The following is a 72,089-nucleotide window of genomic DNA, read 5'->3' on the forward strand; positions in this document are numbered from 1 at the left end:
GCATGTGAACATTTTCATGTTTTCATTTATGGCAAACATTTCACTTTAATTACAGACCATCAAGCTCTCACCACCATTTATGGGAACCCAAGATCCAAGATGCCCCCGAGGATTGAAAGGTGGGGCCTACGGTTACAGGAATATACTTTCACCATAACTCACAAGCCAGGGAAGTCTGAAAATCCAGCGGACTACATGTCCCGGCACCCCCTTCCATCGTCAGCTTCCAAGTCCTCCATCGCAGAAGAGTACATTCATTTTGTAACAGGCCAAGCTCAACCTCCAGCCATCCCTATGGAAACCATTCGAGAAAGTACAGCACAGGACGGCATCCTGCAGAAAGTCCTTCACAGAGTCCACAACAATCGATGGAGACACGATTCCCAGGACGATAATGCCGACTACTCGACCCAACGTGAAATGCAAGCCTTCCGGCACGTGAGTGGCGAGCTGTCGGTCACGACTGATGGCATACTGTTGCGAGACCACAGGATTGTAATTCCCACTCAACTGAGACAAGGAGTGGTTGCTCTTGCACATGAAGGGCACCGGGGAATCGTGTCAACCAAACGAACACTAAGGGAACGAGTGTGGTTTCCATTCCTCGATCAACTGGTGGAAGCCACCTTGAAGGATTGTCATCTCTGTCAACTCACTAGCAAGAGCGATCCTCCGGCACCATTACATATGACCACCCTGCCCAGTGGTGTGTGGCAAGAAATCCGAATAGATTTTTATGGACCCCTGTCATCGGGCAAATATGTACTGGCTATCATCGATGAATATTCCAGATACCCCATTGCCTGCTTTGTGCCGTCCACGAACACTGCCAGTACTCTTAAAATACTCGATGAAGTCTTTGCAACGTGGGGGGTTCCCAAGATAGTTAAATCAGACAATGGGCCCCCTTTCAACGGAAATGACTTTGCAGCTTTTGCGAAACACCTAGACTTTCATCACTGCAGGATTACACCCCTCTGGCCACAGGCAAATGGGACAATTGAGAGATTCATGGCCACACTCAAAAAGACCTTCCAACATGCTACCGCGGAAGGGAGGGACCTGCAAGCAGCACTCAATGAAGTCCTTCGAGCTTATCGTACAACTCCTCACGCAACGACTGGCCAATGCCCGGCGACCCTTATGCTGGGACGTCCCATGAGGAATCGCATTCCAACGTGGGATGGAGCCTTGGAAGCCTCATCATCTGAGAAAGACCCGCGTGAAATAAGAGCAAATGATGAACGCAACAAAGGAAAAATTAAGGCCTACGCAGACCACCGGAGAAGAGCGAGGTCATTATCATTACATGAAGGGGACCATGTTATCGTCAAGCAAGAGACGCAGAAAAAGACCGACTGTCCATTCAAGGACGAACCATTGGTGGTCACAAGAAGGAAAGGAACCATGGTGACCGCGTAGTCCGAGCAGCGGCGAGTCACGAGAAACATCTCGCACTTTAAGAAACTGCCACAAGATACCTCAAGAACCATGATGAGTGAAATGGACAATCCCACAGCGGAAGAACTGCATTCAAATGATCATGAAAACATTGCTCCGATCATTGAGATACTGAGTACTAACAGTCCGAGAGCCAGGTCGCCACGACCTCATCGTGACGTACGTCCACCCAAGAGACTGATCGAGGAGATGGACTGAGAAGTCAGTATGTTTTGTTTGTTTTGTCACAAAGGGGGGAGATGTTGTGAAGTTAGCACACCAGTAGTTGGGAGTGGGAGGAGCTAGGGGGCCAGAGGAAGAAGAGGAGTGGACACAGGAAGAGGTTAGTTAGAGTAGGGACAGGGCAGGAGTAAGAAGCAAGTAATAAAGCTCCAGTTGAAGTAATTACATGTGTCTGTGCTTATTGTAGCAGGATGCTACACTGTCCAGGAGTGCAGAGGCGGCGAGGCCTGTCCAGGGGTGCAGAGGAGGAGAGGCCTGTCTAGGGGTGCAGAGGAGGAGAGGACTGTCAGAGGTGCAGAGGAGGAGAGGCCTTTCAAGGGGTGCAGAGGAGGAGAGTTCCACAAATTGACCCTGCACACCAAAACCAGTAAATCAACATAGTAATAATGCTCAGTATGCATATTATTCACAAGAGAAAAGGAATTCAAATATTCTCCTAAGAAAATCCAAAGTCACGTTTCTTCGTTATTCTTTCCTTTTATTCAAAAGTTGGTGGATTAAAACAATAGCCAACGCGTTTCGTCCGAAAACCGGACTTCTTCAGGGCTTGAATCAAATATATCTTGAAACACAGCTTCCAGTTGGTCTTGAGAATTGTATTTTCAGCAAAATCTTTCAAGTGTGGAGGAAACAGATTATATGCCCAAAATATGCCATCAGTCGGTTGTAGTCAATCAGAAACGGAAAGATGAGGTAAAAACCATATGTCGGGTATCAGCGTCTCGTAAACATGCAGTCGTCTGGTCGTCTAGTATCAGCAGAGGCGGCGAGGCCTGTCCAGGGGTACAGAGGAGGACAGGCCTGTCCAGGGGTGCAGAGGCGGCGAGGCCTGTCCAGGGGTGCAGAGGAGGAGAGGCCTGTCTAGGGGTGCAGAGGAGGAGAGGCCTGTCCAGGGTTGCAGAGGTGAGGCCTGTCCAGGGGTGCAGAGGAGGAGAGGCCTGTCCAGGGGTGCAGAGGAGGAGAGGTCTGTCCAGAGGAGGAGAGGCCTGTCCAGGGGTACAGAGGAGGTGAGGCCTGTCCAGGGGTGCAGAGGAGGTGAAGCTTGTCCAGGGGTGCAGAGGAGGAGAGGCCTGTTCAGCGGTGCAGAGTAGGAGAGGCCTGTCCAGGGGTGCAGAGGAGGAGAGCCCTGTCCAGGGGTGCAGAGGTGAGGCCTGTCCATGGGGAGCAGAGGTGGTGAGCCTTATCCATGGGTGCAGTGTCTCTCTTCGGGCCTGTGCATAGGACTCCAAAGCTCAGAGCGGAGTCAGAGGCGCTGTATGGGGTGGAATGAACTCTGGGCTCCTCTCTCCTTAATGAGAATTCATCGCCTGTCCAGAGGTGCATAGGAGGTGTGACCTGTTCAGAAGTGCGGGGGAGGTGAGGCCTGTCCAGGGGGGCAGAGGAGGTGAGGCTTGTCCAGGGGTGCAGAGGAGGTGAGGTCTGTACATGGGGCGCAGAGGAGGTGAGACATGTTCAGGAGTGAAAAGGTGGTGAGTCCTTTCCTCACTAGTTGGGGTGTTGTGGATGTGAGGCCTGTCCAAGGGGTTACAGAGGAGGTGAGACCTGGCCTATACTAGGGAGTGGGGGGGGGGGGGTTACAGAGGAGGTGAGGCATGTCCTGTGCTGAGGAGGCAAGGCCTGTCCACGAGGGGGGAGAGGAGGCATGGCCTGTCCATGAGGTACAGAGGAAGCGAGGCCTGTCCAGGGGGTGCAGAGGCTGTGATGCCTGTCCCAGAGGTGAGGCCTATCCCCGAGGTGAGGCCTGTCTTGGAATGCAGAGCAGGAAAAGCCTGTCCGGGGGTGATTGCAGATGCCTGTTCAGGGGGTGCAGAAGAGGAGAGGCCTGTCCTGTACTTGGGGGTGGGGGGTGCAGGTGAGGTGAGGCCTGTCCTGTGCTGAGGAGGTGAGGCCTGTCCACGGGGTACAGAGGAAGTGAGGCATGTCCAAAAGGGTTGCAGAGAGGTTGAAGCCTGTGAAGGTGTTGCAGCTTAACTGCCTGCCCTGGCCTGGGGTGCAGTAGAGGTGAGGCCTGTCCAGGGGGGGCGGAGCAGAAGAGGAGAGGCCTGTCCTGTGCTTGGGGTTGCAGAGGAGGTTAAGGCTGCCCAGATAGGGATGGGGAGAAGGTGAGGTACGTCCGGATAGGGGTGCAGAGGATAGATAGATCACTTTATTGTTTGATTAATAAAAATCAGTACAATAATGACGTACAGATACTAAAGCATATATCCATTGATGGTTAAGATGTTTGCACACTATAAAAAGAATAAAAAAGCGGTTCACTAATTTCTGAATTCATGCTACATAGTTTCCTCACAATCTATAAAATCCCAAATGCGGCCCTTGGGCCAATAAAGGTGTGATGTGTGAGAGCAGATAGTAGAAACTTATGATTTTCAACAATAATCATTGAATAAAAGCTAGTCAGCACCTGTTCGAATCTCGTGGGCCCTCTAAGTTCATTCTACTTCAAGTGGGGCTGCGTCACACGGGGAGTTCTGAACCAAAGACCACATCAATTACGTTACAGTCAAAAGACACTAATTGTTTGCTAAATTTTACCTCATTATTCTAACAACCCCACCTACATTGTACAGATCAACTTCAAGGGTATGGGAAATTGTGTCAATTAGCATTTTTATGGTGTTGGAGCGGCCCAGTGCTGGTTAATTATGGTTGGCTCTTGTAACAAACCTGGTGAACCGGATGTTAAGCATCTGGTTAACTGGGTTCATGGACGTAAGGATGGCTTGATTTAATTCCAAATCATTTGTGGTGGTGCAAAAGAACAAGTGATTAAGCAGCGTCTCCAAGCTGACCCTGGTGTGGCTGAACAGGGCAAGGTCATCTGCGTACAAAGGGTTACCGACCCTGGTTCACCCATGTTTTGAGGGTGGGAGTTCATATCTTCAAGTGACTGTGATAGATCCGAGATACAGAGGTTGAAAAGGAGAGGCGCCAACACACAGCCTTGTTTTACTCCGCGTGTTGTTGTTTTTTCTGGAGATGTGGGAGCCGTCACCCAGTTTATACGGAACCACGTATTCATTGTAACTGGATAATTGACCACCAGGCACATGTTCGAAAACTGCTTTGAAATCAACAAAGCAGTAGTGAATTAGCATTTTTGAAGCAGCAGCTTTGTCCAACAGGACTGATATCGCAAGCAAGTTGTTTCCTGATTTTGCCTCAAATCTCATCTGGTTGTAGGGTATAAGGTGTTTTCTGCCACAGCGACAGATCTTGAAGCAACAGACCTGCATAGTATTTGGATTCGACTTCTAAAAGTGCCATCATCCTGTAAGTTCCTGGATCAGATCTCAGGCCACCTTTATAATTTTGCTGTATGATGGCTCGACTCCAGAACTCAAGTATTAGCTGGTTACTCCAACAATAACCGAAAAGGGGTGCCAGGCGTTCGGCCCAGACGGTATACAACGTTTACAACGGAATTTTTACAACGCACTACCATTAGAACGCAGGCATTACCACGCATACCATTACAACTCATTGCGCTGGGGGGCGCTCTAGGATAGGGAATAAGTATAATTTTATATCCAACACCTTCCCTAGTGTCCACGGGGACTGGAGTTGGAATATAAAATTATACTTACCACTATCCAGCACCTCTAAGCGCTATGCGTTGTAACGGTATTCGTTGTAAATACCGCGTTGTAAAGGTATGCGTGGTAACAGTATGCGTTGTCACGTCATACATCCGGCCCAGACATCGGTACCCTGCTTGTACAGTGCCTGTGGAAGGCCATTTGGCCCGGGAGCCCTGTCTGAGGGGCTTTTAATTATAATATGTGCTGTTCTAGTGGTCAGAGCATCTGATGCTTTTGATGCCTGTTGGAAGGGCACCGCCCGCTGGGGCAAGGATTTAGTATCAGTTGCTAATGGCATCCAGTGGCCATGTCTATGGGTCGCTCTGATGTCCCGCCGGGTGTTGTGCCAGGGGAAAGCTGTAGTTGACTTAGGTTGATTGGAGGAACCAATTTTAAGGGTTCTGCCAATCGGCCTGCTTCCTTATCAGACACTTTGAAGTGGGCTCTTAGAAAGGTTGCCCATTCATCTTGCCGATATTAGCGCTACTTTGACCTCCTTCGCTGTTTATTCTCCCGTTCACAAGGAACCAAAAGGTCTTTGAGTTATGGTTTTTACTCGCATGGACCAATCTTAACCAGTTAGAGCGTTTTTGTGTCTCTAGGAGTATTGCTTGCCCGAGTACTTTTTGGGCTTGTTTATAGATGTTAATTAGTTGGTCCTTCCCCTGGCACCTCCGTACATGTCTCAATTCTGAGTTACGTAGAATGTTTAATTTCCTCATTTCAGCAGATGTAGTGGTTGAGTTGCATCTTTTTGTTTTTTGTGAGGAGTACACATTTTTTTCTAAGCAGTTGGCTAGAAAAGATCTCCCATGATGTAGAGAGCGGGGTATCATCAAGGCTCCTTGTTGCTAACAGGACTCGGCCTGCTGTCATTATTGTTGCTATCAAAGGATTTGACCATTTTAACTTTTTAAGGTTCTCTGTAAAGATTCCTTTTCTTGTCAGACTTGTAATGCCGAGCTATACTGAGTGACAAGGTGATTACTTGGGGTCGATGGTCTCGGTCACCTCGTGCAGCGATGGTGTAATTTATTTTCGATCAGAGGGAGCATCACCTTATTGCATATAGTGCAGTCTATAGAATAAGTGCAGCCATTTGTTCATGTCCAGTTTGGAGGGTTGTCCATGAATGACCATTCATAGTTATATAGCCCAGAATGTTGAACTGTGGTACCACGTATTCACCAAGTTTGCTGTATTTGTTGCTGGTAGGCTTTGTTTGTTCCATAATGGGTGGACTTATTGCGTCAAGCTCGTCTGGAGAGTCTTGAAAGAGGTTTGTGTATTGTAATCACCAGTTGTCAGACATTCATACTCACTTAATAGGTTACACATGATCCGGAGCAGGTGATCAAACTTGAGCCTTTTCTCCCTGGCTCTTGGTGAAATATCTACGTTGATCAAGAGCATTAATCCATACTTCTTCAAATTGTAGCTGGCCGATGTTCATGTTTAACTTGCCAGTGCCAGGTCCTGAGGAGGTGAATCCTGTCCAAGGGATGCAGAGAAGGTGAGGCCTGCCCAGGGGTGCAGAGGAGGTGAATCCTGTCCAAGGGATGCAGAGAAGGTGAGGCCTGCCCAGGGGTGCAGAGGAGGTGAATCCTGTCCAGGGGGGTGCAGAGGAAGTGAGGTCTGTCCTGTGTTTGGCGTGAGTTGGAGATGAGGGCTGTCCTGTGCTTGGAGGTTGCAAAGGAGATGGAGCCTGTCCATGTGGTGCAGAGGAGGTTAGGCCTGTCCTGTGCTTGGGGGGGGGAGGTTTAGGAGATGGAGCCTGTCCCAGGGGCTGTAGAAGAGGTGAGTCCTGTCCAGCTGATACAGAGCAGAGGTGAGGCTTGTCCTCTGCTGGGGTGAAACCTGGCCTGAAGGGGTGGACGGTGAGGCCTGTCCAGACTCTGCATGATATACTATCTGGTAATACTTCCTTGAAATGTTGCTCATTTTGCCCCTCCTTTGGTCCATATGAAACCAGTGTGCACCCTTACCCACCCTCTTGACCAGAGAGTTCCCCGGATCCAGTTATTACGTGCTCATCTGTCACGAGAACTGACAGACAGAATAGGACATTTCCTGATGGTGGGCGCTGAACGCTTCCTGTTAGTCTCTCCATCGAGTGCAGTCCCACGGTGATGGATCAAACCCAGATCTGTTGACTGGGTGTGAGTGTTTGATTGGTTCAGATGCTCCGTCCATCACCACCCCTTTTGTACCGTGGCTGCACAGAAGCAAAGCCCTCAGGTACATTCCCTATCCTCACCTGTCAGAATGTCAGGAGCACCCCAATATCTTATCCCACGTGACTGACCTCAAGTGCTGTAATCGGCCCCAAATCAGTGAGATCGCCCTCCAAACAAACATCTCTCCACCAAAAATATGTTCCATCTCAAAAGATTTCACCAGGTTCATCTAAAAGATGAGAGGTGAGCAGTGCACATTCGAATAGCCTCCTCGTATCCGTCAGGACGCACCAAAGCTGCTCCAATTTATGAAAGAGTTGAAGACGCATCTCGTTAAAGAACCCTACATCACTAGTGCATTAACCTTCCACAAACCAGATATGTCTCCTATCAAGCCTTAACTTTATGCTTGTCTTTGACCATATACAGTTGTCCGTTGCCTCTCGGCTGGGTTTGTGCTATAGTAATACCATATACATACATACATTCATCCATATTAGCATGACCAGAGTGCCCTTGTACATCTTCCCTGTCCGCTTATATGCCTGCACGTTCCTGTGCTGAGAAGCCGTGCTGCCCTCCAGTCATTGTTGCCGGCCATGGACCACGGAATGGGTGCCCACCCATCGTACACAGCATTGCTTCACTCCCTGCCCTTCCAGGGCAGTGGTCATTGATTGCAAATCGTCATCCAATCTGCGTCTTTTTCACTTGCTCACGGGCTGCCTGGTTTCCTTCACAATGGAGGGACTTCAGTTCCTGCCATCTCGAATGTCCCTCACTGACTTGCTGACCCCGGTATCGCCCACCAGCCATTTGGCTCACATGTTGGTGACGTGTCCCCTGCTGCCTCCACCTGTCTTCAGTGCCCTTTGGGCTGGGTCGCCTCCCTTCCACTCCTGGTTCACCTTAAGAGCAAGGATTGGATGCATTGATGCCTTGTTGCTGCCGTTTGTCAGCATTCGTTTGCACTCTGCATCAGCTTGAACTTGAAATGCTGTTGCTCAGAGTGCATGGTTTCTGTAACTCTAAGAGTGGTTCACTCATTTATGGAGGGTGGGCAGAATTATGTACAATGACTTTGGGTGGGCTGTATGTTCACTCAGACCTTGTTCAGCCTGTGGGTGTGCTGTATGTTCACTCAGACCTTGTTCAGCCTATGGGTGCACTGTATGTTCACTCAGACCTTGTTCAGCCTGTGTGTGGGCTCTATGTTCACTCAGACCTTGTTCAGCCTGTGGGTACGCTGTATGTTCACTCAGACCTTGTTCAGCCTGTGGGTGTGCTGTATGTTCACTCAGACCTTGTTCAGCCTGTGGGTGGGTTGTACATTGACTCAGACATTGCTCAACCTGTAGGAGTGCTGTATGTTGACTCAGAGCTTGTTCAGCCTGTAGGTACCCTGTATGTTCACTCAGAATGTCCTATACCTGTGGGTGCGCTGTATATGCACTCAGACCTTGTTCAGCCTGTGTGTGGGCTTTATGTTCACTCAGACCTTGTTCAGCCTGTGTGTGGGCTGTATGTTGACTCAGACCGTGTTCAGCCTGTGGGTGCGCTTCATGTTGACTCAGACCTTGTTCAGCCTATGGGTGCACTGTATGTTCACTCAGACCTTGTTCAGCCTGTGTGTGGGCTCTATGTTCACTCAGACCTTGTTGAGCCTGTGTGTGGGCTGTATGTTGACTCAGACCGTGTTCAGCCTGTGGGTGCGCTTTATGTTGACTCAGACCTTGTTCAGCCTATGGGTGCACTGTATGCAGCACTGTATGCTGACTCAGACCTTGTTCAACTTGTACTTACAATCGCTGTTTACTGCTCGGGGGGAAATATCTCGTGAACACGCATTTGAGAACGCAAGCATGTAAAAAATTCTGTGAAGTCGCGGAACGCACAATTTTGGGCAATTTTGCGTTCTCCGCGGAACGCAAAATTACCCGAATTCTGCAAATTCCGCAAATGGAACGGAATTTACCGCCCAGGCCTAATGTTCACTCAGATCTTGTTCAGCCTGTGGGTGGGCTGTATGTTCACTCAGACCTTGTTCAGCCTGTGGATGCGCTGTATGTTAAATCAGACTTTGTTCAGCCTGTGGGTACGCTGTATGTTGACTCAGACCTTGTTCAACCTATAAGTGTGCTGTATGTTCACTCAGACCTAGTTCAGCCTGTGGGTAGGTTGTACATTGACTCAGACATTACTCAACCTGTAGGTGTGCTGTATGTTGACTCAGAGCTTGTTCAGCCTGTAGGTACCCTGTATGTTCACTCAGAATTTCCTATACCTGTGGGTGCGCTGTATATGCACTCAGAACTTGTTCAGCCTGTGTGTGGGCTTTATGTTGACTCAGACCTTGTTCAGCCTATGGGTGCACTGTATGTTCACTCAGACCTTGTTCAGCCTGTGTGTGGGCTCTATGTTCACTCAGACCTTGTTCAGCCTGTGTGTGGGCTGTATGTTGACTCAGACCGTGTTCAGCCTGTGGGTGCGCTTTATGTTGACTCAGACCTTGTTCAGCCTATGGGTGCACTGTATGCTGACTCAGACTTTGTTCAACGTGTACGTGCGCTGTATGTTCATTCAGACCTTGTTCAGCCTGTGGGTGGGCTGTATGTTCACTCAGACCTTGTTCAGGCTGTGGGAGCGCTGTATGTTGAATCAGACCTTGTTCAGCGTGTGCTACGGTGTATGTTGACTCAGACCTTGTTCAACCTGTATGTGCGCTGTATGTTCACTCAGACCTTGCTCAGCCTGTGGGTGGGCTGTAGGTTGACTCAGATATTGTCCAACCTGAAGGTGTTCTGTATGTTGACTCAGAGCTTGTTCAGCCTGTGGGTGCACTATATGTTCACTCTGACCTTGTTCAGCCTGTGTGTGGGCTATATGTTCTCTCAGACCTTGTTCAGCCTGTGTGTAAGCTGTATGTGTACTTAGACCTTGTTAAGCCTGGTGGTGCGTTGTCTCTTCACTCAAACTTTGTTCAGTCTGTGGGTGCGCTGTGTGATCACTCAGACCTTGTTAAGCCTGGTGGTGGGCTGTATGTTGACTCAGACCTTGTTCAACCTGTAGGTGTGCTGTATTTTGACTCAGACCTTGTTCAGCAAGTGATCATGGTTCATTGTGTGTCCATTGTAGTTGGTGAACAGAAATAATATCAAGTTTGAAATATCGAGTAGCAGAAATATTGAGTCCAATATCTCGGACTACAAAAATATCGACATTCAGAATATCGTTGTCAAGAATATCGAGTTGAATCCGACTAAAAACTGATGCCACAAAGCCCAAGACTGACTTTTGAAGAAGCATCGAACCACTGTGCCTCTCTGTGAACTGCACTCTGCCGGCTGTACGGCGAAACTAGCTGAATACGGCGAAAACAGAGACGGAAACAAACCCGGCCGTGGGAATCAAGATGGCGGCGGCGCGCTGAGTGCCTGGATTCTGCCCGGAGAAGGAGAGCTGATCGGGCCGATACATAGGCAAAGGAACAACAGCCGAGCACCTCCGGCCGCCTACAAGATCATCGCGTCTGTGAGAAAGTGACCGGCGCCCATAGACAAGACGCTCCTGGAGTATTTGGCGGCGGATCCCGGCCGAGACCACTACACCCTCTCCTGAAAGGCTACGGGGACGCCGACGCCGGACTGAGTCCGGCCGCTGCGCGGGTGCGGGAGGAGTGGGGACGGTGCCCGCTGAGAGGGGAAGACCGCACCCGCGACGACCGGCGCTGCACTCACGGGACCCCGCAGTATCACCGGCTGCCGGGAGGTAGGGAGAGCTCCTGAACCTCTAAAACAACGCGAGCGCCTGGCTCGCAAACATACGGTCAGCATTGTGGGACCCCACCGGGAGCCCCTGCGGGCCTGATAAGACTTGGCAGATTGAGCGGGCCTGCCACACGCCCCCCTGCGGAGCGGTGTAGGTTCTCCCCCCCCTACCCCCTGGCCATTGGAACTGGAATCTGGTGGTGACGCGGAGAGGATTACGAGACCTGGGCCTCACTGCGACCACGGAATAGAGTCTGGAGGTGGGCAGATCTTTATGGGCCGGAGGTGGAGGCCTAGTCTGTGAGAACCTGGGGGTGGCAGCGCTTGAGTGGCACTCGATCAACAGGCTACGTCCGCCGCTGGGCACTACGGGACTGGTAAGAAGGGACAGGACAAGGCGGGGGAGAGGCACGATATAACGAGGCACTACGCGCACACACAGCGCTTCATCCGAATATACCACAGGGAAGTGTGTACCATACGGCCCAAACTTTGTAGAAGGCGGCAAGAAGACAGTGGACTGTGGGCAGTGGTCGGGACCCAGGACGAGGCGCGGACCGAGACTGAGGATACGAGCTACGAGGTACAAGTCTCAAGCCCGCAGACCTGCAACACAGGTGGAGATAGACATCGGCTCCACGCGAAAGGCATTGCTGGGCGTCACCAACCATGGGGAAGAAAGATACACTCCCCAAAACTGCCAAACAGGGCCCCATGGATAACTTCGCTGCGCCACGGTCAAACACAGAGGCCGCGCCCACGACAAACGGCCGGCGCTTAGACACAGACCTCTTGATGGCCGCCATCCAGGCGTCCAGGGCCGACATTCAGGAATCCAGGGCAGCATTGGAGGTTGAAATTGGCGAAGTGGGGTCGGAGGTGACACTACTGCGACAAGACTTCAGGAAGTTGACGGACCGGGTGACTACGGCGGAGGCGGAAGACTCGATCTCCACGCTGAGGAAAGATATGGCAGAGCACTAGGCCTCGCATCGTCAGCTACTGTGGAAGGTTGACGATGCAGAAAATAGGGCGGGACGCAACAACATGCGCTTTGTTGGTTTTAGAGAAGGAATTGAAGGGACGGACATGGTGGCCTTTCTTCACTCTTGGCTGACGACGACCTTCCCAGCGACGCAGTTCTCAACCTGTTTCATCATCGAAAGGGCCCATAGAGCCCAGTTGGCACGAACAGCTGAGGGAGCGAAACCCAGACCCGTCATTGCGAGCTTCCTCAACTTCGCAGACCGAGACCTGATACTGCGAGAGTCCAGAAAGCTAGGGGAAATCCGCATGGAGAACGCAACTATTATGATCTTCCCTGACTATAGCCAGGAAGTGCAAAAGCAACGCCGTTCCTTTGACGCAGTCAAAGCAAAGCTGAGAGACATGAACATTACCTATATGCTGCTTTTCCCGGCAAAATTGAAGGTGATCTACAAAGACAAAGCGCACTTCTTTAACCATCCGTAGGATGCCTGGCAATGGCTGGAGGAGCGTCCTATATTCCACAGACAGGAAAACAATAGAGGGGCGGACCAGATAGGCCGACTCCTCACAGGCAACAGTGGGAACGGCCGAAGGCCCAGCGACAAAAGACACAAAGGAATAGGAGACAGACACAGACTACGCCCTACCCGGGATGCACCCAGGTGAACAGACGAAAAGGACAATTGGCATCACCCGGAGGGAGAGGCGCAACGGGATCTGGATTCAGTCATCTAAGCAGGAGCTCCCGATCGGAAGGAGAAGAGAGAGAAGACTCTGAAGCCCGCTCATCGGGGGAGGAAGAGGGAGGAGAGCACTCCGTCCATCCACTGGAAAAGGCGATTCGTGAGCTAGAACAAGACGCCTCAGGGCAAGCGACGGACCCCCGTCCAGACACACAGGACTCACACTCCTGAACAAGGGCAGATTGGGCAGCCGAGATTGCAGCTCGTCGCTAAGAGGACACGCAAGATGTTACACCCTCCTTATACCTATTGGTTTTTACTGGCTACAGACTCTTTTGTACGCATTTTTTGCCTTTGACTCTTAAGACTATTTAATGGGGAATGCACTACATGTTTTGCATTGAGTTTGTTGGGGTAGGTTGAAAGGGAGGGGGACCTCTGGGAGGGCGATAGACCTTCTCCTACTGACAGTTCTGCCTTGCAGAGGGATGGGACTGAAAGGGTAGGGAGGTGGGGATAGGGAAGGTGGGGGAATTCAGCTATGTTGAAGCAGCAGGTTGGGGACAGCGCAAGGGGGGAAGGCGAGGGAGTTGGGGGGACTTGGGGGGGAGGGGGGAGTGAGGCACTCCATCTGAGTGTCACGACCATATGTCGGGCAGACACACGCGACAGGCAACACATCCCTTCAAAACACGTCAGAGGCTACCTTACACTAATTAGCACATCACGTCGACCATTGACTTCTGCTCCACTCTGGACACCATCACAGGAGATACAGGGTTTACCACTAACTCACCACCAGCATGACTAAGGGGGATCATGAGGGGGGAGCTGACCACGAGGAGGGCATTAAGGTGATGACCTGGAATGTTAACGGCTTAGGCTGTAAGATTAAACAAGGCTTGGTAAACATTACATCAAGAGGTCTGGGGCGGACGTTGTACTCCTTCAGGAAACACACCTACAAGGCAATAGATGCGCCTTCTTGGCAAGGGGACAGTACAAAGTTTGGGCACACGCAGGGTTTTCCTCGGGGTCTAGAGGGACTGCAATACTCATTAAAAAGAACCCACCAATGAGAGTGACACAAATCTGGACTGATAGACAGGGCACCTATGTAGGGGTGCGAGGGTCATGGAGAAGAAGGGAATACACAATCTTATCAGCCTATGCCCCGCCCAAACTACAGGCAGACACTATAAAGGGGATATCAGACATAATTCTCAATACATCGGATACGATCCAAATCCTTGGGGGAGACTTTAATGATGTGATGAGCTCTTCCGCAGACCGGACAGGTGAGCGAGATAGATCCCAAAATATGACCCCCCTAGCTAAATCTATGGAGATACTAGGCCTCATAGATGTGTGGCGTTGGCTACATCCAGACATACGGGCGTTCTCCTTCTTCTCTGGGGCACACAAAGTCTATTCTCGCCTGGACTATATCTCCATGGCACGACAGGCGCTGCAAGTATCGGACTCGGCGGAATACTATGCTCGAGGGGTGTCTGACCACTCCCCCCTAGCGATTCAGATTGGTAAACGGAAGAGGAGGGGTCCCACGACCCTTCGACTCTCGGCCTGGGATTTACGAAACCTGGATATTAGGAGGGGACTTAGGGCCGACGTGAAGGTGTTCTTGAGGGAAAACGTGGGATCTGTAGACTCACGAGTAGTCCTGTGGGAGGCACTCAAAGTAGTGCTTCGTGATAAGGCCCACTGTAGACTAGTGGAGGCTAGAAGAAAGAACCAGACTGAGGTACAGACCCTAGAAGTACAAATACTAACTCTAGAGCAGGAACATTTACTCACGAGAGACATAGGGACGCAACGACGCTTTACAGATACTCAGTCGCAATATAGACAGCTAGTGACGGGAGAGGCCAGGACGTAAGCGCTGGCTACCTTACCCCGCATTTATGATGTGGGTGATAAATCGGGGAGACTATTGGCCTGGCTCAGTAGGAAGGAGAGAGACGAACGCTGGGTAGAGAAAATAAGGTTGGGCCCGGACTCTTGGGTCGGCACCGACAATAAGATAGCTGAAGCGTTTGCTGAATGTTATGAAAATCTATATATGGCCCGAGATCTAGGCAGCAAAACAGAGGCGTTGCAATATATAGCGCCTATCACCCTCCTGGTACTTGAGGAGACCGATTGTGCGCATCTAGAGTCCGACGTCACGGAAGAGGAAGTTCGAGCGGCGCTGGCCAAACTTCACACAGGGAAGGCCGCAGGTCCTAACGGCTTCCCTGCGGAACTCTTCAAGAACATGGCCGACCTCCTGACACGACATTTACTGGGCATGTTCCAGGATGCAGAAGAGGAGGGACAATTCCCCCTTGACCTTAGACAGGCCACGATTGTCCCGATCCACAAACCTGGGAAACCACCAGAGGACTGCGCCTCGTACTGTCCCATTTCCCTACTAAATGTGGAGGCCAAGATATATGCAACCATACTGGTTCTGCGCATGAGAAGAGTCATCCCAGGCCTGATACATATGGATCAGACAGGGTTCATTCCCGAAAGGGCTACCAGATATAATTTAAGGAGGACACATAACTGGACACATGTGGTAAAAGATAGAGCAGGGCCAGATTGGTTCATGTCCCTAGACGCAGAAAAGGCGTTCGACGCTGTTCATTAACCCTTCTTAGAGGGAGTACTAGAACAAATGGGTTTCGGACCCAAATACAGAGGGAAATGAGTCTACTATATGCAGGCCCTAGAGCCCGTGTAAGGGTCAATGGGGTGGCGTTGAGGACTTTTCCCATACAACGGGGAACCCGACAGGGATGCCCCCTGTCACCCCTGCTATTCGCCATGACAATAGAGGTAATGGCCTCCACGGTCAGACAAAACGAGAGGATCACGGGGTTCTGTATAAGCCAAGCGGACACGCGAGATGAAAAATTATCCCTCTACGCCGATGACGTCCTCCTCTATGTCACGCGTCCGGAAAGCACAATACCGGCGCTGTTTGATGAACTGGCAAAATACAGCGCAAGGTCAGGATACCAGATTAACTGGCACAAATCGACACTCTATGACCCCCAAGGGTGTAAGGAATGACCTCAACTGCCGCAAAATCTATAGACAACCGAAGAAGGCTTCCAGTACCTGGGGATATTTATCACTGCTGACAGAGACGCCTCGTATGATCGTAATATCGCCCGGATCATACATGATTTCAAAGCTGACGCAGGTAGGTGGCAGTCCCTCCCCTTGACAATACTTGGTAGGGCAGCGATGTTCAAAATGATGGGCCGATTTTAAGTCTCAATCCTAAACTTACTACTATTTTGGTATTCACAGAATGCACTTACTACTTTTGGTATTCGTAGAATGAACTTACTACTTTTGTTATTCACAGAAGTTAGGATTTTGTCTTAAGTTTGTCTTAAGTCAGTCTTAAGTCTGTCTTAAGTTTGTCTTAAGACAAACTTAAGACAAAATTCTTACTTCTGTGAATACCAAAAGTAATAAGTTCAATCTGTGAATGCCAAAAGTAGTAAGTGTTTTCTGTGAATACCAAAATAGTAGTAAGTGTAGGATTGAGTCTTAAGTTCATTCTGTGAATCGGGCCCGATATCTCTCCCAAAATTCCTTTATGCCTTCCAAAATGAATATTTCCCGATACCGCCCAAGACCTTCCGAGACATACATGCGGACCTCCGGTCATTCCTATGGTTGGGGAAACACCCCAGAGTCGCACTGGCAACGCTGCAGAGACTCCAATATGACGGGGGGATCTCACTTCCTGACCTAGAGACCTACTATTGGGCAGAACACCTAGCCCCCATTAATGACTGGCCACGCACCTGCAACTCACCCCACATATGCCTTAGAAAGATACCAAATGGGTACACACTCAAGCCTACACTACATATATGGTGGGAAGGGGCAGGCTGGATTACTGATGGCCACGAAGATTACACTGGGGGCATGGAACAGAGCCACGACTGTCACCGGATGGGCACACAGGGCTATGAAGCAAACACCACTATGGGAGTGCTCCTGGCTCAAGGAGATAAGCAAATTGAAACGGTTCCAGGGATGGGACGACATCAGCATCTCTACACTCGGGGACTTCATCAAAAATGGAGCACTAAAAGCCTTTGCCTTGTTACAGACCGAATTTGGGCTACAGTGCTCTCAATTCTTTAACTACATGCAACTGAGGCATGCTTACTTGGCGGAAGGGGCGCTGCGAGAGCCGCTCCCCGAATACGCACAGCTAGAGGGCCGTCTGTTGCAAGAAAAGATCCCAGGGAAAGCGGTCTCCCTGACCTACAAAACGATTATGAATAATAGACCGAATACACTGGCGGGCCTCCGAGACAAATGGGAACAGGAAGTGGGTGAGATGGATGAGGTAGATTGGGGGGGTACTGATGGACCCTGGAGAAGTAGCAATCAAGTCACGCTTACGCCTAATCCAGTTTAAGATCTTACACAAAGTATATTATGACAGAGTGAGGCTATGTAAAATGGGGAGGGTGTCAGACCCCAGCTGCCTACGCTGCAGACACGAGAATGGGACTCTCCTACACATAATATGGTCATGCCAAATATACAGGCCTATTGGAGCGCAATCACCACGGAACTGAGTAAAATACTGGAGATAGACATACCACTGGAACCGAAGCTGGTACTGTTGGGAATGACCAATGATATAGATCTGGCCCGCCCACTACTAATCTTTTTAGTGCTAGCTTTGGTGGTGGCCAAGAGAGACATAGCTAGGAAGTGAGGAGCGTCCGACACGCCCCAGCTAGGGGAATGGAGGAGGGGACTAGACATCTACATGGCAGCGGAAAGGGTTACATATAAAGCAAGAGGCTGTCTGAGGAAATTCCGTAAAGTGTGGGGTAGATTGAGACGTTATCATGGCCTAGACGGGGGTCTCTGAAGGGACCCAAAACAATTACGAGTTAGCCAGCAGAAGTGGGGAAAGCCGTGACAATCAAGATGATGGGTGGGAAATACAGGGAGAACTGTGATGGATGAACATTTGGACTGTGATGATGGGAATTTGCACTTTGACGGAGGAAGGCGGGATGTGGGGTTAGGGGCGCGGGGTTGCTACCTGATGATGACATGCATGTTCTATGTACTGCCTTGTGGAAAAAACAATACAATTTTTTTTTTTTTTAAAGAATATCGAGTTGAAGATAAGTAATATGGTTTTTCAAAATATCGAAGTAATGAATATCATTAGCAAAAATATTGTTGTTAAAAATATTGTTAGTGTGTATTTTACATGTATGTGTTTTATTTTGTTGTGTAAGTATTGCATTTGTTTTTTAATATGCGTGTTACATTTTTAGAAGTTATTCATTTTTTTTAAAGTACATTTTGTGTTTTAGTTCCATAGCGGGTTGTGGGTTTATAGGGGAATAGGATGGGAAGTTATTTATTTATAATTGATTAATAAATAATGTTGATCAATTAATATTTATGTATTTAATATTTATATTGTTAATTGTGGTTATTAATTAATTATTAATTAGTTATTATTTGGTTGTTTATTATTAATAATTATTTTTTAAATATCTTAATTGTGTTATTTTTTTAGGAGCGGGTTGTGGGTTTATAGGGGAATAGGGTGGGAAGTACTTTAATTGTAATTCATTAATTAATATGTTTTATTAATTCATATCTATGTATTTAATATTTTATGTTGTGAATTGTGATAATTAATTTATTATTCATTAGTTATTATTTGATTGTTAATTATTAATAATTAAAGGTAAATATCTTAATTGTGTTATTTTTTTAGGAGCAGGTTGTGGGTTTATAGGTGAATAGGGTGGGAAGTAATTTAAGTATAATTAAATAACTAACATTTTGTATTACTTAATAATTAAGTTTTTAAGATTTTATATTGTTAATGTGGTAAATAATTTATTATTAAATAGTTATTTGATCGTTATTTATTAATAATTAATTAGTAAATATCTTAGTTGTGTTTTTTTAGGAGAAGGTTGTGGGTTTATAGGGGAATAGGGTGGGACGTAATTTATTTATAATTAAATAATTCATATTTTGTATTACTTAATAATTAAGTATTTAAGATTTTAAATTGTTAATTGTGGTGAATAATTTATTATTAAATAGTTAATTGATTGGTAATTACTAATAATTACTTGGTAAATATGTTAATTGTGTTCTTTTTTTAGGAGTGGGTTGTGGGTTTATAGGAAGGTAGAGTGGGAAATAATTGTATAAATATTATTTAATTTATATTTTTTATTATTTGATATTTATGTATTTAAAATGTTATACTGTTAATTATGATGTATAATTTATTGTTAATTATTTAATTGGTCATTACAAATTATTTATGAATTATTCATTATGTTATTTGTGTCATTTTTTTAAGAGTGGGTTATAGGTTGATAGTGGGAGGTAATTTTTGAAATTATTTATTGATTTGTTAATTAATTTTAAATATTTTGCGTAAGTGGGAATAGTAAATTATTCACCTCCTCTATTCAATACTTTCACAACTGTTGCACTCGCTGGAGTGGGTATAGTAAATTATTCCCCTCCGCTATTCAACACTTTCCCTACAGATCTAAATGCTGGAGTGGGAATAGTAAATGATTCCCTTCCGATATTCAACACTTTCCCTACTGTTGTACTTGCTGGAGTGGGAATCGTAAATTATTCCCCTTCGCTATTAAACACTTTCCCTACTGCTGTACTTGCTGGAGTGGGAATAGTCATTTTATCTACTCTGCTATCTAACACTTTCCTTAATGTTGCACTCCCTGGAGTGTAAATTATTCTCCTCCGATATCCAACACTTTCTCTACTGTTGCACTCCCTGGAGTGGGAATAGCAAATGATTTCCCTCCGCTATCCAACACTTTCCCTACTTTTGCACTCTCTGGAGTGGGAATAGCAATTTTATCCCCTCCGCTATTCAACTCTTTCACAACTGTTGCACTCGCTGGAGTGTGAATACTAAAATATTCCCCTTCGCTATCCAAAACTTTCCCAACTGTTGCACTCGCTGGAGTGGAAATAGTGAATTAGTCCCCTCTGATATCCAACACTTTCTGTTGCACTCCCTGGAGTGGGAATAGTAAATTATTCCCCTCTGCTATCCAACACTTTCCGTACTGTTGTTCTTGCTGGAGTGGGAATAGTAAATTATTCCCCTCCGCTATCCAACACTTTCTCTACTGCTGTACTTACTGGAGTGGGAATAGTAATTTTATCTACTCTGCTATCCAACACTTTCCTTAATGTTGTACTCCCTGGAGTGGAAATAGTAAATTATTCCCCTCCGACATCCAACACTTTCTCTACTGTTGCACTTCCTGGAGTGGGAATAGTAAATTATTCCCCTCCTCTATCCAACACTTTCCCTACAGTTCTACCTGCTGGAGTGGGAATAGTAAATTATTCCCCTCCGCTATCCAACACTTTCCCTACTGTTGTTCTTGCCGGAGTGTGAATAGTACATTATTCCCCTCCATTATCCAACACTTTCCCTACTGTTGCACTCTCTGGAGTGGGAATAGTGATTGTTACCCCTCCAATATCCAACCCTTTCTCTACTATTGCACTCCCCGGAGTGGGAAAAGTAAATTATTCCCCTCCGTTATCCATCATTTGCTGCAGTGGAAATAGTAATTTTATCTACTCTGCTATCCAACACGTTCCCTCCTGTTGCACTCTTTGGAGTGGGAATAGCAAATGTTTCCCCTCCGCTATCCGACACTTTCCTTACTGTTGTACCTGCTGGAGTGGGAATAGTAAATTATTCCCTTCCGCTATCCAATACTTTCTCTACTGTTGCACTCTCTGGAGTGGATATGGTAATATTTGCCCCTTTGCTATCCAACACTTTCCCTAATGTTGCTCTCCCTGAATTGGGAATAGTACATTATTCCCCTAGGCTATCCAACAGTTTCCCTACTGTTTTACTTGCTGGAGTGGGAATAATAAATTATTCACCTCGGCTATCCAACACTTTCCCTACTGTTGCACTCCCTGAAGTGAGAATAGTAATTTTATCCCCTCCCCTATCCAACATTTTCCCTACTGTTGCTGTTAATGTAGTGTCAAATGTATTTGTAAAAGATTAAAAATATTTAATATTTTAAATTATTATATGTATATATTTTATTTTATTTTACTGGTATATGTATGTATATGTATTTATTATTTTTAATATGTTTCTGGCATTTTTATAATTTATTATATTAATTATTTATTAATATTAAGTAAAATATTATATTTTATATATATATGTATGTATAATTTTTGTTAACATTATATTTATTATTTATAATTTTAAACATTTTCTAACTATGTTTTTTAAATTATATGAATTATTTACTTTAGTTTAAATTATTTTTTACACATGTTAAAGAAAAGATATTTTTTACATCATTTTTTTCCCAATATTTTTGTACTTACCATTATGTAGATAGGACTTCGATATTTTGGACAACAATATTTTTGTCACAATATTTTTGTACCTCGATATTCTTGTTGTCGAAATTCTGTCAGTGATCCATTGTAGTGCAAGGTTTAAATCTTGAGGATGTTGAGTGTTGTGTGTTTGGTCATAGATACCAGACGAGTAAAAAGGTATTAAAAAATATTCTATTATTCATAGACCAAAGGTGCTTTATAATGGTTTTGTAGAGAACAAGAGTTTGTTTTCCTTTGTAAGTGAAGGACAGTTGTTTTGGAAGATGAGATGAAGTGTGATTCATGTTTGATGCAAATAAACTCTTGGTTGAAGCGTCTCTTTCCTTCCTTTCAAGGTATTCTGGGATGGACCAGGTGGTGTGACTGCCTCCCTCGGAGAAATAAACAAGATAACTGTCAGGTAACGTTTCCTAGTGCCTTCTGTTTCCTTTTCTTCTATTTCTTCTCAAGTCTCTCTGTGTCGCTGTTTTTTATCTCTCTTCAGCTTCAAGAATTTGACTGCCTCTCCAGAGCATTCTCTAGCTATATAGCTTATGATCTTAAAAAAATAAAATAAAATAAAACAAATACATGGCTTTTACGTAGTCCTCTTCCTGATTTGTTTTTATGCTAGCTGTTTTAAGCATGTTTCCTTTAAAATGTTGGTATACTTCAGGGTCAAGTTAATTATCTCCAGTTTCATAAATTGTGTGATGTTTTTGTTATAATTGGTACAACCCTCCATTCCCCCTTTGTCCTGCCACATTTGGAATGATCTATTATCTGTTTGCCTGAAGGTATGGAAGCTCAATTGATCAATCAATCAGGGGCTTGTAAAGCATGCTACTTACCTGTGACGGTTTCATGGCCTGGGAAGTGTAGCCCCGGGTCAGCCGAAAGGCAAGGTCTTGAGGCTCTTCCTGAGGTTGTGAAGGGTAGGGGAGCAGCTGATGTTGACAGGGAGCTCGTTCCAGGCCTTGCCTGCAATGTAGGCGAAGGCTCTTCCACCTACTCTGGTTCTGAGGATGCAAAGAGTCTCTGCTAGGGCAAGGTCAGCGGAGAGGAGGTTTCTTTTGGGTATAAGGAAAGAAATTCTTTTGGTGAGCTATTTGGGTCCAATGTTCTGGAGGGATTTATAGGCATGGGTGTGTAGCTTGAAGGTAACTCCCTTCTCGACCGGGAGCCAGTGGAGGTCTCGCAGGTGTTGGGTGGTGCCGAGGATGAGTCTGGCTGCGGTGTTCGGGATGGTCTGGAGTTTGTGTAGCAGGGATTTTTTGATTCCAGTGTAGAAGACGTTTCCGTCGTCCAGTCAGCTGTTATGGCTGTCTTTTTGCTAGCTCTTTGGAGAAGGAGAATGATGGAGAGTGACTCCAGCCTATCACCCCCATAGCATAGGGATTAGGCCGATAGACAGGGACCCTGTCTTACATATATAAGGGCATTTTCGTATTATTTTCCTTAGAGTAAGGCTTATGAATTTAAGTTAGGGGATAGATATATAAATATTAGTCATGATTCGCTCATTTGCTAACATGCTGAGCTGTTTTTCATGGAGCTATGCATATTATGGGCTCCGTAGGCCTTAAACGAGACAGACTCCATTTTGCTTTTTGCCCGGTAGCTCGAGAAGGCCTTCTAGGTCAAGTGTAATGTTTTAGTTTTAAGCTGTTGTTCGCTTGGAGAGAACCGGTTCAGGCTGACCCTTATCGAAGGAATGTATTTTTCTCCACTCCGAAGACACAACTTCAGGCCGGCCGGCTGGGAAAGTGTCCTTGGTACGGGGAGGTACAAGAATTTGGTGGGCGGCAGGTTACTGGCCGTGAATTTCCATGAAGGAACGGGCTTTGATATTAGCGAAGGTGTTAGTCAGTTTGTCAGTTAGTCCGTAGGCGGCATCTAGCCGTTAGCATCTCCGCTATTATTCATCTTATGGTGGACAGTCGCCATCTTTGAAGTCCGAGAAAGATTTAAGACCGAAACTCTCTGAGAAAGACTGAACGAGAAGTAGCGCGGAGCGCACTGATACAGAGAGAGAGAGAGAGACGGTAGCTAATAATCAGCAAGGTTCCGGTGCCCTGGAAGCAAGCAGACGAGGTTGAGCCTAGCGGTGCAGACGTGTACTTGTGACGGCTGGGGTGTGACTGCAAGGAGAGCCAGGACACAGAGACGAGAAGGGAACCTAGATGACTGCCGAGTCCAGATTTCATATTAACCAGGTGATGTCCGTCCATTGCTCATAGATTGTGCACTCTAATCTTTACCTTTTTCTTTGCAAAAGTTATGCCGCATAGTAATGTGATGTGTGTTTATTGTTAATAAATACCCTAATTCATATAGAATTATCGTGTACCTGGTGCTTATGTTCAATCTTGGTAAACCGCACTTCTAGTCAGGAACTGTTTGGGTGAACGGATGAGAAATCCCGATCAGGTAAATGGTGATTGAATAAGGAGGGAGTGGGTGGACCTTCGATGCCAAGAGCAGGGAGTACACTATACAATCTGGAACCCTATTCAAAGTTATTATTGTAGTTCTATTCCAAGTAGACCACTGAGATAATACCCCAAATAATGGTTCATAGGAATGTGGTCGTCGTTGATATGCGGCGTTAGTGACAGCACTGGGTGGGAGACCAGTGTTAATACCCACTGGATTGTGGCTTGAGTAAGTGAGCGCGTTAGGAGGTCGAACTAACGTGTAGTTTCGCAGGATTGCGAACAGTTTGGAAAAGGGAGCATTGGGTTCTGCAGGCCCATGTGTAGACGCACCGGATTGTGTGTCAGATCTGCCCTAGGGTAGAACGGTCTGGGTTGGGGTGACCGCGAGACCAACTGATGTGAATAAGATATTGTAGAAAATCCGTACATACATATATATTGTCATTCCCCATCCTTAGGTGCGACCTGTATATTTACCTGTATATCTACTCATTGTGAATACGATCTGAGGAGGGAAGGTGAGTACGTTTTGGCTGGGTCATAGGGGCCCCTGGGGGCTGATCCCATCTAAACAGAAAATCCAGCCATTACATCTGGCGTCACAAACTGTTTACGAAGCCTGTGTGCATTGTATTGTTTTAATCTTGTTGGTTTGCGCTCGGCTTGTACGTATAAAATTTGTTTATAATTGTGTATATAATTTTTTGTGTCATTATGTTTGCGAAAAAATCATCGTCGGTTTTCAAGTTACCGATTCAGATTCCCGGCTGGGAATGTACGCCTTACGAGGCTTTGGCCCGTGAGTGGGCTGATTCTACTGGTTTAAGTGAAAATTGGTCTTCATGCTTGGAGCAGGCGGAGCCTGTTGATGTGGTTTCGTGCCTAAAGAAAGCGCCAGTAGTGAAGGGTGATGAGCTTCCTATTTTAGGACGCAGAGGGTGGATTGTTCTTAATGCATACAGAATATTGCATGAGAGGTTTGTTCAACTACAGAAACAGTTTAAAGATTCGGAAGGACAGTGTGTTGAGTTGCAAAATGCGCACACTCTGTTGCGTTGTCAAAATAAATTGCTTGCCGATAAACTTGAAACATATCAGACCATTGCCGAAAGAGCTGCGGTCCGTATTGCACGATACAAATATAAACATCGTCGTGGACGTGTGTCTTCCCGCAAAGTGCGTATGGTTGTAGCAAAAGCTGGAATGGATTGGAACCCCGATGAGTGGGACGGTAATATCTGGGATTCTCATACTTCTGACTCCTCGGCAGAGGAGGGTGACAAGCGCGAGTCTTCTCGCTCCGGACGTGATTGTAAATCTGCTTCATGTATTGATTCGACTCCCGATTGTGACCGTGCTCGTTCTTCCCGTGCGGATGACGTAGCTTGCCCTGATTGTGCTATTAAATCTAAAATGCGGGCTTCCTCAGAAGCTCTTCCCGCAGTTTCCGCTCACCCGATTTTTTGACGAAAATTACAACAGGCCCCTGGTAATCCGGGTGGTATACCTCTTGATTGTATTGAAGATTTTACTCAGCAGGAGGTTAGTGACATTCTACAACGATTTCGACAACGGCCTGGTGAGGCCTTGCTTACCTGGATGGTGCGTCTTTATGAGCTTGGCGCTGCCGGTATTATGCTCGATGCTGTTGATTGCTTACGATTTTGCTCTCTGAGTTCTGATTCTACGATTCAGGATCATTTTCGGAATTACAATGGTGCTGGTCAAATTTCTTTGCTCCAGCTTGCGTCTGACGGCTGTAATCATAAATATCCAACTGAATCTGATTGGCCTACTGATGAAAAACCTTGGTACACTCTGCGCGATGCGTCGCAACGTTTAAAAGAGGAAGTCATGAAAACGTGTATCTTCCTTAGTACTGCTGACAAGTTATTGGATGGTCTTTTAACATCTTCTGTGCGTAATCGCATAATCTGTGCTTCTCCTGTTGCTTACAAGCAGGTCATGATGACATTATTGATTAACCAAACTGGCAACCCTTTGTCTGTTGTGCTTGAGTCTGTTCGTCAGCTTGGTGAGCTGGGTGAATGGTTTAAACCTGAAAGACAATCTCGACCGGAGGGTCGTACTGGTGGGGACTATAAGTTCTCTAGACGTGACATGTTTCTTGCTCTCATTGCTGATGGTGTCAAAAGAGAAGACATTGATGGCGAGCCTAATAATCGCTTATGGGACATGTTTCGTAAGCGTGGTTTGGATCGAAAGGAGGGTGCCCGTCGTGTGCGAAAGAATGAGTATGATCGTGGTTCGGATGACAGTGGTGATGAGAGACGACGTGTGAATTCTGATCGCCGTGATGATCGGCGCCATGAACGTGATGGATCCCCTCGTCGTCATGATGGGAGGGGGAGAGAGGATGATCGTGAGAGGGGAAGAGATGATCGTGGTTCTAGCAGACGACGAGATGCAAGGAGTTATTCCCCTGACGTAAGAAATAGGGAGGATCGTAACAGACTCCCTGACCGTAACTCACAACTTTTTGAACCTGACACTAATCCGTTTCGTACTGGAGACGGATATGAACAAGACATTCTACTACCAAAGAAAACTGAGAACATTTACCCTGATTTGTCTTGGTTGACAGAACGCAGGAAAAATGACTAGGAAATAGGTCAAGCTCCGGTACGCAAGTGGGCCCACAGAGATTACAGACCCTATGTAGATATTGAGATTTTTTGGAAACATCGTAATATCCAAAGGGCCCGAGCGTTGGTTGATACTGGGGCGGAGGCCACTTTAATTCATGGTAAGTCGAGAAAATTTAATGGACAGTCTTTTACAATTACCGGTCTGGGTGGTAAAGAGACACCCGCAGTTCAAACTGCACTCGAAATTAAAATTGGTAGAATTCCTCGTAGAGAATACTCTGTGTTGGTTGTGCCACTTTTGGAATACATTATTGGAATTGACATTTTGAAAGGTATGACTTTGCATTTGGATGATGGGTACTATCAATTTGGTACACGACAGTACATTTCGACCAGACCCGTACGGGTTGGCCGTTTACGCATGCCACCTATTAAAATACCTTTAGCAACGAAAGTGATTTCTCAAAAGCAATATCGCATCCCAGGTGGTCATGAAGAAATTACCGCTACGATTCAGGATTTGGTTGACGCAGGAGTCATTACTCCGGTCACATCTGCTTGGAATAATCCCGTTTGGCCCGTGCGCAAAAGTGACAACTCTTGGCGCATGACTGTTGATTATCGAGAATTGAATAAACATACACCTAAATTGACTGTTGCAGTGCCTGACATTGTCACACTGATTCAGAGAATTCAAAAGCATCCAGGTACATGGTATGCTTCCATTGATATTGCTAATGCGTTCTTTTCAATACCAATTGCCCCCGAATGTCAGGAACAGTTCAGTTTTACATGGAATGGACGTCAAATGACGTTCCGGAGTCTTCCTCAAGGCTATGTACATAGTCCTACAATCTGTCACCGGCTGGTGGCGGAGCATTTGTCTGAAGTACCCACGAATCCACAAGTTCAGATTTGTCATTATATTGACGACATTTTGATTCAAGGTGAAGCGCAAGACCAGGTACAGTCCCATTTAGATCAAATCATTGATTGTTTGCGAGCGAAAGGTTGGGAAATTAATCCTGATAAATTACAAACTCCATCCCAAGCTGTAAAATTTCTAGGAATTAATTGGCATGAGGGTCACAGAGAAGTGATTCCACAGGTTAAACGAAAAATTCTTGATTTTGCTGTTCCCAGGAACAGGAAAGAAGCGCAATGCTTTATTGGATTGTTTGGATTTTGGCGTCAGCATATTCCCCATTTGAGTCAAATCTTGGCTCCACTTTATCGAGTTACTCGTAAAAAGAATGCGTTTGAATGGGGTGAACCTCAACAGACTGCTTTTGATTTGGCTAAAGAAGCTATTCAGTATGCTTTGGATTTGTGGCCCGTGAGTGAAGGTGATGTGGATTTGAATGTGTCCGTGGAAGGCCTGTATGCCAATTGGAGTTTGTGGCAAAAGCAGGGCAGACAAAAAGTGCCATTAGGTTTTTGGACCAAAAAGTTACCCGAGGCTGGTGAGCGTTACTCACCTTTTGAAAAACAGTTGCTCGCTTGTTATTGGGCTCTGGTGGATACCGAGCAGTTGACCCTAGGCCATGCTGTGATTTTGAGGCCTGAAATTCCCATTATGCAGTGGGTTTTGAGTTCACCTAAGTCCCATCGAATTGAACATGCTCAGGAGGCTAGTGTGATTAAATGGAAATGGTACATTCAGGACAGGGCACGTGTGGGTCCGAAAGGTGTGGCGGTTTTACATGAGCGAGTGGCGCAGGCGCCCTCCAATGAGGCTGAAAGTGAGTGTTCGGTTCCCGTAGTGCAGGAGTCTCCCGTGAAGTGGGGTAAATCATTTGATGATCTGTCCGCGGAGGATAGAAAACATGTGTGGTTTACGGATGGTTCTGCGAAATTCATTGGTGACAAAAGACATTGGAAAGCTGTTTCATATAACCCGATTACACAGAAATTGTTGAGTACAACTGGAGATGGTAAGAGTAGCCAATATGCTGAACTCTATGCAGTTTACCAAGTTTTGAAACAGGAACTACCAGGTACATGTCATATTTTCACTGATTCCTGGTCCACTGCAAATGGACTAGCGGTGTGGATACCTACGTGGCATTCTCATAATTGGGAATTGCATTCAAAGGAATTGTGGGGAAAAGAATTGTGGCAAGAAATTTGGGAGTTGCTCCCGCAGAGTACTGTAACAATCTTTCACGTGGATGCTCATACTCCAATTGACTCCCTTGACAAATTTTTTCATAATATTGCAGATGAACAGTCTAAAATTTCTGAGGCAGTGGTTGACATGCAAGATTCTGATTTGGCGGGATTGGCGAAGTGGGCCCATCAGAAAGCAGGACATTTTGGAGAGAAAGCCACTAGCAGGTGGGCTGCCGATAGAGGAATTCATATTCCCTTTTCTTTAATTAAAGATGTCATTCTACATTGTCCCATTTGCCAACATTCTAGGAAAAAAGAGGTGCCTCAGATTGTTCGAGGCCACTTACATCGAGGTAAATTGCCCGCCCAAATTTGGCAGATTGATTATATTGGTCCGCTCCCTATGAGCAGGAATTGTCAATATATTTGCACAGTGGTTGATACTTATAGTGGCCTTTTGGTCGCTTTCCCTTGCAAGAACGCTACCCAAGTGAACACAATTAAAACCCTGGAGCTCATTATTCTGTATTATGGTGTCCCATTCCAGATTCAATCAGACAATGCATCCCACTTTCGTGGAAGATTGGTGCAGGAATTCTGTACGGAAAATAATATTGATTGGGTGTTTCATATTCCATATTATCCACAAGCTTCAGGATTGATTGAGAGAATGAATGGCTTGTTGAAAGAACAGTTGCGCAAGTTGACTGATGATCGTTACAGCCAGTGGAGAGATGTCCTACTTCAAGCTTTGTTAATTTTAAATAATCGTCCTTTGTTACATGCTGAATCTCCTTTAATGCGTTTGTTTCCTCCACATGTTGATGCAAAACCAAATTCTATAGCGAACACTGTCATGTATTGGGAAATTACCCCCGGTGCTTTGGCTCCATGTAGAGCAACCCCAGGTTCTGCAGGCCTCGACCTGCATGCATTAAATGATGCACAATTTCCAGGAAAAGATCGAATCATTGTTGAAACTGGCATTGGTGTTTCTATACCTGCCGGTAGTTTTGGATTAATTGCCCCTAGATCTGGCCTGGCCCTGAAAGGTGTACAAGTACTCGGAGGAGTGATTGACAGTGATTATCAGGGAGAGATTAAGATTCTCCTGCTTAATAGCAGTGAGACGGATTTGTTCATCAAAAAGTCTGACCGTGTTGCTCAGTTACTGATTATGCCTGTCTTCAGTGGTGAGATCAAAAAAGGCTCTGCTCCAACGTTGCTAACTGTGCGAGGACAAAAAGGCTTCGGATCGTCTGATCTTCCTGGAGCTAAAATATGGGTGCAATCGCCTAAAAATCCTCCTGAACAGGCTGATATTATTGCGACCGGTCATGACAACACCGTTTTGGTGATGAAGCCAGGGAAAGATGGCTGGGAAGCTGTCCCAGCTGATAAATGTTATTTACGAGAATGATTAAGGCCTGTGTTTGTATTCTTCCAGATCATTCTTTGGATTGCTGCTGCAGGATGTGTCGGCGCTGGACTCCTTTTGGCCTGTTACGCCGGGAGAGGAGAGGATCTACCGACGCCGGTTGATGGGATAATACGAGCCCCGCGGTCTGCGTGGGCTGCTTCATCTAACTTTTGGATCACACTCGCGAAGCGGGTGACGAACTCTCCGCATTTTTGCCTTACCCCCATGAAGAGCGTTACTGACATTTTAGCGACCTGTCTGGTAGCTGTCCCTGCATCCACTGAGACGCTTCACCATATTTTTAATTTTTCTAATGCCCGACCTAATGTTATTCTGGGTGACTTTGCAGCACACGAATTTTGTCCCTCATGTACTTTTATTCCAGACCTTGATGTCTCTATTAATTCCAGAATTACTACTTTTAATATTACCCCTGGAGATCTTTGCTTCATAATGACCTGTAACCCTAAAGCTATTACCGAGTGCCTGCGGCTGAAGCTCCAAGCCGCTACTACCTTTTCATTTCATCAACGCTTGTTATGTTCAAAGAGACTTCCGGATTCATGTCTTTCAGTTAAAAATAATATGACCTGTAAACGTTTAGTAGTAGCCACTAGCCATTATCGTCCAATGTTATTGCCAGCTGGATGGCTCTTTTCCTGTGGGAATTCATCTTGGCCCTATATTCCCGCGAATATTTCTGGTGGCCCATGTGCCATCACTAGATTAAGTTTGCTAATGTTTTCCTCACATCCTACTTCACATTCCCGTATTGTACGTGATTCGATGTCATTGCATGAAGATTGTGACTCCTCTGTTCATCTCTATTCTAGATCAGAGTACCTTGGTTTAGCTTTTTCTATTATTGGAGTGCCTGCATTGGCCGTTTATAATGCCAAAACAATCGGCAAAATGGCCTGCTGGATGGTCAAATCGATTAATCAAACGTCTACTGTTTTATCAGATTTATTATTAGACTCCCAAGGTGAACGTAGAGCTATTTTGCAGAATCGTGCGGCTATCGATTACTTATTGTTGAAACATGGACATGACTGTTCTGATTTTGAAGGTCTATGCTGTTTTAATTTGTCTGACCATTCTAAAGCTATCCAATCCCACATTAACAAACTCCACGACTTGACTGCAGAAATTAGAGAACATATAGATCAGGGTTTCTTTGACTGGCTTTTTAACTGGCTCCCTGACATGCATTTAATACGACAAATTTTAGGGGGGGTTATTCTTACTATTTGTATACTCATAGCTATTTGTTGCTTTATTCAGTGTATCCCTTCCCTGCTACAATTTCTTAGACTTAGTAAGGGTCGTAGATCAGTTAATTTTGTTTCATATTATTCGTCTACTGACGTTAGCTCCATTTAGTTTGTGGTTAATAGACTGGAGTCAAGGGGTGTAATGTTATGGCTGTCTTTTTGCTAGCTCTTTGGAGAAGGAGAATGATGGAGAGTGACTCCAGCCTATCACCCCCATAGCATAGGGATTAGGCCGATAGACAGGGACCCTGTCTTACATATATAAGGGCATTTTCGTATTATTTTCCTTAGAGTAAGGCTTATGAATTTAAGTTAGGGGATAGATATATAAATATTAGTCATGATTCGCTCATTTGCTAACATGCTGAGCTGTTTTTCATGGAGCTATGCATATTATGGGCTCCGTAGGCCTTAAACGAGACAGACTCCATTTTGCTTTTTGCCCGGTAGCTCGAGAAGGCCTTCTAGGTCAAGTGTAATGTTTTAGTTTTAAGCTGTTGTTCGCTTGGAGAGAACCGGTTCAGGCTGACCCTTATCGAAGGAATGTATTTTTCTCCACTCCGAAGACACAACTTCAGGCCGGCCGGCTGGGAAAGTGTCCTTGGTACGGGGAGGTACAAGAATTTGGTGGGCGGCAGGTTACTGGCCGTGAATTTCCATGAAGGAACGGGCTTTGATATTAGCGAAGGTGTTAGTCAGTTTGTCAGTTAGTCCGTAGGCGGCATCTAGCCGTTAGCATCTCCGCTATTATTCATCTTATGGTGGACAGTCGCCATCTTTGAAGTCCGAGAAAGATTTAAGACCGAAACTCTCTGAGAAAGACTGAACGAGAAGTAGCGCGGAGCGCACTGATACAGAGAGAGAGAGAGAGACGGTAGCTAATAATCAGCAAGGTTCCGGTGCCCTGGAAGCAAGCAGACGAGGTTGAGCCTAGCGGTGCAGACGTGTACTTGTGACGGCTGGGGTGTGACTGCAAGGAGAGCCAGGACACAGAGACGAGAAGGGAACCTAGATGACTGCCGAGTCCAGATTTCATATTAACCAGGTGATGTCCGTCCATTGCTCATAGATTGTGCACTCTAATCTTTACCTTTTTCTTTGCAAAAGTTATGCCGCATAGTAATGTGATGTGTGTTTATTGTTAATAAATACCCTAATTCATATAGAATTATCGTGTACCTGGTGCTTATGTTCAATCTTGGTAAACCGCACTTCTAGTCAGGAACTGTTTGGGTGAACGGATGAGAAATCCCGATCAGGTAAATGGTGATTGAATAAGGAGGGAGTGGGTGGACCTTCGATGCCAAGAGCAGGGAGTACACTATACAATCTGGAACCCTATTCAAAGTTATTATTGTAGTTCTATTCCAAGTAGACCACTGAGATAATACCCCAAATAATGGTTCATAGGAATGTGGTCGTCGTTGATATGCGGCGTTAGTGACAGCACTGGGTGGGAGACCAGTGTTAATACCCACTGGATTGTGGCTTGAGTAAGTGAGAGCGTTAGGAGGTCGAACTAACGTGTAGTTTCGCAGGATTGCGAACAGTTTGGAAAAGGGAGCATTGGGTTCTGCAGGCCCATGTGTAGACGCACCGGATTGTGTGTCAGATCTGCCCTAGGGTAGAACGGTCTGGGTCGGGGTGACCGCGAGACCAACTGATGTGAATAAGATATTGTAGAAAATCCGTACATACATATATATTGTCATTCCCCATCCTTAGGTGCGACCTGTATATTTACCTGTATATCTACTCATTGTGAATACGATCTGAGGAGGGAAGGTGAGTACGTTTTGGCTGGGTCATAGGGGCCCCTGGGGGCTGATCCCATCTAAACAGAAAATCCAGCCATTACATCAGCTCATTATGAGTGCATGGGTGACTGTCTTTCTGGCTTCTGGGGGATCTACTTGAAGGTCTTGAAGGATGTGGAGGGAGTTGAAACAGGTGGAGGTGACGCCGTTGATCTGGTGATTCATGGTGAGGGAGGAGTCTAGAATGATGCTGAGGTTTCGGGTGTGGTTCGTCGGGGTGGGTGGGTTTTTGGGGGCAGAGGGCCATCAGGTGTTGGCCCAAGTAGAGGGGGAGTGTCCAAGGATGAGGACTTCAGTCTTCTCTGAGTTGAGCTTTAGGCAGCAGTTGCTCATCCAGGTTGCAACGTCTTTCATTCTTCCTGGAAGCTGAGTCTGGTGTCTTCGGGGATCTCCGTGAGGGAGAGGATGAGCTGGGTGTCATCAGTGTAGGTTACTATGCTGAGCCCGTATGATGATGGCGGTGAGGCGGGCCATGTAGATGTTGAAGAGCGTGGGGCTGAGCGATGATCCTTGGGGTATGCCGCAGTTGATCTCTGTGGGTTCGGAGAGGAAGGGTTCGAGTCTAATCCTTTGGGTTTTGCCAGCGAGAAAGGAGCGGATCCAGTCAAGGGCGGTTCCCCGTATGCCGGCTTCGTGGAGTCTGGCTGCAAGAGTACAGTGGGAGACGGTGTCAAAGGCTGCTGGGAGGTCTAGCAGGATGAGGGCCGTGGTGTTGCCCTGGTCGAGCAGCCTGCGGGTTTCACTGGTGGCAGTGAGGATGGCGGTCTCGGTGCTGTAGTTGCTGCGGAATCTGGACTGGGAGGAGTCTAGGATGGCGTTCTCGTTGATGAAGGATGTCAGTTGTGCCTTGACGAATTTCTTGGTGACTTTGGCTGTGAAGGGAAGGAGAGAGATGAGCCAGTAGTTTTTCAGGTCAGTCGGGTCCACAGAGGGTTTCTTGAGGAGGGGCTTGACCTCAGCCCGCTTCCAGCCATTGGGGAAGATGCCGGATTTGAAAGTGGCGTTGATTGTGTGGCGTAGTTCGGGTGCAATGGCGGTGGTGACTCTGTGGAAGATGTGCAGCAGTCAAGGGTCCTTGGGGGCTCCTGAGTGAGTGCTCTTCATGATCCTGGTGGTGTCTTCGATGGTGACCGTTGTCCAGGTGGTGATGGTGGGCTAGATGTCGTTGCTGGAGGGGAGGGTAGTTTTTGCAGTCCATTAGCTTAAGTTGTCGTAGAGTGCCTTAATTTTCAGGTCGAAGTAAGAGCCAAGCTTGTTCCAGAGGCCCTAGGACAGTGTGATGTTTGTGGCTTCACTGGAGGGTTTGGTGAACTGCTGGATGATGTTGAAGAGTTCCTTTGGGTTGCTGGCGTTGATGAGGATTTTGTTCCGGATGAAGGTCCTCTTGGTGGCTCTTATGAGTTGGTGCTATTCTGTCATGGCTAGCTTGCAAGTGGTCTGATCTTCGGTGTTTTTGCTGTTTCTCCAGAGTTCCTCGAGACGTCTGCAGGCGCGTCTGGCTTCTTGGAGGTCGGTGGTGAACCAGGCAGCCTTCAGGGGGCGTTGTCTGTCAGTGTGGCGGAGGGGTGCAAGTTTATCTGCGCAGTTGGTGATCCAACGGTGTAGTTCAGTGGCTGCAGAGTTGGTATCTGTTGTGGCAGCGGGGGGGTTGAGGATGAGGGCGGAGTTGAGGTGCTCCTCTGTGACCTTGCTCCAGTTCCTCCGAGCTGGGCATGGGACCAGCTTGTGTGCGGTGGTGCTGCTGAAAGAGAAGTGTATGCAATGGTGATCTGTCCAGAGAGGTTGCAACATGTGACTGAAGTGGAAGTTGGTCCCACCTGCGAAGATGGGGTTGAGGGTGTGGCCAATCTTTTGGGTGGGGGTGGTGAGCAGCTGCTTCAGTCCGAGGTAGGCGACGTTGTTCAGGAGGGCGGTGGAGTCGGGGTCGCTGCGGTTATCGAGTTGGATGTTCAGGACTCCGATTAGTATGTAGTCCATGGAAGCGATGGCGTGGGGTGCCATGAGTTCGGCAATGGCTGTGGTGAAAGGAGTGCGAGGCCCAGGGGGTCTGTAAGTGAGGGTGCCACGTAGCATGGTACTGGGGCTGGTCAGGATCTGGAAGTGGAGGTGTTTGGTGTTGGAGAGGGAGTCGCTTGTGCTGGAGGTAGAGAGTCAGAGAGAGCTCTTGTGTGCGAGGTTGACCGGGCGTCCGGCGTGGGTGCGGAGGCAGTGGGTGTGATGTGGATGGTGAAGGAATGTCGGCGGTGTTAGCGGGACAATTGGCTGTGGGTGGTGTTTGGCGACGACAGCTGACAGCTGACAGCTGTTGTTCCTTCCGAGATTGAGTGCGAGGAGGGCAGCTGGCACGTAGCAGTGGAAGGTGGGAGATTCAGGGTCCCTGGTGCTGGTCGCGGTAGGGGCGCAGATGGATGCAGATGGGCTTGCCTTTGGCGTGCCAGCGGCATGCCCGCTGCGCACAACAGCCATTAAATAGGGGAAGGGGAGGAAAGTGCAGATGGGAGTCGGGAGAGAGAAAAGAGGCGGGGGCAGCAGGGCAGCAGGGCAGCAGGGGGGAAAGCGGGCGTGAACAGGAACGGAGGCGGGGAAGATCAGGGGCCAGAAAGCGTAAAGGCAGCAGAAGGCTATGAGCAAGAAATGAGGAAACTCGAAATGAAGCAGAATAAGAATTAAGGTAAAAAAAGGCGAGTAAAAGCTAATAAAGAACTGTTGAACTCTGCCAGTGTATTCTCTTCATAACAGTTTTCTTCTTTGTGCCTCTTACTTTAGGGCTCTTATAAATTCTAAGGTTTATCTGGCAAAGTGTGCCGCCACATATGGTCGTTGTGGCAGTGGCCAGCCACCCCATGTTCCCGCAAACCTCCCCCATCAATTTTTGAGATCCCACTAACCCTGGCACCCACCTGATGCAGCCACATTCCTCAAGGAATATGAATGTGGTGGGATCCTAGCGCAGGTCTAGTCCCTTCTCAGGTTGGGAAGCACTGGGCCATGAGCACGCTTCCGTCCCGTGTTCACCAGCAGTCCCTTGACTGTCTACATAGTTGTTTCCTCTATACCATGTGATTCTATCCTCCCCGCAGTCTGTTCATTCTTCGTCCTTCCTCTCTGGATCTGACTTCCACCTCTTTGCTTCCTCCCAGCCTGCCCTTTCCAGTCCTGTTTGTCACCTCCAATGCCACAATGGGTCTCTTTAAAGAAGAGTGTAAGAAAGCCTCTATTTCCTTATTCCTCTGGTTTTCTAAAGTGTTTGCCTTTTCTTATCCAATTTTAGTTTCCTTTCCCGTTATGCTGCTTTTTTCCTTTTTCAGGTTTTGCAGTGTCTGCGTCCTGTCAAAGGAGTGTGACAAGTTCTGTACCAACAGGTAAGTCCTTATCTTCCACACAATTTGAAATGGTGAATTCCACTGAACTAACTGGACACAGCCTCAGTCTACGGTGGTGATCCAGGGGAAGAGGTGTAAAATTTATGAGCTCAAACATAGGTTACCCACCACATCGTAAACTCAATCCTCAGCAACACAATTCACAATAACACAGAGTTTGGCCAATAGAAACTCTACAATTCATTCACAATCATAAGGTCCTCCGTTTGAGCTAATAGGGACTCAGATAACTAGAGATGGAAAGTCACTCCTCTATGAGGACCTGTAATAAAGAAGTGCCTAGCTAATAATATTCACACAATATTAATAAAATCATCAATAAGTAAGGACAAACTCATGGAATAGTTATCAAGTTATCTTTATCTAAACTTCAAGATTGAATCGTCAAAGTACAAAAACGCACTAGAATAATTTAAAAATGGTTATTCTTTTGTATACAGGTAAATCACAGCACATCACAGCTCAGGCCAAATACATAGTCAAAAAACACCTTTTGGGGAAGGAAGAGAGAAAAAGAGAGAAAACACATTGCAAAATAGAATTTACAATTTGGAATCATAGAACCCAAGAATCGATTGTAGATTTATCAGAACCAGGACACGAGATGGACCCAGTAGAATGCTAGAGCACAGCGTGCAATAGCTGGAGTCATACATTCTTCAGCTGAAAGATTTTACCTGCTCAACTTCACCAGCCGGTAAAGTGCGGAGGTAATCAGGAGATGTCAGTTCAGGGAAAAATCAGAGTTCAGACCGACAGCATGTGAGGCCCAGGGCTTGCAAGGGAAAATAGTAGCATGCTGTCCTTTTCCCAAGGGGCAATTATACCGCCAAACGTTTTCAGTTCCTGCCAACAAAATAACTTTTACACAGTTTGCATGATTGCCATTTGTCAAAATCCATGGTGCAACCGTTGTGTGATCGTTCTCTAACCCAATTCATCCGTAACCCATACGTTATACCTTTGTTCAGTGTTCACTGTTCTTTAACCCCTTCTGTAAGTCACGGTGGGCATGTGCGCGCGACGGCCAGTGCCGTCCGAGCCACGCCTGTGATTGGAATGTCCAGCACCGCAGCGGAATTCGCGCAGCAGCCAAGGTGTTAAGAATGTGCAATATCGGGGGAGGAGCTACGCGGGCATCCAAGATGGTCGCGTGAGCAGAGGGCTCCTGAGACCCGCGCCACCCTTCTTGATTTATCCTTCCGAAATCCTGGTTACTTTGATGGGGTTTTGAAGTACTACTCTGGAATACACTAACATCCTGAGCCAGTACAAAAAAGCCATCTTGGAGGCTAAAACATCTTATTTCTCCTCCAAAATCTTAGCAGCAGAGAACCAGTCCAAAGAGATATTTACCATCGTCCACAACCTGGCGTTCTCGGACAGAACTACTCTAAAACCAGCTCCATCCGAAGATCTCTGCCTCTCTCTTAATAATTATTTCATTCACAAAATTGCCACCATTAAGGCAAACATCCCCCCTCCTTCCCCATCTTTTGTTGATCCCCAATGTCCTCCCCCCAAAGGCGCACTGACCACCTTCCCCCCTATCACTCGGGAAAGTCTGACCTCTGTGGTACCTTGGATCAAATCTGGCTCTCCGCTCGATTCCTGTCCTGCCCACGTCCTCCGTCACGTTTTTGTCTCTTGCCCAGACCCTCCCCTTCACCTTCTCAACAGCTCCCTTTCTCAAGGCATAGTCCCCAACTCCTTGAAATCCGCGGTCATTGTGCCCATTCTGAAAAAACCCGGGGCAGATCCCTCTGTCCCGGCCAATTTCCGCCCCATCTCCCTTCTGCCATTCCTGGCTAAGGTGCTCGAGCGCCATGTCACCTGCGCTCTGAGCTCCTTTGTGGAGAACCATGGAGCCCTTGCCCCCCGTCAAGCCGGTTTTCACCCCGCACACTCTACGGAGTCCGTTGGTATGTCGGTTCTTGACACCCTCAGGGAGGGTATGGATACCAATCAGCACCAGGCTCTTGTGCTCCTTGATCTCTCAGCCGCCTTCGATACGGTGGATCACAACATCTTACTTTCCCGTATCGCGGCGGCGGGGATCGGGGGGAGTGCCCTGGTCTGGTTATCCTCCTTCCTGAGCGACCGCACCCAGGCTGTCCGCCTGGGTGATTTCACAGCGGACACCCGAAAAGATCAGTGCGGGGTCCCCCAAGGTTCCTCTCTCTCTCCCCTCTTGTTTAATCTGTATATTGCCCCTCTGATTTTCTCTCTTCAACAGATGGAGGTCACCGTATTTAATTATGCGGATGACCTCCAGCTGGTCTTTAATCTTTCCTCTCCCTCTGCTGTTCTTAATTTTCAAACTGTCATGCTTCATATCAGGGACTGGATGAACCACAACCACCTTAAACTCAACCCTGATAAAACCGAACTGGTGTTGACGGGTGGTTCATGCAGCCCCTGGTCCCCTCTTTTTTGGCCCCCCTCTCTTGGTTCTTCTCCTGTTCCCTCTTCCTCAGTTAAAACTTTAGGCATAAAACTTAACTCTCAACTCACCCTTCACTCCCAGGTTAGCTCTGTGGTATCTTCTTCCTTTCTTTCACTGCGTACTATACGCAGGGTGTCCCGCTTCTTCACTTTTCTGCCCTCAAACTTATCATCCTGGCCATGGTGGTGTCCCGCCTGGACTATGGGAACGCCCTGTATGCCGGTATTCCTGCATACAGCCTGCGTCGCCTACAACAAATACAAAACCAGGCTGCCCGCCTGGCCTTCAATCTCCCTAAATTCCACCACTCTACCCCTCTCCTGAAATCACTTCATTGGCTCCCCGTGCGAGCTAGAATCCAATTCAAGCTCGCATCCATCACCTTCCTGGCCCGAACGGGTTTGGCGCCAGCCTTCATCTCCTCTGAGATTGTCCCTTACGTCCCTACCAGGGCTCTACGTTCCTCCTCCCAGTCCCTCCTTACCATCCCACGCTTCCGGAGAAAGAAGTGGGGTGGATCTAAATTTGCTATCCTTGCCCCTACCCTCTGGAATTCCCTTCCCCTTGAACTTCGCTCCATCCCCCTCTACTCACAATTCCGCAAATGCCTTAAAACCCATCTATTCAAAAAATTCTTTGATTAAATGTTCCCTCTGATCTCCCTCCCTTTAACCTCAGTCCCCGTTAGCTATAGCGCCAAGAAGCCGCTGGTATACGTGCGCTTTACAAGAACTTTCAAACTCAAACTCAAACTCAAACTCTTGCTGATGCTGCTGCACTTTTCGGGGCCGAGATCGGACTTCGGGAACCATCTCTACGTCGTCCTAAGTTTTCTGGCCTAGCTCCGGACGGGACTGGGGACTCTGCTGCTCTGGGTGGCCGAGCAGTAATTCAACAACAACGGTCGCCTGGCATCTGCTCAACCGGCGGTGTTGTCGCTTTCACTTTCGGTTTCCATTCCATCACCAAATTGACTGCCTATGACCTAATCTGCACTCCTGGCTCTGGTGGTCTACCCTGCTGTACGTCCTCATCACAGCCCCGGACCAGCGGTCTGTGATTTTTTGTGAGATTGCGATTTTGGAGTCCAGAGGGTCGCTGCCATTCTATCGCGCCCGGGAAGACCCAACGGGGCGCTGATTCCAACATGGCGATGAAACCCGAGCTGGAGAAGCGCAGGAAAGTCACCAATCGTGGGGGATCAGTCCAGTCTAACGTGATAGATCGTTATACTCAGCCAAGAGGCTCCCCCAACGCTGCTAGCCGCAGTATTGAGGACCAGAGGACGGACATGTTGGCCACATCGGAGGTGTACCTTCAAGACCTATTGGCCGCCATTACAGGACTCAAGGCAGATATGGGTCAGCAATACGAGGCCATCGTGTCCAAGATAGACACGGTGGCGGTTGATGTTACCCTTATTCGGGCCGACTTGGCAGTTCCGCTGCACTGGACCGTGGCTGGGGTGCAGGATCGTAGACAGGATGGTGTTGGAGGTGAGGGCGAGCTGCGGAGCCGGGCTTCTATGCGGCTATTTTGGCCGCCGTCTTGGCTCCTCCTGTTTATTGATGCATTCGAGGCAGGCGTCCTTCCTTCCGAACAGCGCTTGGCTACCATAGTGGTCATTCACAAGGATGGCAAGCCTCGTGACCGATGCACCTCTTATCGCCCCATCTCGTTGCTCAACGCCGAGCCCAAAATTCTAGCCAAAGTCCTGGCTAACCGTCTATTGTCAGTAATCTGCGACTTGATCCATCCGGATCAGTCCGGTTTTATTCCCCATCGAAATACAGCTCTCAATCTCCGTAGACTCCACAGCGTTCTCGCAAGAGCTGAGGCTCTCACTGAACCTGCAGTAGTGGCCTCCCTGGATGCTACAATGGCCTTCGACACCATCGAGTGGCCATATTTGTGGGAGGCCCTCTCCAAGTTTGGCTTTGGTCCTAGCTTTATTGCATGGGTGCGGCTCCTATATGAACAACCGTTAGCCCAAGTTGTAGTGAACGGCAGAGGTTCTGATTCGTTTCCATTGGGACGTGGCACCCGTCAGGGGTGCCCACTCTCTCCACTTCTCTTTGCATTGGCATTGGAACCCCTTGCAGCGTGGCTTCGCTGGGAGCCCTCGATTAAAGGGATCCAGTGGACACCGGATCTGGAGGATCGCGTCTCGCTCTATGCTGACGATATCCTTCTTTATTTCACCTCACCTCAGAAGTCTCTTAACGTGCTCTTCGATGTTCTCACCTCCTTTGGTAAGAACTCCGGACTTGTTATTAACTGGACTAAATCGTGTGTCTATGTTATAGCGGGGGTGCTGCCTCCGCTGCCTCGTAGATTCCCGATTCAGGTGGCAGAGGATGGCTTTAATATTTGGGAATTTTCATTTCCATGGACTCCTCAGTGCGCTATGATCGTAATCTTTATGCTCCTCTTCGTCGCCTCAAGCAGGATGTACGAAGGTGGCGTGATTTGCCTTTATCTCCATTGGGTCGAGCGGCACTTTTTAAAATGATGTCCCTCCCCAGGTTTTTATATGCCTTACAGAACTTTTTCGATCCTGTCTCCTCCCGTTATTTTCGTGAGGTTGAAGGCCTTCAGAGGCAGTTAATTTGGGACAGACGAGCCCGTATCTCCCTATCAAAACTCACGCTCCCATGGTACGATGGCGGTATCGTTCTGCCTGACATCAGACGTTATTATTGGGCCTCGCAATTAAGTGCGATTAACCATGTGACGTATTCTCCAGGACCCACTCCCGCTTTCGCTATGGATAAATTCCTGTTGCCGGGCGGTAACTTCAATAGAGCCTTATATTCGAAGGCACCACTCCGGCTCCTGACTGGTCCTACGAAGTGTGCCGTGCGTGCCTGGAAGGATGCGACTGTGGCTAGAGGTTGGAGCGATAGATTGACACGTATGACCCCGCTGTATGATTCTGACCGGCTGGGTAACCTGTGGCGGACGAAAGGGTTTGACAGATGGGATATGATTGGTATTAGCAAGGTGGAGGATCTTTGGGCCAGAGGCACAGTAAAATCCTTTGAGGCCCTGAAGGTAGAGTATCAACTGGACGACAAGGAATATTTTCGTTACCTCCAGGTGCGGCATGCTCTGCTCTCTGCCTTTCCTCCTGGGACGGAAATCCCCCAGTCGTCCCCGCTGGAAGATCGTATTCTAGACAGCCATGTCCCGGATAGTACAATTGCCTTAATTTACAAAAAACTCATAAACATTAGGGCTGACCTTCTGGTGAGGCTTCGGGCCTCCTGGGTAGCGGATGGTCTAGAATTAGATGACGAAGACTGGCAAATGGCGATTTCCTCCCCTAAGGAGGTGGCTATTCCGGCTCGGTCCGTTTTGTGCAATTGAAGATCCTCCACCGAGTCTATATGACTGGTATGCGTCTGGTACGAATGGGGCTCGCACCTGATGGATTGTGTAGGCGTGGCTGCGGCATGAATGGCACCTTTCTTCATATTCTGTGGGAATGTCCGGTTATTTCTGCTTTCCGGTCTAGGGTGCATGATGTGATGGGGCGTGTCACTGGGGTCCCTCTCCTTCCTGAGGCGAGGCGCTGCCTGCTTAATGTATGGGAGCCTACGGATTGTACGGCCGCTCAGACCTTTTGGATCACCCTGGGCAACATGGTCGCCAAGAGGGACATAGCGCAACTTTGGGGCTCCCACAGACCACCTGGACTTAGTGCCTGAAAAGATAACATAGATTGGTGCATGTTTCGAGAGAAGACAGTCTATGAGGCTCGGGGTCGTCCTAGGAAATGGGGTAGAATCTGGACGCAATGGAACGAATATCGTGGCGACATCTGTACCCCACCACTTGATTACACTGAAACCATTCCCTCATCCCCATAATTGACGTTCCCTTATTCGGCGTCCATTCTTATCACTTTTTTCATTGTCTCCCTCCTCTAGTAGAACTGGTTCCATCCTTATATATTGATTTCCCGCCTTCCCTCCCTTCCCACGAACTTGACATTGTTTTTACCATGTATCTGTTTCTGTTGTTTGTTTGACTTCGTCAAAATTACAAAAATTGAACCTTCGTTATCCTTTATATAATGCTTCATGCCACTACACCGTAATGAAGCGATATATGGCCTTTTCAGCAGCGCAATGTGATTGATAGTCCGCTTTCTTGTCATAGCGGCCGGCCCGAGTGGGTTGTAGGCAGACGCTGTGTATTGTGCATTTGATAAATAAAGGTTTAACCACATGCGCGCTAGCGCAATTCCCCTCCTACGCGATGATTTACTAAATCCCATGTTACTTGTCGAGCTGGGCTCGGCATCAGCGTGCGAGGAGGCTACGCCATGACGAGCCCAGCTCGTCATCAGCCCCGAAGGGGTTAAAAAAAAAGAATGTGCAATATCACTTCCCTTCGGAAATAAGAAATACATTTGCAATTCGACGTGTCCACTCCACACTCTCTCTTCTGAGCTTTCAACAAAGTCAATAGAGTTTTATTCTGACAGAAAGGATGTCCATTTTTCAAACAGTAGGACAGAAACTTCAGCGATAATACTTGTAGCTACAGTGCAATCAGGACAACATTTTTTGTCTATTTGAAGGTAACATTAAAAGGCAAAATACATTTTTGAGGCCTACAAGGAAAACCACTAAATCACTATTTTCTGAAGAAAAAATTTGCTAACAGTGAAAACAGTAAAGAAATAGAGATGCATAAGAAATAATTTAAAAACACCATTTCATTATACTTATAAGCATAGCCTAATTACGTTTCATTAAGAAACATGCAAGCACTTTCTATCAGAATTACATCTCAAAGAAAACATAAGCAGGACTCTTTTTACTTGAGCATTTTCATAATCATATTTTGTTTTAAAACTACAGACTGCATTATTACCTTTCACATTATTTTCATAGCACATTAGTAGGTTTCTCTCTCTGTCATGAAAGACTTAATCTCAAACCAGTTTGTGACCCTTCTGCATGCTTTAACGATGCAGTTTTAAACTCTCACATGTTTCACGAGGCACACTGTTAGTCATGTTTCTTAAGTATGTATTATGTACAGTATCACACCCAATGGAATTGATCGTCCAAAACACTCTTAATAAAATATTCACGCTGCACCAGTGGCATTTAAAGCAGTGATTACAACAAGGCAGATTCCTTTGTTCAATGAAATGTCCCTTCATGGATCCCTGAAATAAGAAATAGAAGAGTCATTTAAATGGGCAGGGTAGTACAGATCATCTGATAATTCATTAAAGGAGGTACAAATACCTTACTGTGATGCCAGTCATCATCACAGAAAGAGTAAATTGTTGGTGTTGGATGCTTCTGAGAATCTGTGTCTTGATGCATGTGTAACTTGTGTTTCTTTCTACAGTATTCACTACTTTTGCTCTCACGACATTGAGTTTCAGTGGTGCCAAGTTCCCTGTCTATGCAGTATCCATGAACTGTTTCACCCCCCTTGGAGTTCAACTCATTTATAATTTCTAACTCTATTTTTACAGGTCACTGAAGCAGCAAAAAGAAAAAGAATGTTGTAATGTTGGAAACATTTTTAAAAAGGGTTATTTTGAGGAAAGTAGAAACATTCTAGATCTCTAAAGAAGAAACTAGTTCTATGCACCAGGAATGGTGAGGAATTTGGTGCAGAAGAAACTGCTGAATGTGAAAGTGATTTATCGACTTTCTTACAATCCTTATTTGTTGTCAAACCTTGAAGTACAATGACCAGGAACATTTACCAGGTGTCAGTTATTGGGATTGAATAACCTCTGAAATAATAACTGTACCTGCAAGTAAATTAAAAATCTACTGCAGCTACTAAATATAAGAATATTTTCACTTAAAGGAAACATTTCACGATTGGTCGATCAAAGAACATAGGCAACAATTGATCCTCACACAGTGCACTTAGGAATAATCAGTGTTGCAAATTCTGTCTGATGGTTTATGAGAAATTCCTTAGAGACCTAAGCCTCTCTCAGCAAATCAGTATCAGTAGACGTGATGTGATGTGACAGAACTGTCAGGAAGGCTAATAACCTCAGTTTACAAGAGCAAGCTTTTGTCTCCAACTCCTGTGATTCAGAGGAGAGAAAACATTGTATTTCAAAAATAACTGAAAATGTTCTTCTCAGATATCATTACAGCAAAGACACTGGATTAACATCGACAATATAGAAAGATTTTTCCCACCAACTCTGTCTCTTGGGTTGATCTATGTTGTTTCTAAGTGTGCCAGACCTCCAAAGTTAATGGTGTACCTTTATGGGCTTTACCGGAATAGGAAGCTTAAAAAGGGCCAGTGTTACACTACTGATAATTCATAAACTACCCTAGCATGTTTTAATCCCTTCTTAATTATTGTATAAAAAATGTACCTCACTTATAAGTACGAATCCCCAAAGTCCCTATCACTGTTTTTAAAACTCCTAAATTAAATGCGATTAACTGCAGTTAGAATGAGCTTAATTCTACTTGAGAGAATCCTTGTGGGCATAACTTGGAGAAAATGAATCCTTGAGGGGCATCTTAATAAAAACAAGGGGCCCCTCAGTGAAAGTTTATATGTTAGCTAGGCTGACTTCAAAGGTAAGACCATTGATCTCCAAATAAAAGCTATAATTAGTTAAATGCAAATGTGAAGAAGAGCTTCGGCAGTGTAGTTTAGAAGTTAATGTTGAGTTTTAACATAAACAAGTACAGACTCTGGAATCAGATTCAGTCTTAAGATGGCATGTATCCAGGAACAACCCCAACTTGGAGATACAAACTACTCGAATAAGAGCAATGAATGTGAGAACAGCTTTAGTTATCAATCCCACCTAACTAAACACAAGAGAACTCACACTGGACAAAAACCGTATCAGTGTCCTGAATGCCAGAAAGGCTTCAGTCGGAAAAGCGATCTCATTCAACATGAGAGAATCCACACTGGACGCAAACCTTATCAGTGCTCGGATTGCCAAAGAAGCTTTAGTTTTTTAAGCAGTCTCACTCGACACAAGAGAATCCACACTGGGCAAAAACCTTATCTGTGCACTAAGTGCTGTAAGTGCTTTAGTCAAAAAGACCAACTCATTCAACACGAGGGAACTCATACTGAGCTCAAACCGTATCAGTGTTCTGAATGCTGTAAAAATTTCAGTCAGAAATCTAGCCTTACTTTACATGAAAGGATCCACACGGGACATAAACCTTATCAGCGCTCTGAATGCTGGAAAAACTTCAGTCGGAAATTCAGCCTTACTTTACATGAAAGGATCCACAGGGGGCATAAACCGTATCAGTGTTCTGAATGCTGGAAAAGCTTCAGTCGGAAAATAACTCTCACTCACCATGAGAGCACTCACACTGGATATAAACTGTATCAGTGCTCTGAATGCCAGAAAAGCTTCAGCGAGAGAACCAAATTAATTCAACATGAGAGAACTCACACTGGCCAAAAACCTTTTCAGTGCTCTGAATGCAGGGAAAGCTTCAGTCAGAAATCTGGTCTCGCTCGCCATGAGAGAACTCACACTGGATTAAAACCGTATAAGTGCTCTGAATGCTTGAATAGGTTCAGTCAGAAAGGTAATCTCACTCAACATGAAAGAACTCACACTGGACTAAAACCGTATCAGTGCTCTGAATGCTGTAAAAGGTTCAAATTGAAACAAAGTCTCACTAGACATGAAAGAACTCACACTGGAGAAAGACCTTATCAGTGCTCTGAATGCTGGAAAAGCTTCAGTCAGAAAGGTAATCTCACTCAACATGAAAGTACTCACACTGGACTAAAACCGTATCAGTGCTCTGAATGCCGGAAAAGCTTCAGTCATAAAGGAAATCTCACTCAACATGAAAGTATTCACACTGGACTAAAACCATATCAGTGCTCTAAATGCCAGAAAAGGTTCAAATTGAAACAAAGTCTCACTAGACATGGAACAACTCACACTGGAGAAAGACCATATCAGTGCTCTGAATGCTGGAAAAGCTTCAGTCTCAAATGTGATCTCACTCGTCATGAGAAAACTCACACTGGACTAAAACCGTATCAGTGCTCTGAATGCCAGAAAAGGTTCAAATTGAAACAAAGTCTCACTAGACATGAAAGAACTCACATTGGAGAACGACCTTAGAAGTGCTCTGAATGCCAAAAAAGCTTCAGTGGGAAATCCACTTTAATTCAACATGAGTGAATCCATACTGGGCAGAACCCATTTCAGTGCTCTGAATGCTAGAAAAGTTTCCAATTGAAATAAAGTCTCACTAAACGTGAGACAACTCACACTGGAGAAACACCTTATCAGTGCTCTGAATGCTGGAAAAGCTTGTCAGTAATCTGGTCTCACTCAACATGAGAAAACTCACACTGGGCAAAACCTTGTCATTGGAGTAAATGCCAGGGAAGCATCTGCTGGAGACTCAGTTTGATTCAACATGAGAAAATCCACAGAGAGAAAATAAATTATCAGTCCTCTCAGTGTGACAAAAACTTCACTTATAAAAGTAACCTCTCTAAATGACAGAGACAATGTGGGAGAGTAAAAGCTTCTCACTGTAAACTCTGAGGAGGAGCTTTCAGCATCACACAACCTTTACATGAAGCTGCCACAAAGACATCAATCAATTTATCGTTCACTCTATAGATTGTCCAACAAACCTTTTACTGAGAAAAGCGTACAGCGAGGGATAGAAAATTGTGAATTAACTTAATTCCTTAGTTGCTATTTGTGGCCTCATTCCATTTAGTGTATTTTGCTCCCTGGGTGTTAATAAGCCATGGCTCCAAGCCACAAAGTCCATTGGATCCTGAACTTTGAGGTCACGCCCCCAAGGATCCGGAATCCAAGTAACCTCAGACTGTTTCCAGCCTTAATGAGCCTCACCAGGGAGCTGCAGCAGGAGTCCCTTTCTTGTAGGTCTCTATGGGACCAGCGTCTGCCCATGCCTGTGCAATTTGCGACTGATTATTGAAAACAAGTAAAAGTGATGGAAGGACTGGTCATTAATCTCAGCAACATTCCAACACATCATTCTCCAGTCTCTGTGCCACTAAAGACAAGGCCAACCATATGTAAACCATTCCTGGCCCCACCCTAAATAGTCCTAATGACTTCAGTTCCAAGGGGACACGGCCACGTATTTCAAAGATCCACTTTAGCTGCCTCTTTCCATGTCCTTTTTTGCTAAAAATGGAACCTGCTTCTCATCTGCTGAGGACAGTTTCATGAGCTTTAGAATCACATCAGATACATCCAAGAGAGTCTTACAGATAATCTGAGTTGTACCTTTTTAGTACTACTAAAGAACTGCAAAATGCGATTCACAAACTACGTATTGTCATTCTGCCTCTCCTATCTTTTTCTGTGTGGAGTTGTCTGACCCGACTTCACAGTTTCCGAACACGTTAGTATAGTTTTTAGTAGTAAATGTGGTAGGGATAGAGGGTGTGGCTGTAAAATGGGAAATACTTATGAATAAAGGGGAAGGGTTAAGGCAGGAGTAAGGAGGCATATACGGAGGGGTTTAGGGAAGGACAGGCACTCACCCACTAAAGAGTAAGCCCATTGCTGTTTACAAACCACAACTCTAAAGTCACTAAGCCATAATGTACCTAAAACAATCGTAAATGTACTTGTGCTCAGAGTGGGAGTAAGTCCAACATCACACATGTCCATCCACTCGAACTGCAGTACACACCCATAAATAATAATGGCGGTAGGGACGTAAAATAAAACCTCATAGGAAATGTTGCTAAATTAAATATTTAAAACTAGTTTAAAGAAATCTAAATAAATGTCATTTAATGATAAAAAATATCTAAAAGAAAACAGTTCATTGTTTTAATAGCTTTTTAAAATTTAAACACTAATATAACATTAGTTATTAGTAAAGTCTAATTACATGTGTCAAAATTAATTCTCTACAGCACATTTAATAATTATTAATACATAATCAAAATTTTACTTTAGGTGGGAAACCTTTAACTTAATCTTAAGAAAAAATATAATCTTTAATATGTTCAACTAGGTTGGAGCTCTCCCTGTATAAACATATATGGACTATTTTGAATGTTTTTTAAACTTAAAAAAGAAATCTTTCTAAGTAAATATTATTGTAAATTAATTGTATATACTTTAACTGTAGAACAAAATGCTTCAACACTATTAACTTGTATTTTAATTAAATATTTAATTGATTTTAAATGTGTTAAAACGTTTTTTTTAAAAGATTTGTTAAAAAAATCCCACCAAAAGTAAAATCACTGTATTTTCTTATTATGTACTAAATTGCCCTATTTACCTCTATTCCGATGAGACACAGACTTCCAAACATTTTTGTATAGAATTAATAGATTTTTTTTAAAAAAGACAAAATACGTAATTTATCTTTATTTCATATGAGGTTCTATTTTTGGGTCTCAGGTAGACAGTGCTTGCGCTGTCTCAAAGAGACATGTTTATCTCCTTTATGGGCTTCAGCCCACCCACAGACTTACCATTTGCTGGCTCCACCATTGATCTGATCTTATTTATCCCCATTTGTCCATGGCATGCATTCGTTTATCTCTACCTGCGTTTAGCCCTCCCTGAGAGCATGGCCCAATTACTACTATCCAACCCCAGCTGCCATTTTAACATTTGTTATCAGTGCTACTTTTTCCTTTCATTTAGAGCACTTTAGTCGAGCGCTCGTGGTTTATGGAACGCCACTGCAAACAGGGATGAAAATCTTGTTCTTATCTCATAACATTTGCTGTCCATTCAAACATCGAGATCAAATGTCAGATGCTGTCTTATCTGCTAACTGCTCTCATATACAATGGCTCCGCCCTGTGTTCTGCTCCTGTCCCTCTTAATAATAATACTGAAGTTTGTATAGCACAAACTGCTACCTCACAAGGAAGTGTCCCGGCGCTATTTTAAGCATCAAGATAAACTGAGTAGTAAAAAAAGCTACAAAAAAAAAGATTACTTATTAAAAAGCCATGTCTTTAGCTGTTTCCTAAAGATGGGCTCTGAATTTGCATTGCAAATAGAAAGTGGTAGGGCATTCCACAGTTTTGCAGTTCTTGACGAAAAGGCTCTACCCCCGAGGCGAGACTTTGCGAATCGGGGGACAGAAAGCAGGTTCAGAGTATTCGAGCGCAGTGACCGTACCTGCCTATAGCAGGGAAATCTTAATTTAAGATAAATATGTCCCTTACACCGTTTTCTGCACCCCACCCCCATGCCATACAGTGCATTTGCACCTCACAATGCGCATGGAAACTGAAGCCTGAAATCAAATGTCAGACGCTGTCTCATCCGCTGACTGCTCTCACATACAATGGTTCTGCCTCTGTCTCTCTCGTCCCTTACACCGTTTTATGTGCCACCCCACCCCCACGCCATCAGTGTATTTGCTCCTCACAATGCGCATAAAAACTGAAGACTGAGATCAATAGTCCGATGCTGTCTCATCTGCTGACTACTTTACCCTAAACGAAGTGCAGCACGAGGAAAACAAAGGAACAAAGATTGTGCAGCTCTCCCCAGCACAGCGAAAGAAACCCTGCTACCATATTTACTACTTTCTCAGAAAATCGCCCCATAATGCCTTTTCAGGCCTTGCTGTTTAAACACTTTTTGGCCCATCTCTACTGGTGGTGGTCCCAGGATGACGGGACCACCACCAAAAAGTTAACACAACGCAGCCTTTCATTTAAAGGTACTGTCAGAGTCCTCACCCTAAGTTAGCAGGACTCCAAAATGATTACCTTCCCTGGATTTTCGGTTCTTTTTGAGCTCTCCCACAGCTGTAGCTTTTACTCTACAGCCGGTAGTGTTTCAACCTCTAGGGGCCACATGCATGGTAATTTACCATTGCAGCTTTGATATCAAACCCATGAAAGAATACACAAACACAAGATTAATTACTCATACATTCTTAATGGGGTTACCATTATGATTGCAAATGTTTTATTACTTACCACAGTAATGTTAATGATTTTTGCAAAAGGTATGTGTTTATTACAAAACAAATGATTGAATAAATGTGAGATGTTTGAGTGACCCTCTAAGGGGTCCCCAGGGATTACGCAATGGCATCTAAGGTATGTTCCATTTGCCAATGTACATATTTGTAAACTATTGTGTAGTATTTAGTAGTGTGTGTAATAAATGTACTTCTCCTTATTCTAAAGAAAATGTACTGACTGGACAATCAGTTATTGGGTGTTGTCATTGCGTGCCAGTGATTGGTGATTACTAGCCCACACCACCTCCCTTGAGTAGGCCTTGGACTGCACCGCATAGCTAACCTGTGAGAGTCAAGCATTACGATGCGGTGTTTGGTTCCCAGTGAAGACAATTGTGGACAAATCTTTAGATAAGCCTGACTGCTCTGTGCCAAGCTACCAGAGGTTGAGCAGTGTGTATCTAGCTTACCCTTTAGAGAGCAGTGGTTCCTGCCTGGCCTGGGTGCATACCTCAGCCAAACAAGAATCCCATTTCTAACATTCTATCAACCATCATAAATCAGCTATTTAGGGTCAACGAGCCTCTTACAAATCATTTCATATAACATGAATATCAACATTTCAGAGCAGGCTGAAGCCTCACCAGCAGGTCTTTGAGCACAGCAACATCATAGCAAGTGAACATTACATGGTCTTTGAGTCAGTGACCTCACATAACCTATGACCATGTGACATCGCAGGAATTCACATCATATGGTGTTTCTTATACATGTCAGTCCCTTATTGCATGTGGTCTGTAATTGGTGAGCTTTGTATAGTACCAAATAAAATACAACTCAACTGAGTCAGAATTTGTGAAGTGTGATAAATACCATCCAGTGTGAAGATTGTTTCTTACCATGTTTGTTACACACATTTTCAAATTAGGAGAAGGTGAAAAATCCTTAGCTAAAAGCCACTCACATTGAAACGCCTGTAGCTGTTGAATTGCTGAGACCTATTGGATTTGTCAATGCTTGTTAGGTCTCTGCCTCCATTATTTTCTAAGGGAGGGCGTTGCATTACTAGTGGTTGGCTATGCGTGGTTCTGCATTTTTTACTGCTCCACTTTGGCTGCAGTAAGTTACATTTGTAAATTTGACTCCACCTCTTTTTAAGCGTCTGCAGACGTGCAAGTTCACACTTTTGAATAGGGGAGACCGAATCACGACGCCCTGAACCCTGCTGCTGGCCTCTGGCCAAAAACGCACTCTGCATTTTATTGAGAGTCCCTGGAGGGGCTTTAAAAGCATTGCGGTGGTCCAGCTGAGTGGGAGACCGAATCACGGCGCCCTGAACCCTGCTGCTGGCACCTGGCCCATTATGCACGCGGAGCGTGCCCGGGCTCGGTCCGGGCTAAGACCGGGCCAAGACGGGCTCGTCTTCACCCGTCATAGACCGTCAGAGGCCGGGCTGGGCCACCCCCCTAAGGTTGGACTCCTATTTTCTTTTATTGGATTGTGTTTGGGGATCTTGACTTTCCTTTATGTTTGCTAGGACACAGTAAAATAATGGGTAAAAGGAAGACAGGCTTTGCACCCACTATCGTCCCAAGAGTGGGAGGACAAAAATCCTTGATGACCTATTTGACTGGTGCAATGGGGGCCATTGAGGAACAAATAAATACAGTTAAAGAGACTCTTACCCAAGGCAGGTTGGGTATGCTAACAGCAAGTAATCCACCTGTTAGTTCCGCATATAAATCTCTTACTGCAGTATGTGATGGGCAAGCTGCCCAGGGCGTTGAGAATGGGTGCATACAGGAGACATCAGATTATATATATGTGAGTGACCCAGAGGATGATCCCCAACCGTCCTCGAAATGTAGTAAGAACCCTGATGTATCTGTGGGGATACATCAGTAAACCATGCTGGGAAGTGTCCTGTGAGCCTAAGTAAAATGTCGTTATCTAAGAAAAGGAAAAATACTGGTAAACAATTAAAAACAGGCGAACCTAGAAGGTCTGTTATCTCAGGGAGGTCCACCGTGAACATGCTAATTGAGGGTCAAACGCTTTAAATTGATAAAATTAGGAGGAAAATTGATGATTTATATAATTATGTGGTTGGTGCTTTAGGGAAATGAATAGAGAGAGTTGCTGTTATAGAGGGATGTTTAAGCAGAGACAATAGGGTTACCGCTGGGGGAGTGAATACACAATGTAATGCTAACCATCCCCGTAGCTTTATCCCACATGTAGGGAACCTTTCCCTCAGTATTGTACCCGAAGAAACCTCAAGCACAGATCCCAGGTCTGTTACAACAAGATTGGCCACACATTGATCAACCCTCCTTGTAATAAATCGCAAGTTAATAATGATGCTAAAACGCCAATAATACGGAAGAAAGGAGTTAATAACTGAACAGGGAGACACCCAAAGAGGACGAGGGAATCCCCAGAGAACCTAGGATATAATCATCTTTATTGCCACACCATACATAGTTATCCTAGCCAATGTTCCTTCACTGCATACATCAGTGTATGAAACGTGGGAGGGTCTTCAAAATAAATCTCTTTATTGGCTTGGTAAGAAAAAAGGTCTTACTGATGAATTATTTGAAAAATTCAAATTTTTTTAGACGGGTTACATGGGTGGAAATGGCTGTAATTATTTTCAGGGAGATGGTATTATTTTGACTTTTAGTGACCCTATGTTAGTGCATGCAGCTCTCACAAGGGCAGGGAATGTACGTTTTAATTATACAGAAATCAACGTCTTACCTATAGGCGCTTTCTATCAGCCCCTAGTTGTGAAGCATTTTAAAAGCCATGTAAGGGATCCCTATGTTGACACAACGAGCTCATGCAATGTCCCGCTGTACAATCGTTTTGATTTGTTAACCACACTTGAAGATAAAGATTGACCAAGGGTACAGCATATGAGAGGGGATGGCCAAACTAGGCTGGAATATCTACCATCCCCTGGTGATACCTCACAGGAGCAGCTCCTTGGTCAAGGGACTGCGTTTGTTACAGGGATAGATTGCAATTTAAAAATAGATCAAATAAATGAGGGTGTGGACACTGACGTAAACATAATTAACTCTGAAGTAAATACTGAAATTAGTCCTAAACATAAAGTACCATCAATAATAGGTGGGGACAACCCCAACACAGAAGTGAACACTAAGATCCCAGGAGTGGGACAGGAAAAGAAAGACACAGTAAGGCATGCAAAATAGTTTGTTGGAATATTGCTGGGCTATCCACAAAAGTAAGAGACCCTCCGTGGTTAACCTTTGTAGAAGAATATTCTATAATCTGTCTACAAGTAACCTGGACAGCTAAGGAAAAACTTATCCATGGCTATCAAACTTTTCATACACGGGCAGTCATCAGTGAGTAGGGGCGTAACAAAGGTGGATTATGTACTTATGTCTCTAACACTGTGGGGGTGACCAACTTGAAACTTACAATTGAGACTGATTATTACCAGATCCTAGAAATGAATATGGTAGGAGGGCCCTGTTCAGTGTTACTCAACTTCTATAATAATATTCCCAAAATTCAGACAATGAGTGTGCTAATGAAATTACGTCAAGCATTGAGTAATTTGGAAGACAAGATGTCTGGTGATATGTGTATTATATGGGGGCGGGTGCTTATGAATGCTTTTTGTGCCAACATAGTCAAAGAGGTATTTGTGGCCTAAGAAAAGCCAAAGAAGATACGCTGGCCCATTTTTCACATATAACACTGGAGGATTTGTTAAATAGAATTGTTTTTCAGTTTGACTTGGGATATGCCAACGAGTTGTGTACTCCCTTAGTACCCTTTGAGCCTACCTTTAATGCTAGAAGTTGTAATTCAATTATTGACTTTGTTCTAGTGTCAAATAGGTACTCAAGAAACGTCCGTACTTTTGAAACCCATGGTATTAGAATGAGTGATCATTATCCAATCAGTAATGTTTTCGACCTAGAGAGTTATGATAGAACCAAGAAGAATAAGGGCTTACACTAGAATTTTAATATCAATCTTCCCAGCACAAACGGGTATTCTTTAAATTGGTCAAAGTAGATCCCATGGTTTTTATTAAGAAACTTGTAAAAAGGTCCAGAGAAAATATCCGAGGAGAGGGATGACGAAGATGTTCTAAATGCCTTCCTTAAAATTACCAGAGAGGTACACAAATTATTAATTAGGGAGCAGAAATGGGGAACGCACAAGACACAAGGCTGGTTTGATAGGGAATGTAGTAAGGCGCACTTCCATTTGAAGTATTGCATAGGAAAATTAGAAATAGGGAGGAAATAAGACAGGCTAGAATTACATATCGGCAGGCGATAAAAAAGCGAAAGGTACAATTAAGATTGGAGGCGTGGCAGACGCTACACCAGACAGGTTTAAGGAAAGATAATAATAGCTTTTGGAAAGCGGTTAATGCACCATTTTTTGCTAACAGGGATACTGACATTGTAGATATTGCCATTACTGAGGATAAATGGGTCCAGTATTTTACTGGTCTTTATAATGATGAGATCAACAGACATGATGAGGCATCCTCAGTAGTTACGGTGACTGATGATAGTGTACAGACTACAGTATTTCCCATAGATATTTGTTTTTCTTTAGAGGAAGTAACTAGGGCCATAAATGAGAGCGCATCTGGTAAAGCAATGGGGCCGGATGGCGTTCCTGTATATAAAACTAATATTGAGCTGTGGACCCCACTTTTAACTAATGTTTTAGCTAGATGTAGTCCACACGTTTCATTCCCACATGGTCGGACGCAATAGTGATCCCCATTTTTAAAAAGGGAGATAGAAACGAAACAAGGTGCTATTGTCCAATTTCCCTGTTAGATTCCCTCTTGAAAGTAGTAGGGAGGATAATTCTAAATAAACTACAATTATGGCCCGATGAGACAGGAGTGTTATCTAATCTTCAATATGGGTTCCGAGCGGGCTTGGCACGATAGAGCAAGGACTCAATTTAACCCTGATTATAAGTAAATATGCATTAGCAAAGGAGGGGACACGATTTTTGTCATTCGCTGACCTTAGTTCAGCGTTTGACTGCGTAAAACATGAAATGTTATGGGGTGTTCTTAAAGGGATGGAAGTTGATACACCTTTGCTTTTATTTATAAAGGAATTGTACAGGGAGGCAGGGGCAAGTGTTCGATTTGGGAGGCAGGGAGAGTGTTCAGCTAAGTTTCAAATGAGAAAAGGAGTGAGGCAAGGCTGTGTACTTGCCCAATTTATTTTCTCATTATATATTAATAGTCTTGGCCAATATTTGATTGGACACCGGCAGGACTGTCCGATCATTAAAAATACACCCGACCCATTTTACTTTATGCGGACGACGTGGTTATAATGGCGCAGATGCAAATAGGGTTGCGGAGAACTGTCACTAATTTTGTTAATTTTATGCAAGATAGGGGTCTAAATGTGAATATCAGTAAGACTTACACAATGAATTGTGGAATAAAATGACTACAAAATGGGAAATTTGTATTAATAATAATAAAATTGAAAGCACTGACAAATTCTCCTACCTGGGGATTAACTTTGATTGGACAGGGTCTTGGACTGCCACTATTCAGGCAAGAAAACTAATGTTTTCCAGAGAAATAGGGCAGTAAATAATTTTTCTAGGAAATTAGGCTGCAGAGTTACTAGCTATTTACAAATCCAAATGTCTATCAACAGCTATGCACGGGGCAGATATATGGGGATTGGCTACTATACCTTGATTTGGTTATATTAAAAAAATGGCGAACGAAATCGGCATTCCTGAATTCTTTGAAACACCGGAGACCATGGTAACAATCCCTAGAAAAACCGTAAAAGCAAATTGTTTGACCTGCCTAGAGAATAAGCGATGGCTTCAAGAAAGAGATTTTTAAAATGTCATGGATAACCATTTGATGACAATTCGCCCAGGTAAACAACCCTATTTGGAACAGGTACAGGGAAGCTTTGTTTGCATGCTTTTTTCACTTTCGTTTTTGGACTTTCCATAGATTGATTACCTTTCCAGAAATTAATGACTGGTCGAGAAACCTACTCCCATGTCCATGTGATGACATTTCAACCCAAACCACGATGCATAGTATTTTATTTATTTTGTAAATGTATACATTTCCTAGGAAAAGGTTTTTATTACCAATTTTGAAGAGTCTGGATTTAAGACAATGCAGAATAGCTTACCTGAAGTTACAATCTTTAGAAAATCAATTGATTATAATGGCTATTTCCTTCTACCCTCTAATCACACTTTGACTGTCTTTGTTTTGGACCATGTACAGAGCTCTGATGCCTTCCAGTGATAGTCATGGTATGTTAATACGGCATATATATATATATATATATATATATATATATATATATATATATATATATATATATATATATATATATATATATATATATATATACATACATATATATATGAGGTAAAACGTGTTCACACTTGAGTAGCTCTCATCCCTCTTACATTGTGTTGTGAGGAGCTACGCTCTGTATACTGGTTTCCATTTGTGATTCAATGCTGTGACCTGATATGTCAGACACATGATCTCTTAAAAGGTCTTCCTGTTACTCGGTGTGGAGCTTGTAACCAGCTGGAAGGGTCTATGGTATTTACGGATCGGTACATAGAGCGTTGAAAGAGGCCAGAGATGACACCAGACTCCACATGACCTGGTTCGGATGTCAGCAGGATTATGGTTGGCAACGGGACGGCGAGAACGTTCTGTAAAACATAATGTATCATGGCGGTTGGACTGAATATCCATCACGCTGCAGGTTGCCAGACCTTGGCTTTCTTTCATCACCTAGCTGCTCTCCCTGTTTAAAGCTTCTGTTCGTCGTCTGTAACCAGGCACCACCAAGCTCACATCTCCCACATATGTAGAGGAGCACTAGGTTCCTATCCTCCTCCCTGTGTAAACACGCTAGTGTGCCGTCTCCAACCAGGAGCCACCAGTCTTGTATGTAAATGAGCATGTGTGCCATCTGTAGCCCGGCTCACTTGTGCATATGAACACAAGCTCCAGGCTAATGTGACTCCCGCCATGTAAACAAGATTGTGTGCCGTCTGCAACCAGAATCACTATACTTTTAGTAACCAAGCTGAGGTGTGGCGCCCTTTATAATCGAGAACAGCCCCTCCTATTTCTCATCTCTAAGTAAAGAACATTGTGGCACTCTGTGACCAGGAATAATCAGGCTCCTATCCTCATTATGTAAATCGCCCTGTTACCACAGAGGCTAATTCTGTGATACATAAATGCTATGGCGTTAGTGCACCGCGAGTGTTCATTATCTCTGATAGCACCCAGTGATAAATATCTAAAGCAGACACGCTACACAAGTGGTAAAGTACCCTCTGTCATACATTATACAGATATTGCAAGTCACTAAGTGGTTCTGTGACCATGTAGAATAACGAGGCTGACGACAAAGCTCCTTGTTAGGGTCATGGAACTCAGAGATGGTTTAAAATATCCTTTTAAATAAGCATGGGCAGTGACCTCCGCTCAGATTGCAGAGTTTTCTGCACTCCACGGAGCACGCGGAATTTCACGGAGCACAGTTTTTTCCTTGCTTGTGCTCGTCAAGGTCAAGTTGGTGAGTGTGAGTAAGGAAAATCCACCTCCCAGCGAGATTTTATCCTTGCTCGCCAAGGTCTGGTTGGTTAGCGCGAGCGTGGAAAATCAACCTCCTCTTGAAATTTCTGAACACGGGTGGTCGAATTTGTCAATGCAAGTGGTCACGGCAGGTCGCGACCACTCACATTGAGAAACCTTCCGTTCGTCTTGAGAAAGCTGCAGCTGGAGTAGAAAATCTACATGCGCCCTCTTTCCCTGCGTATGGTGCTGTTCGCAATGATTTTACAGTACTGGTCAAACACCCAGCACTCAAAATCACCACCAGCGACATGACCCTAACGCACTCCGCCACTCGCAGTACTCTGAGTAGCGCAGCAGAGTTTTTTTTGTCAATTCGCTGAGTTCCCATGAACTCTGCCCAGGCTTACTTTTAATGCCCATCAGGCGGAATTTTCGAACTCATAACTCATCGGCTAGACAGATCAATGCGTGTAGGAAGGTGGATACCTGACTATGGTTACCCCAGATTATTTGCCTAGTGTTTAGCTGGTTTTCGACTTAGTTGGCCTGGGATCCTGCTAATCAGGGTCCCAGGCTATCTGCTCTCTCTGTAAAATAGACTCCATGTACCCTAGGTACATCTCCAATTGGACATTGGGTCACCTTATCAGCCCCTGTACAGTGTACTATAGGTACCCAGGGCATAGGTGTATCCAAGGCCTACCAGGGGCTGCAGCATATCTTTTGCCACCCCTGGCTGGCTACCCAAACTGACACAACTGGCTAATCACTCAGATGGGGCAAGGTCGTGTAATCACCCCTTGCTTAGATATAGTATACCTATATCTAAACCTATATCTGGACACATATATACCTATAAGTCGCTCCTATGGCAGGCCTTAACAATCCTGGAGGCAGAGTGCTTGGTTTTATGTGAGATGGTGCTCTAGCATGAGCTGAGCCTGTCTGCAGCTGTCAGGACCAAGTCCCTTAGCTGTTCCGGGATATTGCCATACCATATACTCTTAAGTGCATTATAATCCTTGCGGTTACTTGCTAACTTTTGTTTGGCTTCATCAAAACATGTCGTGTAAGGTGTCATACGTTTTGGAATACTACCCCCTCGCCAGTCCTGGCGACGGGGGTAGCATTCCACCCTTCTAGAGGGAGAAGACATGTTACTTTGCTTAAACGCGGTTAAATCTAACCAAAGCCCCAGCATCACAAAATGGATGCTGCTGCCACAGACCGAGTCTGGCCTCCTGCTGCTGACCGGAACTCTGGCAGGGGAGGCCTGGACAATTGGTATCCTGTCACAGGGAGGTGGTAGACCACCCCAGACAGAAGATAGTGGATTGTAGCAGGGAGGGTTGAATGAAACTAGACACTGCCTGGGGAGCACAAGGCTTCCCATGCATAGTCCAGTTCAAACCCGTGCTGGGACACTCCAGTCTCAGCTCTGGTGCAAAACTGGACAAAGGGAAAGGGGTGTAACCACCCCCTTCCTGGGTTCCACCAATAGGAGGGACCTAGCAGGTAATCCAGTACCTTGATTTGGAATAAAGGTAGGAGCTATGCCCAGGAGCATTAGATTATCCTGAACGAAACTTTGATACAGAACTCTGGACCCTTCGACATCCCACTCGACGTGGAAGACTGAGGAATCTCCCTTGTGGTCAAGTAGTGACCACCCTGTGCAAACAGGCACCATCCAGCGCCCAACGGTTTGCTTTGTTGCAGTTCCTGCCGGAACTCGAACAACAGAGATCAACAAGACCCAGCTTCCCTGACTTCTAACAGCCCGATCCACAGTCCCAGAGAATCTGAGACTCGTGGAGGCAACGTGAAGAGTGGAGCTGGCCATCTTGGAAAGACTACGAAGTGCTGACCGTGCAGCTCCCGAGGCACCCTCGAAGCTGTGCATTGGGGTTTGAGAAGCCCCGGCCCGAACAGCTTGTGCACCAAAGAACTCCCCTCCACACTCATCGAGTACTGCGTGGGGCCCTTTTGCATTTTCCTGCTCGACGCGTTGGTCCGGTCGCTTGCCCGTTGGCTAGTGGCCCCAGAACCGACGAACCTTGAAATTTACACTGCTGGTCTGGTTGCTGCAGACTGGCCCTCGCTCCCCTGAAAAGGAGCCACCGCTCTGACCTTGCTGGTCTGAGTAAGAAGCGATCTTGCAATCCTGCTTGGGTTGCATTTGCCAAGGCCTGTTAACTCCGATCCGGAAGCCGACACTTCCAACAGCGAGAACCTTCGTGGGACAGCTCGTGCTCCACTCCTGGTCATCGTCGATGCCCCAGAGTCCACGTGGCAGCGGAGACAAGCTTCACGACAACCACCTGATTGCGCCCGACATCGCCTGGTTCCTTCCTGGTTCCATCCTGGTCACTGGCTAGTGACCCAGACTCTGTCCCCTCTGCTTTCAGGTACTCTACATCTTCGATCCACCCTTCGATCCAACCGGACTCTTCTCTCCTGGCCGCCTGCAGCATCTTCATCTCCAGGCTCCATAGATCTCCACGACGAAACCCGACACACTTTGGCACCTATGCACCCGCTTCCTGTGGGTGAGGTAACGAACTAACACCAGTGCTCCTGTAGTGGTTTACACCTCTAGTGTCCTAGTTTAAAGTGGGGTAATTCTATTCCCGTTGGAAGACTTTCAAAACAGTAACTCTAACTTTTACGTAACATTGACTTTGCATTGATGCATGCGTATGCTTTAGGCACTGCACCCGTGTCCCGCGGGCCTCTCCGGACTTCATCACTGTTAGTCCCGAGTAGTCCCAGCGATTCACAACGCCCTAGGCCTTACCATTATTCGAGAGGTGGTACTTATACCACTATTTTAGTATACAGTTTGAGTGGCCATCGGGCCTATCCAAAATTGTGCAACTTTTGAATGTTTAACTGTGCTTTTGTTTAAACGCTTGTGCCTCTGCACTCATAAAGAGTACAGAGGATTATTCTAGTAATAAATACATATATTTTCATAATATATAACTTGTGTGGTGGCCTTTCATTTGATATTACAGGATTGCATATGGTAAAACAGCTGGCTTCACATGCCCTCTTGAGTTTAGCCTAAGACTGCTTAGTCCATGCTATCCCTAGGATAGCTTGTCTATAAGGTTGACTTTACAACCACCACCATAAGGGATTATTTGGACTGATACAGGGTGCCCACAGAACTGTGGACATCATACATCAGGCCAACTTCTCACATTGGTGTGCACGGTTGGGATTTGAGCTTGCTGTTGTTTTACCATTGCAATCTTTATATCCTTTGAAAGATCACATTAAGTACTATAGGTACATATAAAACAAAAGCTTAGCATACTTAAGTTCTACTGAACGTAGTAGTTGTAGACTGAAGGGAGTAGCACACCCTGACTACAACTCACTAGCAAGGTTCCAGTAGGAAAACACTTAGTGTAGGTAAGTGCACCACTTACACCTCACTGGTCATGCCTGGCACAGGTGAGGCATCAAGCTCTCTACCTGTGGTTGACCAGCCAAAGGCACCATCCAGTTATGAAAAACTCAGCCACAAGGACTTGAGTGCCCTATGCACTTCAGAGGGGCTGAAAACCCCACCATCCCTATCCTTATAGCAATCCTAGAGAAAGCTGATCTTGAGAAGGAATCTGCTTCAGGTCCTTCAAGTAAGGTAGGAGAGGGAAACCCCCCTGATAACATTGATGTCCCAGAAGTTGAACCTGCAGAGGTAGACGAGGATGAGGATAGAGATGAGTCAGATGACCAAGGGGGGGATGACCAGGTTCAAATTAGAATATTGAACCAGGCCAACTTAAGCCTACATGGGAATGGAGAAGGTGTCCACCTGTCCAGGCCCAATATCGGACTTAACCATGGCAATAGAAGTGTTAGATCTCCCTCCAGGGACTGTAATCATTCTAATGCTTCAATGGGATTTCAAAGGGGAATGACTTCCCCCCAGAGAAGAGAGCATGAGGCTAGGATGAGAGCTGTCCAACTCCAGATAGAGAAGGAAGAGGTAGCCCTGGCCCAAGCTAAACTTGCTTTAGCAAGGGAGCAAAAATTAAGTGGATTAGATTCCACTGGTGGCAGCAACATTATCCCCAAGGATAAAGACAGGTCCTATGATCATAGAAACCTGAGCAAGATTGTGCCCCCCTACAGAGATGGGGATGACATCCACAAAAGGATAACTGCTTTGGAGAGGGCCTGCAGAGTTCAGCAGGTACCTCAAAGTCAGTGGGCAGCAATCTTGTGGCTCTCCTTTTCTGAGAAAGGGGGAGATAAGCTCCTCACTGTTAGACCTGAGGATGCTAAAAACTACACTGTCCTGAAGAGTGCTCTAATTGATGGGTTTGGCTTAACCACTGAACAGTACAGGTTAATGTTCAGAGACACCCAGAAGACACAGACTCAGGACTGGACTGATTTTGTAGATTGTGCTACTATGGCTCTGGAAGGTTGGTTGCATGGCAGCAAAGTACATGACTATACAGGATTGTATAATTTGATTATGAGGGAGCGAAGTAATTGTCAAAAACAGCTTTTACACCAGCACCTGGGGGACTCAGATCTGACCTCTCCACAAGAATTGGGTAAGAGGGCAGAGAAATGGGTCAGAACCAGGATTACGCCTAGAAATCAGGGTAATGACCAGAAGAAATATTCTACCAAGCCTCAAGAGAAAGGTGGGGATAAATCTAAAGACAAGACTTCCCAAGGGCCCCAAAACTCCAAGGATGGGGGTGGGTCCCAAGACACTTCCTCTACCCAGAAAAAGCCTTATTGTCATGCTTGTAAAAAGCCTGGCCATTGGAAGACTGACAGCAGTTGCCCTAAGGCCAACAATAGGGAGAATATTCCTCCAGGTAATACTCCAACACCTCCTGTTACTACTAGTAGTAATCCCCCAGGTGGTGGGAGTGCCCCCAGGAATTTGGCTGGGTTTACTTGGGGAACACAGGTGGACTCTGGCCTAACCAGGTCCCCTACCACAGCTACTCTTGTCTGTGAAAATGGCATGGGGTTTGCCAACTTCACTGCTTGTCCCAACACTTTGGACAAGTACAGACAGGAGCCCCTCATCAATGGTCTGAAAGTTGAGGCCTTCAGAGACACAGGGGCTAGCATCACCATGGTGACTGAGAGTCTAGTCCCCTCAAGGCAACTTTTACCTGGAGCCACATACCAGGTGATCAACATTGATGGAGTGCAGAAAGATCATCCCATGGCAGTGGTAAATCTCAGCTGGGGAGGTGTCACTGGCCCCAAGAGAGTGGCAGTGTCATCAAACTTGCCTGTAGATTGCCTACTTGGTAATGATTTGGAAATCTCAGCCTGGGCTGAGGTTGAACAGCAAACCCATTCTAAAATGGTAAATCTCCATGGAAAGGTTAGTGGGGCTGTGATGGCCACAGCCCCAATCCAAGATGTCCACTCTGAACAGGTCAGGAGGGCTGTGCCAGTCTCAGCCCAATCTCAAGCAGATTCCTTCCCTGAACAGGTTAGCAGGGATGTGATGGTAACAACCCATACCCAAACTGAGTCCCTTCCTGAAAAGGTTGGTGGGGCTGTGATGGCCACAGCCCAAACTCAAACAGATTCATGTGTTGTGAAGCCTGAAACTATGGACCACTCCACACAAACAGAGAGCATTGAGGAGGAAGAGAAATCTCCCTCCCACCAGACTTTAGGAAAGGATCAGCCTCCTCAGGGAACTGATCTTACCCCTGGGGAAAGAACTGCCCCAGAGGTGGTTAGGCCTAGCCTGACAGAGCCCCTGATGTCAGTGGACCCTACCCAGGTAGGACCCAGTCTGGAGCAGGTAACCTGCCCCTCTCTACCCTGCCTCAGTCAGCCCAGGGCTGTAGAGGTCAGGGAGGCCAGTGGTGGACCCCAAAGGGCCCCCTGTCCAAAAGAACCACCCCATCAGCAGATTAGGGGCACCAAGGCTAGCAGCCCTAGCAAGGTGAAAAAGTTAAAAACTCCTGAGGGAACTCCCTTAAACTTAGTTAGGAGCCTCCCCCAGATGGATTCTGTTGGGCACAGCCAAACCTGGGACCCCAAGGCCCCAAACCTGAACTGTCCCTCCAGTAAGCCAACAAAAGGGACCCAGCCTCCAGCTTTAGGTAGCCAAAGGTTGACCCTGAGAGCACAGTGCAACTCAGTCATGGAAAGAAAGGCATCCATGGTGGATAGTGATTGGAGGAAGCTGAGACCTACATTAGTGGAGCCTCACTTCAATACTCCCTTACTACACCAGCCTTTTACTTTGCCAAAACACACCACAGGTAGTGATTCCCTATGGTGGAGACCCTCTGATACCCCTATGGTGAGGGATTGCTTAGTGGACCATGAGACAGGGGGTAACTGTGCTAGTGCAGGTACTTCCTTATATGGCCACTCAGGCAATATAGGCTTACCTGATCAAGGATAGCCTTATCTCCTTTCGTTTGGGGGTGGGGGGGGGTTATGTAGGAAGGTGGATACCGGAATATGGTTACCCCAGATTTTTTGTGTAGTGTTTAGCTGGTTTTCAACTTAGTTGGCCTGGGATCCTGCTAATCAGGGTCCCAGGCTATCTGTTCTCTCTGTAAAATGGACTCCATGTACTCTAGGTACATCTCCAATTGGACATTGGGTCACCTTATCAGCCCCTGTACAGTGTACTATAGGTACCCAGGGCATAGGTGTATCCAAGGCCTACCAGGGGCTGCAGCATATATTTTGCCACCCCTGGCTGGCTACCCAAACTGACAAAACTGGCTGATCACTCAGCTGGGGCAAGGTTGTGTAATCACCCCTTGCTTAGATATAGTATACCTATATCTAAACCTATATCTGGACACATATATACCTATAAGTCACTCCTATGGCAGGCCTTAACAATCCTGGAGGCAGAGTGCTTGGTTTTATGTGATATGGTTGTTGGAACTGGGGTCACCAGTCCCCTAGGGTAGCATGGCACGAGCGGGTAGGCATCCGAAAGCATATGTGTTAAGCAACCATGCAGCACACGCAACCACTGAGTCAGAAACCTGGGCACGCAATTAGTGACACCACTCCAGTGAGTTTGTGTAAAAACTCAAGTTAACTTTATTAAGATAGATAATCAAGTAGATGGAGCAGGATCAGGGTATTAGGAATTCATCATAAAATTAGCTTATCCGCTTTCCACTGAAATACATGCGTGAGAACACTTGGCAATAAATACTGGATGAATAAATAATAAACATTAGATGTTCCATAAATATTAAATATTGAATAAATACATTTTTAGTATAACACAGGCCTGACCTATGCCTTGCTCCTGGTCAGCACCTGCATCAAATGCATTAAGAAGTTATAACAGTAAGCATTTCAATAAATAACAGTAGGTTGCCACTTTCCTTAAATATGAAACATCACATCAGAGGAAACCTTAGCTGTGCATAACTCTTCTCCCATATTAGGAGTAAAACATCTCATAAATAAATAAATGATGTATCATAACTGACTATAGGTCAAAGGTATCATTCTCCTTACGCAGGGGAAAGACTTCCTGAAGAAGTCAATGTAAAACATTTCATTTAACCAGCATTACCCATTTCATCAGGTAAGAATCAACCTTTCTTTTAACTAGGTTAAACTACTACAACACCTGAGGCTGGAATAGCAGTGCATTATCCCTATTAATCAGGAATAAACCTCTCCTCCAATGGGAGTAACCATCTCCTTATATACCTAGAGGTCTTTGGGAACCATTGCATTAGGCAGGAGTATGCATGACATATGACCCAGGAACTATGTAACTATGTAGTATAAACATTTCCTGAGGTAGCAACAGCATTCATATAACAGTGCCTTAGGCAGTAATATACATGTCATGAGAGTAAAGGCAGAACATTTCATTAGTCATAAACTAACCAGACAGTTAATTACCAGTTGCACTTGGGAGGAATAACCATTCCGTTACCTAGAGCTTTACGCAAAGCGTATTTGAATGAACCTTACATTGGGCATTCACTAAGGCATTTAGCTAGAAATAAACAGTTCTCTAGGCAGAAGTTAGGACATTTCTAAAGGCATTGTCCTAGGCAGAAGTGAACATTTAATTAGCCAGTACCCAGTATTTCAATAGGCCCCAAGTATTTCTTTAGCACCCTATAAGCCCTGCATCAGGCTTCAAATAGGCATTACATCACTTCCAACCTGGCATTAGGCAAACTACACATCGGCTGGTGCATAAATGAGCAGCAAGTTGCTCCTATTAATCAGGGAACATTCCCATAAGGCAAGGGAGAAACATCCATCAACAATGCAGCCCAATTTAATAATTAACTCATGGCAGGAGTACAAGGTTCCTACTGCAGAGGACCCACAGTGACCTTCGTGGGCCCAGTCCCCATGCCTGAAGGGCTTCTGTAATTAATTAGGGCCAACGGGGCCCAGTCACCAGTTTTCCAGCAATTAATGAGGGCCAACGGGGCCCAGTGACATCTTGCCCCGGGGAGGGGCGAACACGGGGCCTTACCCGGCCTTCCGCCCTCCTCCCCTGGGGGATTACCTTTTTCTTCGGCCCTCCGGGGCCCTTGCGCAGGTTCTGGAGCCTCACACGACCGGGCGCGGTGCAGGGAGCAGCTACAGAGCACCAGCGCCGGTCGCGAGGCAGTTCCAAGCGTTGTGGGGCAAACCGGAGGGGGGCTCTGGTGCACGTCGGCCCCCTCCGCGACGAGTGCTGGCAGTGAGGGGGGGCTCTGACACTCTCTCGGAGCCCTCCCCGTCGATGACAAGCAGTTCCCGGGCCTTCTACAGCCTCACCGGCCCAGGAACCAATCGCGATGTGGTGCAGGAGAGGCTCGGCCACGCGGCCAATCAGTGCGCGGCGGGGCCGGGACTTGATGTGTCCCCGTCACGTGATACGGGGATTCCTGCCTCAGGGCCTAACGCGACCTTACTGGTATGCGCGGAGGCCTCCTCAGGCGTACAATACGGCGGCCCTCTCCTGGTACACGGGGGCCGCCGAGGGGGGTCACGAAGACGGCGCTGGTTCCGCTGGGATCCCTCACTCTCCGGCCGGGCCGCGGCGGTGACAGCGGCCCCAGGTCACGCTGAGACACAGCGCCTTTTCTCCCTCACGCCTCCGGTTGCTGAGGCGGCCCTCTCCTGGCACTGGGGGCCGCCTGGGGGCAAAGCACGGCGTTTCACTAGGCGCTACAGGTAGGCGCTTGGCGAGGTTGCAGTCAGTGGCGCTCTTCCACTACTTCCGGTCGCTTCACCGGCACAGCGACATAAGAGCGCTTTTCAGGGGTCAGCAGTTCACAGGACAACAATCCAGGCAGATATAGCGCTTCAGGATTCTAGCGCTTCCGGATTCTAGCGCTTCAGGATTCTAGCGCTTCAGGATTCTAGCGCTTCAGGATTCTAGCGCTTCAGGACCACTATAGCCTCAAGAATCACAGCGCACTCTGGCAATATCAGCAGGCTCAGTGCTTCTCACAGGGACACAGTAGATAAGCGCTTGGAGGGCAATGTAGCGCTTAGGCAGTTTCTAGGAGGCTAGCGCTTCAGCAGTAGCTGTCTTCAAACAAGGGCAGTTCACAGGTCAAGCCACACAGCAGTGGCAGGTTAGCGCAGGAACCCCAGGTGGCGTCAGGGGGGCACAGGGAGCGGCACAGCGCCAATACCTGGGATGTTCCTCAAAAGTCCTGTGGTGATTTAGTTTTTCTTCTTGGCGTGATGTTTCTTGCGCCCTTAGTTTCTTGGTTACTGGTTCCTTAATTTCTTCTTGGCGCAGCTGTTTCTCGCGCCCTTGTAAATAGCAGTTGGGTTCTTGTTTCCTTGAAGGGGGTTAAATTGGTGGCTGGTGTTGGATCTCCTCAGCCAATCCCCTCAAGTGGTCCCTGGGGGTTCCCTTCCGCTGGGCTAGGTCAGGGGGGATTTACAGGTGTGCTCAATACTTGAAAGGCAGCACTCAAAGTACTGTCACTTCCAGCATCATAGTCCCTGACTAGGCCCCTCTGCCTAAACTCCTGCGTAGGTTCCTCCCCCAGGTCCTCCCCTCAGCTTCTCTCCTTCTTCTCCTCAGGAAAGTTCCCTCCCTTTCCTTTTATAGTGCCAGTTGACAGTTGGTAGTGTCAGTTGGTGTCAGTTGGTGTCACCTCACCTGTTCCAGAAGGTTCCAGGAGGTGCTAGGTGGTTCCACCATTCTACCTATGGACAGGCTGGCAGGCTAAGATGGATACATTGCCTTAGGGTTCCAGCCTGCCCCTGGCTACTAGAATGCGCCCTCTAAACCACGCTGCTGCAGCAGAGGTCTGTGGCGGCCATGTTAGGTGTAGAAGGTACCTGCATTTTAACACAAGTTTTAAACTAAACAGGGCATTCTCCACCACCCAAAGCCTATACAGTGTTGTTTCAATAGGGGCATCCTAAATTAACAGGGGATAAAAAGCGAAAAATTTCTGGGGAAAGGGCCAAGTCTCACACATCTCCCCCCCAGCCAAAAGCCAGGGTAGACTGGTCATTCCCTTGACGGGCTTCCCTGCTTGGGGCGGAAAAAGGTGGACGCAGGCCCAATACCACCATGACATCCTCGCTAATCCAACCACCCCACTGGTGTTCCTAGTGGGATGCGGCCAGGACAGACCTCCAATCCAGATGTCTCTGGCCCTTACTCTCTCTTCAGAGTGGGGGGCAGTCGCCCCAGGCCCGTGGTACCTTTTTCCACTCTCCTCCTCAACCTAGGGTCTAAACCCTTAAGTTGAATTGGTGACAGGGGCGAGACCTACCTCTCCCTGCACCCCCTCCCAGGGTTCCACACCCTCCCACCTGGAGTAGTACCCCTGAGAGTCACAACCGGGGGAACTCTGAATACAGAGATTCCTCCCGCCAGGTCAGGCAACCCCTGAACCTGGCCACCCAACCCAGGATCTTAACCCTGTGGCTGGACTGGTGCCAGAGGAGAGTCCTTCCTCCCTCTGCACCCCCCTTCCAGGGTTCCGCACCCTCCTCCCCGGATAGGTACCCCTAGAAGTCACAACCGGAGGAACTCTGAATACAGAGATTCCTCCCGCCAGGTCAGGCAACCCCTGAACCTGGCCACCCAACCCAGGATCTTAACCCCGTGGCTGGACCGGTGCCAGAGGAGAGTCCTTCCTCCCTCTGCACCCCCTCCCAGGGTTCCGCACCCTCCCACCTGGAGTAGTACCCCTGAGAGTCACACCGGTAGGGTCCTTAGTTACTGGTACCCCACCCTCCAGGTCAGGCAGTCCCTGCACCTGAAACCCCAGTCCAGGTTCTACACTCTGTGACTGGTCCAAACCCCGAACCTCGGGTACGCTGCCACCATGGAAGTACCTGGCACACATGATTTCAAGGTCTTCAGCTCTGTCTCTGTTAGCTGAAGCCTGTGCACCAGCTTCCCTTCCTTCATTGCAAGGCTCACACTCTCCCTTTTCTGCTCTAACCTCTCTGACGACACACACCCCCTTCCAAGGTTCTCTGGTGTGCCCGCCTCCCTGGGTGTGACCTGCCCCTCCTGTTCCCATCCCCTCTCCCCTCTGGGTGGGCTCCTACCCGTGCCCCAAAAGTGGTACAGAGTTCCTTCTTCCCTCCGCCCAACAGGCACCCCCATCCCCTGACAACACTCCAGTATGCCAGGTGGGGACTCAGATAAATCTGGGAAAAGATACCAGGACGTGGGTGACAGGATTAGGTCTAACAGATCTTGATACACTCTACAGGCTAGACAATGGAGGGGTCAATTACTTTTGGCTTACACACAATAATTGTGCAGCCCAATTGCTGTGCACCCTGTCCCAATGGAGGGTGCTGCATGGTCACAAGTCCTGGATCCCACCGCTGCCACCAATATGTTGGAACTGGGGTCACCAGTCCCCTAGGGTAGCATGGCACGAGCGGGTAGGCATCCGAAAGCATATGTGTTAAGCAACCATGCAGCACACGCAACCACTGAGTCAGAAACCTGGGCACGCAATTAGTGACACCACTCCAGTGAGTTTGTGTAAAAACTCAAGTTAACTTTATTAAGATAGATAATCAAGTAGATGGAGCAGGATCAGGGTATTAGGAATTCATCATAAAATTAGCTTATCCGCTTTCCACTGAAATACATGCGTGAGAACACTTGGCAATAAATACTGGATGAATAAATAATAAACATTAGATGTTCCATAAATATTAAATATTGAATAAATACATTTTTAGTATAACACAGGCCTGACCTATGCCTTGCTCCTGGTCAGCACCTGCATCAAATGCATTAAGAAGTTATAACAGTAAGCATTTCAATAAATAACAGTAGGTTGCCACTTTCCTTAAATATGAAACATCACATCAGAGGAAACCTTAGCTGTGCATAACTCTTCTCCCATATTAGGAGTAAAACATCTCATAAATAAATAAATGATGTATCATAACTGACTATAGGTCAAAGGTATCATTCTCCTTACGCAGGGGAAAGACTTCCTGAAGAAGTCAATGTAAAACATTTCATTTAACCAGCATTACCCATTTCATCAGGTAAGAATCAACCTTTCTTTTAACTAGGTTAAACTACTACAACACCTGAGGCTGGAATAGCAGTGCATTATCCCTATTAATCAGGAATAAACCTCTCCTCCAATGGGAGTAACCATCTCCTTATATACCTAGAGGTCTTTGGGAACCATTGCATTAGGCAGGAGTATGCATGACATATGACCCAGGAACTATGTAACTATGTAGTATAAACATTTCCTGAGGTAGCAACAGCATTCATATAACAGTGCCTTAGGCAGTAATATACATGTCATGAGAGTAAAGGCAGAACATTTCATTAGTCATAAACTAACCAGACAGTTAATTACCAGTTGCACTTGGGAGGAATAACCATTCCATTACCTAGAGCTTTACGCAAAGCGTATTTGAATGAACCTTACATTGGGCATTCACTAAGGCATTTAGCTAGAAATAAACAGTTCTCTAGGCAGAAGTTAGGACATTTCTAAAGGCATTGTCCTAGGCAGAAGTGAACATTTAATTAGCCAGTACCCAGTATTTCAATAGGCCCCAAGTATTTCTTTAGCACCCTATAAGCCCTGCATCAGGCTTCAAATAGGCATTACATCACTTCCAACCTGGCATTAGGCAAACTACACATCGGCTGGTGCATAAATGAGCAGCAAGTTGCTCCTATTAATCAGGGAACATTCCCATAAGGCAAGGGAGAAACATCCATCAACAATGCAGCCCAATTTAATAATTAACTCATGGCAGGAGTACAAGGTTCCTACTGCAGAGGACCCACAGTGACCTTCGTGGGCCCAGTCCCCATGCCTGAAGGGCTTCTGTAATTAATTAGGGCCAACGGGGCCCAGTCACCAGTTTTCCAGCAATTAATGAGGGCCAACGGGGCCCAGTGACATCTTGCCCCGGGGAGGGGCGAACACGGGGCCTTACCCGGCCTTCCGCCCTCCTCCCCTGGGGGATTACCTTTTTCTTCGGCCCTCCGGGGCCCTTGCGCAGGTTCTGGAGCCTCACACGACCGGGCGCGGTGCAGGGAGCAGCTACAGAGCACCAGCGCCGGTCGCGAGGCAGTTCCAAGCGTTGTGGGGCAAACCGGAGGGGGGCTCTGGTGCACGTCGGCCCCCTCCGCGACGAGTGCTGGCAGTGAGGGGGGGCTCTGACACTCTCTCGGAGCCCTCCCCGTCGATGACAAGCGGTTCCCGGGCC

The 72,089-nt window shown here is 46.3% G+C and overlaps 1 protein-coding gene across 1 annotated transcript; it reads left to right on the forward strand.

Annotated features, from left to right (window-relative positions):
- Positions 1-21,677: 21,677 nt before the first annotated feature.
- On the forward strand, positions 21,678-51,153 carry LOC147737918 (uncharacterized). Its single transcript, XM_086948762.1, has 3 exons — positions 21,678-21,744; positions 36,302-36,355; positions 44,326-51,153. The coding sequence occupies exon 3, from the start codon at positions 45,553-45,555 to the stop codon at positions 46,945-46,947; it is 1,395 nt and encodes a 464-aa protein (XP_086804888.1). The 5' UTR covers positions 21,678-21,744; positions 36,302-36,355; positions 44,326-45,552; the 3' UTR covers positions 46,948-51,153.
- The last annotated feature ends 20,936 nt before the right edge of the window (positions 51,154-72,089 follow it).

This window comes from Lissotriton vulgaris, chromosome 1_1, assembly GCF_964263255.1.
Source record: "Lissotriton vulgaris chromosome 1_1, aLisVul1.2, whole genome shotgun sequence".
Taxonomy (NCBI): domain Eukaryota; kingdom Metazoa; phylum Chordata; class Amphibia; order Caudata; family Salamandridae; genus Lissotriton; species Lissotriton vulgaris.

Coding starts and splice junctions, on each gene's coding strand:
- LOC147737918 (XM_086948762.1), top strand. CDS start 45,553: ATGGCATGTATCCAGGAACAACCCCAACTTGGAGATACAAACTACTCG.